Source organism: Diadema antillarum, unplaced genomic scaffold, assembly GCF_040938485.1.
Source record: "Diadema antillarum isolate AM-2024a unplaced genomic scaffold, OU_Dant_1.0 seq00000798_RagTag, whole genome shotgun sequence".
NCBI lineage: Eukaryota > Metazoa > Echinodermata > Echinoidea > Diadematoida > Diadematidae > Diadema > Diadema antillarum.
The window spans coordinates 1,814,268-1,886,356 of record NW_027271682.1 but is presented as its reverse complement, the minus strand read 5'-3'; the positions used below and the strand labels follow the sequence as shown (position 1 = coordinate 1,886,356).

General features: G+C 37.8%; 1 protein-coding gene across 1 annotated transcript; it reads left to right on the top strand.

The window, feature by feature from the left end:
* The first annotated feature begins 62,745 nt into the window (after positions 1 to 62,745).
* On the top strand, positions 62,746 to 68,324 carry LOC139739389 (ZP domain-containing protein-like). Its single transcript, XM_071650010.1, has 5 exons — positions 62,746 to 62,910; positions 64,056 to 64,450; positions 66,137 to 66,257; positions 67,493 to 67,709; positions 68,155 to 68,324. Exons 1-5 carry the CDS (start codon positions 62,746 to 62,748, stop codon positions 68,322 to 68,324), a joined length of 1,068 nt encoding a protein of 355 aa, XP_071506111.1.
* The last annotated feature ends 3,765 nt before the right edge of the window (positions 68,325 to 72,089 follow it).

Sequence of the window (72,089 nt, the reverse complement as noted above, 5' to 3'; positions counted from 1 at the left end):
GTAACTGATCGTGGAAAATTTGTTCAACTCGTCTGAAACTTCACGTTTGGATACGAGGTTATGCGAGTCAATACGTGTTGGTTCGCTGGGATGCGATATGGTCACGATTGGTCTATTTCAAGCAATACGATCTGTCACGATGTGGTCTCCGATTCAAATATGACCCGATAGGATTGTCCCGATTGAGTCTACGATTGGTTTCGATCTAACACGATCATTACGATCGAGATCCCCGATCTGGTGCGTGTAGCTGTGTTCTGATACGTTCCAGTACGAATACCGCGAAGCAATGCGGGCTGTTGAGATAAGATACGATATCTTTCACGATCGGGATCAAAAGCGACTCGATTTAAGGCGCGATTGGACCCGAATGGGAATATTATAGTCCGACTGACAATGTCTTTCATTATTTCTCTAACTTCTTAAGAGTGATTAGGCCTATTTATCCACAACCATTGATGATGGCAAGGGTTGACTGAGGATGACGACAACGTGACCTTTGCAATATTGCGAATGACAATTACGTTATCATCAGAGAGAAAGCAGCGCCTATTTATAGGCCAGCCACAACGTCAGAAATTCCCTTTTCTAATTCAACCTAAAGATTATTGAATCGACATGCTCGGCCTCAGCACCCCCCTCCCCTTAAAAAAAACAAACAAAAAACAACTGCATACGCAAGATCAAATCATTGCCCCCCCCCCCCCACAAAAAAAAAAAGAAAAAAGATAAAGACAAATGTTTTGCCTTCCTTTGAAACACATGAAGAAAATATGAAATGGAAGCTTAAAGAGAGGATTGGATCTTTTTGAATGCTGACATTATTATGTGTTATAGGCTCAGTATAAGAAAGTTGACCGAACTTAGTATTGTTTATGTGTTTGATTTCATATTCGCATAGTACGTATATATGCCTTTCTATTTCAAAATGTCGTTATCTCATGGGGTATTGAAAGTTTGGTGGGTTTAGCTTGATAAATAGTTTTTTTCAACAACGTTTAACAAAACCGATATACACACAACAGAAAAGTAACTCCCCTAATATCACTTTTTAACACAAAATAAGTTTGAAGCAAAATTATTTCGCAGGGGTATTGTTACACGTCTTATCAACTAACCTCTATGTGAAAAATGACAATAGTGACAATGGTCACTTTTCAAAAGTCACAAAAGTTTTCGTGGGGTATGAGAAACATTCTGCTTTCAATAGTGTTATTTTAGGATTCATTGTGCCAGCCCTCCCCTATTCAATCTCAAAAGTACAGTTTTGCAGTTTTTGCTCCATCTTTAAAGTGTACATGCTTACTCAATGAAGACACAACTACTCTTTCTTATGCTCACTTGACATGGGGTGCTAGATCTTGGCTGCATCATCTGACAACAATCCTTAACTAAATGGATTTTGCAGTTTAATAAGAGTAGACACAGCTATTTTCCTCTAAAAACCAAACCACAAAAAAAAAGAAAACATGAAAATTGTTACAATAGATGTGAAGGGGTCAAATGATGGATGATGAAACAACAACAGCGATTGATAATTATATACACAAGAAACAATACTTTACCCCCCCCCCCCCAAAAAAAAAAAAAAAAAAAACCCAAACAAACAAACAACCCAACAACAACAATTACTGTAGTATAGTTATAAAAAGTAATCAAATTTGCCTTTGATGTGTGCTCACTCATGCACGATTCAGGAAATCATTCTCATTTTTATACTGACCTTAGTCAATACGTGCAGACATACCACAGTCATTATAGTTTTGCTATTTTTTTTTTTGTTAAAAAATTACCCCAAATTGATTACGGGGAACTCCGTTTTTGTGCGTCTGTGTTATGGTAAAACAATGTATAGTGATAATAATGATATGTATGAAAATACATAATACAAAATACGTACGATCTTGGAGCAAAATAAGGGCAAATATAAAAAAAGAAGAATGAATATATGTATATAAGTAGGAGGGAAGTGAAAAAGTCGATCCCGATCAACACGATTAAGAAGTACGATTAGATGAGATTTGCTGCGTTTTGATACGATCCAAGACAACCTGATGCGATGATCTCGATCAACAATTAATCGTGTTAATCGTAGAAAATTTTTGAACCGTCCAAAATTTTTCTACGATTAATGCGATTGCCACGACTGACGTCAAGATCTGATAAGATCACCACGATTCCTTCACGATTAAGACCACGATTTCAATCGTGGCGCCAATCGTGATAGGGAACCCCGCTTTACAGACAGACATTAATTTTCGCTTGCGCACTCTCCAACAATAGTTATGTCATGTTGAGATAAGAGCGCAAAACCAAAATTGTCACACTCGAGGGAACATTTTGAATGACATCTTGTGTTTAGTAGTAATTATTATTTTCGCGCTATTTAAACTAGGACTAGAATTAGTGCACTACCTTACCTGATGGTAGGGCCACTAGAAAGGCAACGATGAAGCAAACACCCGAAACCATTTTCTCTCGCGGAAGTGTCCCATTCACTTGAAATCTACATTATAATTTTCACCAACAGACTTCGTGCAACGCGTGCATGCTATCTGCTTTAATACGTGTAACATCAGCACGCATGTATGGTTACAGATGTTTAACGACTTCAGGATTCCCTTGGCTGGGTCTTATCTTCCTATAACAAACTTAGACTTCGACATGAATGACTGTACTTTACAGCGCATTGTGTTTACATATAATGATAAAGAAAATTACATAGTAGGATTACAAAATACCACTCTACAGTCGTGAAAAACTACTGATGATAGGTAATCAAATTGAAATGATAACATTGCATATCGCAATGTTGATACTGAATAACGTCAATATCATAGAACACGTGACTTATTTCTTTAAGTGCCCCAATCAATCCTGAGATAATTCCGTGACTTTAGGAATGGGGACCATTTTGGAATCAACGATATATTGATCTGAAAACAGGATGTAAGTGTGGATAAGTTTGCTTACCATGTCTTATGAAAGATAATGCCAATATTGCTTAAATTTGGTGTGATTTCCCTTGTGGAACAAACAAACGTATGTGAGATTGGGACATTTCCGCATAAACCACACTGTGTGACCATGTTTTTGTTCCATAAGAATAATGATAAGGATTATGAAAAACAAAACAAAAAATACATTTTTTCTTGTCATCTTACAGTTAAAAGAAAAAACACATTCCTCGCTAACGGGAAGATGATAGCATGGTTTTGTTATCAAAACAGTCACATCAATGTAATTCAATTCAATTCAATTCAATTCAATTTAATTAAGTTTTAATATTATGTCTTTCAACCCGACAAAAGAGTGAAACAAAATAAGAAAGCGTTCATTACTCAAATTATATTGTTATGTCAATTTTTGAAGAAAAGAAAATGCAGTGTGGATCGTAAAGAGTCAGTATATGATTTATTTATTTATTTATTTATTTATTTATTTCTAATCTTTTGTCAGGGTAGTCCATTCACCAATAAATAGTGGTCTTCCATGGAGCCCTGAATAATATTGATGAACATATGTACATTAAATAGCAAAACGTATATACAGAAGATGACATAATACAGTGTAGATACATACCAGCATACTGTACATTGCAAAGTAACATAAAAAGTACATGCCACAGCAAGAGTTCACCAGAATGCCAAAATAACAATTAAAAACGCTATTATACAGGAATGATAAAGCCCAGAATGAATTTCGTGTGTTACTTACAAATAGCAACTTTGCTTAAACAATCTCTTAAATGAATATATGGAAGAAGCTGATCTAATTGAATGATCTAGCCTGTTCCATTCAAGTACAGAGGATACGATGGGCTGCACTTGTGACAATCAGAGCGAAATCTTGGCACACATAGATTTCCACTGTCTATTAGCCTTGTATGATGTTCATGTACATCACTAGGCTTAACTAAGTGCACCTGAAGGTACGAAGGTGCTAAGTTATGGACGCATTTATATATCATCATAACGCGGCTGAAATCAAAACGTTTGTCTAGTGTCATCCATTTAAGACTTTTGAATAAATCAGCCGACGGTGTGTCATATGTTTTGTCCAAAATTATTCTTGCTGCCCTCTTTTGAATTTTTTCTAGCTTAGTTGTATGGTATTGAAATCTGTTTGACCAAACAACAGAACAGTAATCAAATTGTGGTAACACTAGACTATTATAAAGTACAGTGGCGGATCTACGGGGGGGGGGGGGGGTTAGGGGGTTTAAACCCCCCCCCCCCCCCCCCCTTGGGCTGCCAAGTAAAAAATATAATGTGCATAGGAAAACGCTACCATAATGTCCAGACGCATACAATATGTTCCTGTAGCACTCTGTCTCAGGCTCAGCCTCGGGCAATAGGTTTTAACCCCCCACTACCAAGTGAACATGTGTTAATTTTTCTATGCACATCATACACTGTGATGCGCACAGAAAAACGCCATCACGTATCTAGACCCATTTATGATGCAGTGAGCGGCGCAAGCATGTAGCACTGATGATGGTGCGCGGTATTTCATCGGATGCATGCAGTGCGCGCGCGTATTGTATTGATGCAGTGTACGTATTGCACATTACATACACGCCGGCCTAGCGCTATCGCCTATCGACAAGCGTATGTTCCCGGGACCCTTGCTCATCAACCGGCTCATCAACTTTGTGATTAATCATGGAAATTCACGTCCCCAAAAAACTATTAAATAACATTGTGTCCAAATATCACCTTTAATGCTCTGAAAGTATTCAAATTACAATGATTTAAGTGGAAGGATTGAAACTAACAAAAATATTCCACCTTTATGACCAACAGTGCACCAACAACATTGAGTAAGTGTCATTCAATGACACAAAGAGATCCCATAAAAACGTACACAACTGTCGCAAGTATACTGATGATAATTCTTACCTAATGAGTTCACATCTGACCACAATTTTTTCACAGTAGAATCCTTGCATATAGTTTACTTGATTTTATGTGAAGATCGAAGATCGAAATAAATTGTATGATTGTAGCATAACAAGTGGCACCTGTGAAAAGTTTGTTTATTTGAGTCTCAAATTTTATGCACAACCTTCAATTGGCTGAATAAGCAACATTTAGTTGTACTTAATTTTCATTTCTACTTCATTGGCCTGAACTCCAGTATAATCAATATCGCAGAGTTTACTTTAATTTAAGAGTTGTGGTACTATACAATTCAACATATGTTACACTGTCTTAAATCTACCTTTTTATCACGTATCTTTCCCAGTTACTTTTCATTTGTATCTCATGTTGTTAGAGTTAGACCAAAAAGAAAGAACGCACACTAGAGAGAAAACAATTCAAGTGCAAATACTGTGTGAAGATATAATAATATTCAACTCATCTGGTAATTGATAACCAAACACATGATAACTCTGGATATAACTGTGTTTTCCACAGGCGCCGGAAGTGGGGGGCAGGGGGGGGGGGGGCAATCCAAAAAGTGGGGGGGGGGGGGGGCAAAACGCATTTTTGCCCCCCCCCCAAAAAAAATAATAATAAAAATAAATGAATAAACAAAGAAAATAAAATAAATATGTATATATATGAATAAAAGGGAAAAAATATGGCTACAAACGGCAGCTTTTGGACTGTAAAATGTCAAAATTTTCAAGCTCTCTCGCTTCGCTCGCTCGCATCCAGCAGTTGGGCCCGGTGCGCCTCCCCCTTAATTTCTAAAGCGAAAAACATAGCTACGACGGCAGTTGTTGGACTCTAGAATGTCAAAATTTTCAAGCTCGCTCGCATTGAATCGTTATGCCATTCTCCTAATGTTGCTGACAGTAATTGCCAGCAGTTGCGCCCGATGCCCCCACCCCTTAATTTCCAAAGCGAAAGATAAAATATAGTCACAAACGGGAGTTTTGGGACTGTAAAATGTCAAAATTTTCAAGCTCGCTCGCTTCGCTCGCTCGCATTGAATCGTTATGCCACTCTCCTAACGTTGCTGCCAGTAATTGCCAGCAGTTGCGCCCGATGCCCCCCCTTAATTTCCAAAGCGAAAGATATAGCTACAAACGGGAGTTTTTGGACTGTAACATGTCAAAATTTTCAAGCTCGCTCGGATTGAATCGTTATGCCACTCTCCTAACGTTACTGCCAGTAATTGCCAGCAGTTGCGCCCGATGCCCCCCCCCCCTTAATTTCCAAAGCGAAAGATATAGCTACAAACGGGAGTTTTTGGACTGTAAAATGTCAAAATTCTCAAGCTCGCTCGCTTTGCTCGCTCGCATTGAATCGTTATGCCATTCTCCTAATGTTGCTGCCAGTAATTGCCAGCAGTTGCGCCCGTATGGCAAGCCATATTACTTTTAAAAAAGATTTTCTGATATCACGAATTCCCTTTCGTGATATCAAAAATTCGAATTTCTGATATCACAAATTCAATTTTTGATATCACAAATACCCATTGGTTTATCACGTAAAACCAATTTTTGATATCACGAAATCGAATTAGTGATATCACAAATTCAATTCGTGATATCACGAATTCAATTCGAGATATCACGAATTCACATTCTTGATATCAAGAAATACATTTTGTGATATCACTAATTCCAATTTGTGATATCATTAATTTACATGGAATTTCAGCACATATCTTTCGCAAAGAAATAATCTGATTTCGAGCATTAATTTTGCGCTGAAATTCAACCGTAAATTCTAGCGTTAGTTGAGGGCAGAAATACACAGGGAATTCGAGCTTTAGTTCAGTGCAGAAAACCAACTTGAATTTGAGCGTTAGTTGAGCGCAGAAATACAAAGTGAATTCGAGCATTAGTTTTGCGCTGAAATTCAACTGTGAATTCGAGCGTTAGTTGAGCGCAGAAATACACAGGGAATTCGAGCATTAGTTTTGCGCTGAAATTCAGCTGTGAATTCGAGCGTTAGTTGAGCGCAGAAACACACAGCGAATTCGAGCATTAGTTTTGCGCTGAAATTCAACTGTGAATTCGAGCGTTAGTTGAGCGCAGAAATACACAGCGAATTCGAGCATTAGTTTTGCGCTGAAATTCAACTGTGAATTCGAGCGTTAGTTGAGCGCAGAAATACACAAGGAATTCGAGCATTAATTTTGCGCTGAAATTCAACTGTGAATTCGAGCGTTAGTTGAGCGCAGAAATACACTGTGAATTCGAGCATTAGTTTAGCGCAGATATTCCTATGGAATTTCAGGTGTTATCTTTACATAGTATATAACGATAGTTACAAAAAACCCTAAATGAAGAGTTTTGGCAACTCGTCTTCATTTAAAGTGATTAGGAATTGGTTTTAAAAGAATCGATGAAAATAAATCGTTTAGCAACATATCTAAAATGCTGATATGTTGTCAATTACTTCAAAGTCATTATTATATTCTTATTTTTCTCCATTTCTCGCCACTGATTTGGCAGAGACTGGTTGACTTACAACTTTTGTTTGCGTTTCTCTTTACTCTGTCATGTGAAAGATACTCTCTCCCGACCTCCCCCTGTTACTCCTCCGAGTTAATAAGATAGATTTCTCATTGCGCAGATTAACAAAATTGAAGTCCTTCGTACCACTGCTTTTTTCTTACTACAAATTCTAACTGTTTGTTTGCCATGCATACTGCTGCATAAAATCCTCATAAGATTTGGATATCTTCACTCTTCTTGATCTGGTCTGAAGACTTTTGGGCTTGTGCATTCCAGTTTTGTTCTCCCCGGTTTTGGTTCTTGAATAAACTTGCCTATATAATTACACTTTAAATTATTTTACAAAATCATAAACATATTGGGGCAGGCAAACTGTACACCCAACGCTATTGGTCTTAATGGATACACCCCTTTGTTCTGGAGGACTGATTTTGAGGAGTGAGAAAATGTCTTTAGGAGAAACACGTTGCTTTATGTGACCACCAGCCGACACCAGTGGTGGACATTTGACAAGTTTACGACTCCCTCTCGCACCCTGCATGACTCACAGTCTCTCTATCTTATTCTCCGCCGCTGACATACACAGACCAGAGGGGTGATTGCCCTCGGTCGGTCCTCCGCAATACAAACACATGGTATGCTTTTATAACACACATACACATACAACCACACATAATTATCATCGATTTAGTGGAAGAGTCTTACTGTATATAAAGGGGATTACCACATGAAAAATGGGGGGGGGGGATGTATAATGATTAACAATAATGTAGTAATGACAATTTGAGGTCCAAAACGATGAATTAAATGTAGGCCCTAAGTGAACATAGTATCATTGAATTCATGATAACATGTTGCAAAACAATAATTGATTTGTATCAATAATTCAGCGAATATACCTTGATGATCATTTAGGGAATGATGGATGTGTAAATCTCTCATATATAGTTTGTATTTTGAACATTGTTCTAAAAAAAAAAAGTTAGCAGTATAATATACCTTCCATCTGAATATCAGCTCAAAAGTAATGTTCCAATTCCCTGTGTATTCTGCGCTAAAAAAGAAAAAAAAAACCGCTCGAATTCACAGTTGAATTCCAGGGCAAAACTAACTATCGAATTCCCTTTGTATTTCTGCGCCAAACGAATGCTCGAATTCACAGCGATTTTCTGCACTGAACTGACGCTCGAACTCCCTGTGTATTTCAGCGCTCAACTAACGCTCGAATTAACAGGTGAATTTCAGCGCAAAACTAACGCTCGAATTCACTTTGTATTTCTGCGCTAAACTAATGCTCGAATTCACAGCGATTTTCTGCACTGAACTAACGCTCGAAATCCCTATGTATTTCTGCGCTCAACTAACGCTCGAATTCACAGTTGAATTTCAGCGCAAAACTAACGCTCGAATTCACTTTGTATTTCTGCGCTCAACTAACGCTCGAATTCACAGGGATTTACTGCACAGAACTAACGCTCGAAATCCCTGTGTATTTCTGCGCTCAACTAACGCTCGAATTCACAGTTGAATTTCAACGCAAAAGTAACGCTCGAATTCACTTTGTGTTTCTGCGCTCAACTAACGCTCGAATTCACAGTTGATTTTCAGCGCAAAACTAACGCTCGAATTCACTTTGTATTTCTGCGCTCAACTAACGCTCGAATTCACAGTTGAATTTCAGCGCAAAACTAACGCTCGAATTCCCTGTGAATTACTGATATCACAAATTCGATTTTGTGATATCAATAATTCAATTCGTGATATCACAAAATAGAATTTGTGATATCAGAAATTCGCATTTGTGATATCACAAATAAGAATTGTTGATATCACAAATTCAAATTAGTGATATCACAAATTTATTTCGTGATATCACAAATTCGAATTTGTGATATCAAAAAAATAATTTTGTGATATCACGAATCACCATTGGTTTCTACGTGAAACCTATTTTTGATATCAAGAATTCGAATTTCTGATATCACAAATTCATTTAGTGATATCTCAAATTGAATTTTAGATATCACTAATTCGAATGTCTGATATCACAAATTGAATTTGTGATATCAAGAATGGATTTTGTGATATCACAAATTCGATTTCTTGATATCACAAATTAAGTTCATGTGCTACACTTACGGGAATTTGTGATATCACAAATTTGATTCTTGATATCATAAATTGAATTCTTGATATCAAAAATTTGATTTTATGATATCACAAAATGGAATTTGTGATATCAGAAATTAACTTTAAATGTAAAAAAGGCTTGCCATACGCCCGATGCGCCGCCCCATTAATTTCCAAAGTGAAAGATATACTGTAGCTACAAACCCCTTTTTGGGACTGTAGAATGTCAAAATTTTCAAGCTTGCTCGCTTCGCTCGCTCGCATTGAATCGTTATGCCATTCTCCTAATGTTGCTGCCAATAATTGCCAGCAGTTGCGCCCGATGCGCTCCCATTTATTTCCAAAACGAAATATATAGCTACAAGACTCCAGTTTTGGAACTGCAGAATATCAAAATTTTCAAGCTCGCTCGCTTCGCTCGCTCGCATTTTATTGTTATGCCATTCACCTTAATGTTGCTGACAGTATATAATTTGTCGATCGTTTCACACCGTCATTCCATAATCCATGTAAGGAAAACTTACAATGTTCCTCAATGACTGCGTTGTTGAATGTATCACATTCCGTAATGTATTGTAGTCCCATTTGCTCACGCACACACGCACAAGCATACAGACCGTCAAAATTACTTTATGGTTCCCCCCCATGTTTCGACCCACCGTACGCCACTTTACATATATATATATATATATATATATATATATATATATATATATATATATATATAATAGATGTGTGTGCGTGTGCGTGTGTGTGTGTGTGTATGTGTATATTGTGTAACATATGCATGGTCTAATCTTGAGCCCCCTCCAATGTTTGCCCCCCCCCCCAATCCAAAACTGCTTCCGGCGCGCCTCAAACTGTTATTTGATCTTATTCTAATAAGACGTAATATCATGGACTGCTTTTTATGTTCTCCATTACGTTAGTAGATGCCAGGAAAACATCGCTTACGGGGTTCAAATAGCTAAAAAAAAAAAAAAAAAAAAAAAAAAAATCGGCGCGACGCCACGCGGCTCCACGCGGCTCACAGACATCGCCTTGTGGACGATGCTCTGCATCGCCATTGGGACATCACAAACCCAGGGACCGCGGAGCCAGGGTCGGCAAAAAAGATAAAAAATAGAGCATGCAAGTATGCTTAAAATCGCAAGCTGGCAACCCTAAAAATGAAAAATCTCCCTACTGTGGGAGGGGGGATACCCCCCCTCCCACACCCTCCCCCCCCCTCCCTCGCTTCGCTCGCTCGGGCTTGGTCGCTACGCTCCCTCGCAATACCCAGCTCAGCCCCTCAACCCCCCCCCCCCTTGGAAAAAAGCTAGATCCGCCCCTGAAGTAATTTTAGGGATTGTTGGGGCAAAAAGGCCTTCTCTCTCTTTATCATGCAGACACTTTTGGGGGTACGTTTACATACATTTTCGATTTGTTTTGACCATTTCAGTTCTTCATCTATTAAAACACCTAAACATTTAGTGAACTGAACTCTTTTAATCCGACTACCATCTAATGAAATACTGAAATTTTCAATTTTCCCGACATTAGCACGGGAGCCGATAAACATGACAGAAGTTTTGTCAGTGTTAAGGACGAGCCGATTTTTCTTAATCCACCCCATTACTTTATTTAGTGCAACAGTTATCTTTTCTTCTAAAACTGTTGCGTCATTTGCACTGACAGTGAGGGTCGTATCGTCAGCGTACATATCTATAACACCTTCTGAAGTACACTCGGGTAGACTGTTGACATATATTGAAAATAAAAGGGGACCAAGGATTGACCCTTGAGGTACACCCAATTTAATAGTTGAAGGGTGGGACTTGGCTCCTTTGAATTGCGTCACTTGCTGTCTGTCACTTAAATAGGATTTAAACCAATCTACAGTCGTCTTACTACACCCTATACACTTTAATTTATGTAAAAGTAGGTCATGATCTACAGTGTCAAATGCCTTCCGAAGATCTATGAAGGCAACTCCAGAAATTTGATTATTATCTATATTCAAAGACCACTGATTCACAAGTTTTGCAAGAGCAGTTGATATGGAATGAAATGGTCTAAAACCAGATTGATTAGGGTGTAGTAAATCATTCGCATTCATGAATTCGCTCAGTTGTTGATGTACGGCCCTTTCGATAATTTTACTCACTGTTGGTAAGATTGAGATGGGGCGGTAGTTATTCAACGGAGAAATATCTCCTGCTTTAAATATCGGTACCACCCGAGCCTTTTTCCATTCACGTGGAACAACTCCCTTAGACAGGGATTTGTTGATAATATCGCAAAGAGATTCTGCAATAACATTCTTTGTCATCTTTAAAAGTTTGCAGCCGATGTGATCTTCTCCGGTTGCTTTATCTATGCCAAGAAGCTCGATCTGTCTCAATACAAAATCTCTCGTTATCATACTTAAATTAAATTGAGAATGAGATGGAACAAAGCCTTTGTCCTCATCAAATATCATTTGCGAAGTATTCCTCTGCAGGTCTTTTGTAATTTTAGTAGCATTAGATATGAAAAAATTGTTGAATGCTTCAGCAATACTTGCGTTGTCCGATACTTCTGCATCATCAACCTTTATGGTATTGGGAGAAATGGGTGATGATTTAGGCGTAAGTTCCCTCAAGCTCTTCCACATTTTCTTACTGTTGTTACGATTTTGTAAAATTTGGTCAGTGTTATACTGTTTTTTTCTTATTCTCATGAGATGAGTAACTTTGTTTTTTTAGATATTTAATGGTATTCCAAAGATCATCACTATTGTTAGATTTAGCAGCTTTGAGAACTTTATCACGTTCCGTCATGAGCTTAACAATATCATCAGATATCCATGGACATGCATGTTTTCTTATCCGCTTTTTGCGCAAAGGTATGTGCTTGTTGATAACATCATTGAAAAGAGTCAACCACATATCCCACGCATCATCAACGTCGTCTATATCTTTTATGACCTGCCACGGAGTACTTCTCAAATCACTATAAAATTCCTCCTCATTAAGATTTTTGAATGAGCGAAATTCCGCACATTCATATTTTTTGTGGATCTTTGCACTGAAGTCCCGAATAGCATATACCAAATAATGATCGCTAATGCTAGTCTCAAATATTCCCCATTCGCTGTAAAGTTCTTTGTCTGATACAAATATCAAATCAATTAAAGTAGAAGCAGTATTTGTAACTCTTGTGGCAGTATCAATTAACTGACTTAGTCCGTACATATTTGTATAAAACATAACTTTTTCGGCATTCACATCATATTGGTGTGGCATATAATTACAATTGAAATCACCTAATATAATACAACTCATATGTTCCGAGAGAGCAGAGTCCAAAGTCCTGTCTAATTCATCAAAGAAATCGACGTGAGAATTCGGAGGTCTGTAAAATTCCCCTACAAGGATGGAAGGCTTATTTGGATGATGCAATTCAAACCAAAGGCATTCTAAAGTAGATGAATTCAAATCGTCTCTTATTTTATAGTTGAATCTTTTGGAAATATATACAGCCACACCGCCACCATGTCTTGTACGGTCTCTACGTAATAGGACATAATCATCGATATGCAATTCAGAATCATCAATCATGGAATCACAAAATGTCTCATTCAAACCAATGACATCAAGTGATGTATGTCTCAGAAGTAATCTAAGTTCATCAATTTTAGAAATTAAACTACGAATATTCAAATGGGCAAATTTTAGACCCCTCTTTCTGAGCGGAGGAATTGAACCATTCATCAAATTATTAATTTTACTTTTGATTAGTTCATGTGGTCGCTCCTGAAGAGCATTTTGTGCTCCGCCAGTGTTAACATTATCATTGCAATTCAAATTTTCGGTACAAACTTTCAAAGCACTGTTAGAAATTGGTTGTGATTTTGACTTCAATAAACGAGAACCCGCACAGTGTTCACCAAAGTTAGAGCGGGAGGTTAACAGCATGTTGCCGTCACGAGACGTAGATGCTTGTGCCACCCCTGTTGAGCTTTTGTCAGTGGAAGCCACGGGTGGGTGGGGGTCGATTTCAGCCGCCCTCGAGGTGGAATCATCCTGAAATTCGGTGTTGAGGATCCCACCACTTCAGCATACGATCTCTGTTGAGAAGCTGCAGTGGGTTGTTCTCTGGGTCGCCTGATGAAATCTCGCATATTCGAAGCAAGAACAGCTTGCCCAGCCTTGTTGATGTGAACCCCATCTCGCCCAAGATGCCTATCACCGATGCTGCTGTTGTCAATGAAACCCCAGCTCCGTTCACGGGCAGCGGTATGCAGACGCTCATTCACCCCATCGACGAGGCGCCTCTGATGAGCTGATTCCCATCTACGATGCACGATACTAGATAAGGCAACTTCACATCCTTCATTTGAAATCCCGTCTGCTAAGGCTATGATGTCATCTGCGGTGGATGTACTTTCATTGCCATGTGAGGGGTGCGAAACGTTGTTTGACCCGATATGTAGAATGACGTCTCCTTTCGCCTTTACACCCTCGGTAACCTTCTTAGCGGAGATATCTGCCACCTTCGCACCCGGGTGTGGATGGCAGAACACTTTGCGTCTTCGGCTCAGAAGACGGCCGTCGATGTGCTTTATCATAGAGTCCCCTACGATGACAACATCTGGTAAAGCCGTGGTCACAACTCGCCGTACTTGCAAGTGCGTGCTGTCTACTTACAAAAACGTGGGCAAAATTTGGGGATCAGTACGTAGTAAGTACCGCTTCCGCACGCATTTTCGAGCACGCAGACACGCCGTAGCACTTTTAGGACCCGAGGAACTTTCGCTGCGTTCGGGCTATGGATTCACCCTAAGTGCGGGCAACGTACGTGCACTCTACAGCGAACGTGCGTACAACGCACTGACTCCGTGCGTTTTTTTTTTAATTTTCCCACCGTCACTTGCTCGGCTGACGGCACACGTAGCACGTACGTGTTGAGCACGTAATAAGTGCGCAGCCCGTGCTTATTCGACACTTCCCTGAGGTCAACTGTTCAATAGAGCACGCAGACCGTACCGAACTTGCCGAATAAGCACCTGCTCCGCACTTTGCAAGTTGTGCGCAGTGATCTCTGCAAGGTACACGAACCGAGCCGACGGACGAGTATCATCATTTTCGTCTCCAAGATGTCATGATGATGGCAATTATATTCATACTGTTCTATTTCACCTACCGGGCAGAAATTCCCTGTAAGGATTATAGGATCGAAAAAATCGCATACACAGTAAAATGATTGTTACATCACTTGAAAGGCTTTCAAAACTCTTTCGAATTGTGTCACAAACCAAAATGATTATGTTATAGGACCCATCTGCCTGGTAGGCGATTAGTAATATATATATATATATATATATATATATATATATATATATATATATATATATAATATGTGTGTGTGTGTGTATACACACACTTGTATACACTTGTACCATATTTTGTGGCACATAAGACAAAGTAAAAAACTTCTTGAAGAAGCAAAACATATAGAAATCTTGAGCTCTGAATGGTCAAAGCATGAAGTGACAAGATTTTTGGAGTTTTGAAAAAAAAAATGTTACATTTAAGATCTGCACAAGCGTGGTTAAGGCATTGATCATCATTGTATATGCAGAACAGTGACAAAGTCAGTTTCATTCTCTGAAATTGAGAATGTGTATATTTTGAAATTAAGCAAGGAAGAATTTTCTATGACAGTACTAGTATTACCTTATATAGGGCCTTAATTGCAAACGTGACACCTTTAGTCTCAGATGAAACTGCAAACCCATAGGCCTACATTCATTGTTCTATTAATATGCTGATAAATCTAGCTAAAAAATGCCTCCATATCTGAAATGCCACCACCTCTGAAACTGGGTATAAAGATGGCAGACTTCATAAAAGCAAATCATACGCATTTCACCTCAAGTGCCAATGTGTTAGGATGTTTTAATCCAAATAATGTTATACAATGTCATTGTATACCTTATATTGACATTAGCCCATTAGCCTACATCAGGTATACAATGCCATTTTATACGTGATGTAACCTAGGTCCTATACATAGAGCTGTACAGCTCTATGGTCCTATACCTGATATAGCCTATTAACCCTTTCTCTGTCAATGAGTCAAATATGCACACATTTCACATATTTCACTTAGATTATTTATTTCAATCTCATTTCTTTCATCAGAATATATAAAAACCCATAGACATGAAATGGATGTGACACACAGAAGGTTAAACTACCATATACATCTAATGGAGAAGAAGTATGATTATACATCTGAAGAACCTTGGAAGGTGGTCCTATAATTAGGCCTACCCCTAGCATCTGACGGGGAGAAAAAAGAATCATCGCACTTGCACGCACTTACAACATGCGACAGAGTAGGGATACCTTACGTGAGCAGCACGTGTAATTACAGCCTCCGCAAGAGAACGTAGCAATCTCAGGCAGATTGTAAGTTGTAAGCACGTACAACTCACGTACCACGTGCACAACGTACGATGCACGTAACCCCTCATGGCCAGGCATGGCGTGCGGGCCACGTACTTACATCCTGCGCAATCGTGTAAGTGTCGTGCGTTGACGTACTTCCTTCCTGCGCTAGTCACTTCCTCCCCACGTTCTTAGAAAAAACGTGAACGCCGTGGCCTCCGCCAAGAACGTACGGACGAAAAACACGCACGGCGAGTTGTGACCAGGGCTTTACTCAGTGACATGGCGTTGTCTATTGTCTTCCGGGCACTCACTTACCTGGCCGCTATTTGGTATTGACGCCGAGGTAGCAGCCTCAGGAAGCACAGAGACATCCAAGCGTCTATGGCGATGACTTTCTCGGTACTGCTTTAGTTGTTCGCTTGTCGACAAATCGTTAGAAGACTTACTAGCATTCGTGCTTCCAAGGATGACTTCAGGTCGCTTAGATAGATAGCGGAGATGGTGCCTTTCACGATACTCTTTGATTTGGTCGCTTGTTGACATCACAGGAGAAGGCCCAGGTAGATCGCCGTGCTCATCCGCGAGGACATCGAATGGATTCTGTATCGGGATGGTGTAGGTAGTTTTGTCCGTTTTGTGTCCCTCATCATGGCCAGGGAGACGCACTTTGGAAACGGTTCCCACTATTCCGTGGAGATTTAATTTCTCCTCTACCAGCTCCTCATTATTAACTCTTGCGATAGCTTCGAGTTTGTTGAGTCTTATGGAGAGTTCGCTAACGGCTGATAGTACTTCGCTAAAAAACTCGTAAAGATCACCGTTGTCCGTATTTGTCTCCTTGTCAATTTGACTGCCATTGCTGACATTTGTTTGACGGAAATCTACGTTTGCTTCATTGTCTATTGAACTTTGCAGCCTTTTCACTAGAGTGTCTTTCACACCGTTTTTGTTAAGACCGCGTTTCTAGAGTTCCGCTTTAAGTTCCTTTACGCGGAGGGATTTTATATCAACAATGACCATTGTGACGTCATAATAGTCCAGTTCAGAAGGCTTAGCAATACCGCGTAGAGCTGACACAAATCACTTGCGCACACAAAATTTGCGCATACTCGTGCTCACAGTCATGCGTAGTATCCAAGGTGAAAATTATGCGCAAAGTGTTTATATACCGCGCTCACGCTCAGAAAATAAACAAAGTCAAGTGAAGAAATTGACCAAAATATTTGAATAAAATGGCCAAAATCTAAAAAAATGTCCTATAGTTAAGAAAAATCAATAACGTAGTTCTCACCACCGTCCTTTTGCCGTCAGAATGGTATAACGTCCTGTGAATCTGCTATTTGACTGGAAAAAAGTGCACTTTTCCGGGAGCTCATGAAAACACGTCCTTCCGATACGAAGACCAGATACAACTATGATAGAATATGATATAAACAATTCAGTAAAATAACCAAGAACAGCAATGCACACTTTGAAAGGAGTGATTCACTGCTAAGCAGGGCTGGATCACTTAAATCGTAGGGAGCAATTACATATAATCCAAAATCTATTCATGTAAAGGTGAAATATAGCTGTTAAATGCACACCAAGTAACAAATCATCATCATTATGAAGAGTAACAATTTTAAAGTACAGAAAATAAATACAAATTTAGATTAAGCCAACCTGCAGACACTATGCGCTGAACCATGTGTACCCAGAAAATTAAATGGTGACAAAAAAAAAATAGACAACACATGATATACGAGGTATGGTGTACATAGGCCTACATTCATACATACACGAGGACTTGCCCAGTCACGTAAAAAGAAACAACAACAGACAGATACATGCATACAATGTACACAAAAAGAGCGACATCGTACAAGGAAGACAGCGCAATGACATTACAAAATAATGAGGTGTAGTAGGATCTTCGGTGCAAGAAAAGAGAGGATATAAAGGAAAACGAGAAGAGGAAAATGTACAGAGGTTTGTGTATATACAACACAGCACTCCATTGTCAAGAAAGGTGAAAGCACGAATGTTACACTATCACATATGGGAAAAACCTAGTGTTGTTTCCCCCAAAACAAATATTTTCGGGATCATCCCACAAGACCGACACCCACGAGTCATACAGCCCACGAGTTTGATATTAACAACAGGTCCATGAGTCATACAGCTCACGAGTCATACAGCCCATTAGTTCTCGTAGGCCTTCATAGCTTAGTGCCGTACTCATGGGCTGTATGACTCGTGAGCTGTATAACTCATGGACTGCATGGCTTCCGGGTGCCGGTTTCGTGACGTGCACCCATTTTTCTTACTTCAGTAATTATTACTATTTTGAATGTGGTAACCTGGGTTTAAAAGATTATTTGAAGGTGTCGTCGAGGTAACTCAAAAGTTTTGCTCCAATCATTATAAGCAAAGGAATTGTTCTTGATAAGGAAGGTAGACGGAATTCATTGGATCGTCGAGTGGGATGATTATTCATGTGATTATTTCGATAAATCGTGAAATGATGATAAAACATAAAGTGATCAAGTTGAAATATCTTCAATCTTCTATTCTCAATACTGTATGATCGAAAAAGCAAAGTCTTATTGTGTGTCTTGGAATGGAGGTTTTCTTTTGAAGGAAAAAGAAGTTTGCCTAGTAATGTCTGGTAATAAGTATTGCCCTAAACTAAGATTTCGAAATTCATAAAACTTCAGATACCTTGATATTAAGACAGTTACTAAAATTATTCATAACGCCTATATTACAAGAAATGGTAGCAAAAATGTTATTGATATCACACTTCTTAGAAAGCTTATTATCAACACACCACCTAGCAATTCGATAGAAGTAAATACGTCTAGGAGAGTACTGTTGAATTCGATTTTGCTTCGAGGATTATCAATGGTTATCTAGAGAGTTTCTGAAAATCATACATTATAGTCTTTGTACTATTTTATAGTTAAACATTATTGAGGAAATCCACTGTGTGACTTAAAAAAAATATCATAAACTGTTCTTGTCAAAATGTTGGCGTCAGGGTAAGACAAAAAAATAGAGTCATTTGCATATAACATAAATGGCAGTTTGTCACAGGACCTGTGAAAGTCATCACTGCAAGTTATGAATAGCATTGGACCTAAGAAGTTACCTTGTGGGACGCCGCGTCCGATTGTTCTATCATTTGGGAGTCAAAGCCAATGACGTGTATATACTCGTTGCGATTTTTGAATTGAATTACTCGTGAACCACTGCAAAGCTCTTCATCATATACCGTAATGAGATAATTTGGGGGAGGTACTTCGTTGTGATTGATGGCGGCATAACAGCTTTTGAGAAAAAAAGAAGCTTGCTTTGTTTGTTGGCGTGTGTGACTCTCTCAACAAAGGTAAGTAGCGCGATGTCACAAGAGTAGAACGATGTCAGGAAAATGAATAGGGAATCTCACCCCCCCCCCCAAAAAAAAAGTGAACAGTCTTCTCCACAGGTCATACAAAATATAATCTGCATCAACACTCCTCTTTAACACGTCCCGTCTAGGGAGGGCAGGACATGGAATGATACAAAACTGTAAAACTTAGTTGAATAGATTACCAGATCGCCTGATCGTGTGCTAGCTGCTATGAAGGAAACCATTCCAAAGAGAAAGAGGAAAAAACATCTATGGTTATCCCAGAGAACTTTGGACTTGGCCGACAAGAGACAAGAGGCTAGAAAGAGAGGTGATAACACAGAATGGCAGAAACAGAATATAGAATAAAAAAGAACTCAAAGAAGGTGTTTGGCTTAGTGAGGGAACTCACCCAAAAGTTTTCTACTATTAAGATCAGATGTGATCAATGACAAGAATGGCAGAAAAAGGTGACGATATCAGGTTCCAGATGGTAGAATACTGCTCAGAGCTGTTCGAGCAGGATGAGATGGATGCTAAGTCTGAAACTTCCCAAACACTGTATGTGAACCATCTCCTTTGGTGAGTAAAGTGCGTCAAGCAATGTACCAACTTAAAAATTGAAAACCCCCAGATTTTGATGATCCCCAGATTTTGATGATACCCCAGGAGAGATGTGGAAAGCTAGTGGGGAAGAGGGTGTCCAAGTCATGTGGAAGCTCTGTGATAAGATAAGAAGGGAAGTAGAATGGTCCGACGACTGGTGCAAAGCCTTCTTTATCCTGCCTACAAAGGACCCTATCAAGGACCATTGGCGTACTCTGGAAGTTGAAAGATCTTTTCTCGGAATGATCAATGATTATCTTATATACTTCTTTAATTTTGCGTCACATACTTTATTCAAATATTGTAAGGGGAAATTTTAGTATTACTAAACGTAATCCATTGTATTTACTTCAAAAGCGTGCCATTTGCATCATTAGTAATTCTACATATTTATCTCATACAGATCCTTTATTTCATCGGTTGAATACTTTGACGCTTCATGACATCCACATTTTACAAACAGGTGTATTCATGTACAAGTACGCACCAAATCAACTTCCCTCTTTATTTCATAATATATTTCACTTGAACTCGAATATACACACATATCCAACTCGCCATTCGACAGACTTTCACCTTGTGAACCCCAAAACTGTTTTAGCTCAGAAATCAATTAGACATTACGATCCCGACGTCTGGAACAACCTACCTGATTACCTAACTGCCTAAAGCAGTGTACTTCACTTTTTCCTTCAAGGCTCATCTAAGAAAGTATCTGTTATCGAAATATGTTTCCAGTTAGTTGTCTTTGATCAATGTAATTTTTTTCTTCTGTTTTTCCTCTACGTCTCAGTCAGCCCTGACGTATACAAAGAGTTAATCGATTTATTTCCCATTTCCTCCCGTTCATTTCTTTGATAATGACTCTACAGGGACATTTATTTGTATATATTGTATACCTTTCAGTAAAGCGCATACCTTACGCCCAAAATATCCGTACTATTGTTCATTCTCTCTTGCACTGTCACCTGCACACACAACGCACTGTCACCTGCGCACACCTACACTTTTGTTGTATAATACAGTATTATACCAGTAGTCAATGGTGCATTTGTATATTAAGATTAAGAGTTTTATGAGGAGATCTGTAATAGGTTTTGTATTATATTCGTATTACATATATAGATAGGGCCTCATCCACGTCAAGCTCTGCTTATGATGACGGTCCCCTGTATTGATTTCTCCTTTGTTCATAGATACAGTATGCCTTAATGTGTTGTTTTGATTCCATTACAGACTGATGCTGTTATGAATGTGAAATGTCTTGTATTGATTTGAATGTTAAACTCCCCTTTTTTGTGCATACTTTGTATCACTTTGTTTTCATTTGTTAAATAAACAGGGAGATTGTTGAAGAACAGGCAGTTTTCCGAGCTGGAAGAGATACCAGGACCAAAATGTTAACATCAGGAACATAATCGAGAAATGCAGAAGCCACAAAATACCGCTGTATCTCTCTCTGTTTCATCGATTATGGCAAAGCTTTCGATTGTGTAGCTCACCAAGATCTATGGAATATAATGTTGAAAATGGGGTTTCCAGCTCACATTTTGCTCCTCATTAGTAAGCTTTATTTAGCCCAGGATTCTGCAGTAAGAATAAGCAGGGGAGGGGGGGGGGGGGGATTCAAAGTGGTGAGAAATTGGCCGAAGCGTCAGACAAGGCTGTATTCTGTCACCGCAACTTTTCAACATATATGCTGAAATGAGAGAAGCAATGGAAGACTACCATGGAGGTATCAGGATTGGCGGTCAACGGATTACAAATCTGAGATATGCAGATGACACTAACCTTGTATGCAGTTGTAGAAAAGAGCTTATGAACCTCCTGGAGCAATGAAATCAGCTAGTGAGGAAAGGGGACTGTTGCTGAACACCAAAAACACAAAGTATTGGTCATTGATAATGATAGGCAGGATCATGGGGAAGTTTACAAGCTAGATGACAGTGTCATTGAGGAGACCCTTGACTCTATTATCGACATTAAAGGTGACTGCACCAAAGAAATAAAGAGGAGAACTGCCATCGCCAGAAACATGGTTCAAAGCATGATGTCAAAAATCTGGAGAAGTGAGATACCAACAGCACGGAAGATTCGACTTCTTAAGTCAACAGCTTTTGCTGCTGCAACATATGGCTGCGAATCATGGACACCGAAGAAAAGCGACAAGTAAACCATTGACCCCGTTGAGCTTTGGTGTTACCGGAGAGCCCTGAGAGTGTCTTGGATATCGCGTAAAACCAACACATGGGTCCTGGAACTGATTGGGTCTGAGAAGACACTGCTCTCTGACATCATAACAAGGAAACTAGCCTTTTTAGGCCATGCCACAAGACACGAGTGCCTTGAGAAAAGAATCATTCAAGGGATTGTCCAAAGGAAGAGAAGAGGGGTAGGCCAGCAGCAAGTTGGTTCGACGACATCAGGAAGTACACGGGAACAAACATCGTTTGGCACTACTAGAATAGTAGCCGACCGCACCCGGTCGAGAACTCTCTCGCGGACCACATCAGCATATGTGTATGCAACGTGACAAAGAAGAAGAAGATCGTCTTCAAGCTTGTGCACTGAGAACTTCAGTGCTCTTTCTTCGTTGCATCCACATTAATCGTGACAGTGTGAAGAATCGTCTCCAGCTCGGGTCCTTGGACAAGATGTTTAACAACTACTGCATATAAATTCTGGACGTAGTGTGTACGATGTCATCATATGGCAATTCAAGAGTGAAGAGCATATTTCTGTCATCATTATCTTACTTAGTCACTGTAATTATTAGTATGTCAGTCATTTTCATGAATACTGTCGGCACATCATCATGCTGTTGATTTTGAATAATCATTATAGTAATGTACTGACGTACTAAAATTTAATATCAATAACAAGAAGATTAATCTCATTAGAACTTGGGGATACATACATCTCTACTGACCAAACCAGTTATGAGCTTACGCTTGCAGATAAAAGATAGTTTGAATATGTTAAACTTTAAATGCATTACTTTTAACAGGTACATTTCTAAAAATTCTCAAACTTGTGAAGGTTTGATTAAGAGGCCAGTACCATTATTCCCAAGTTTATCTACAATTCTTGCAAAACTTGGTTACAAAATGCAATATAAGTTTCTACAAGAAAAGAGCTTTTGAAGCTATTAATACCCATTCTGGAGTCTGAAGAGGACATTAAAGTGAGGTTTTAAGTGCCTACATGTATGACACAATACTAATAATCAACGCTTTTGCTAAAAAGGAAAACGTTGTAACCATACATGGACATATCGGAAACAGGCAATACTATCTTTAATAAGAGATATCAACCCATATAATGAATTTGAATATCATAGGGCGAGGTCAGCTCTGTTCTGGTTCACAAAATCTATTTACTTAATTGTAAACCTGTCAAAAAGACGTGACTTTTTGGTCTCATGAGTGCCATAAACTCGACATTAAATGTGGGTTAGTAATACTTAAGGGGTAATATATTGGGTCTTTATACTATTCAATATTTACGTAAAGGGGGTATCTCACTGGGCTGCAAACGTTTGCGACCGTAGCGATTTTAGATTTCGTCCAGGGCCCCGTAAACAGTTGGAATCAAGTTCGTTATTAGAGAGTGATGTCATAAGGTTTTCCGTCCGAGTTTATTCTTTTCACCGGCTAGACATCCATTGTCATATAGGAACACCAAATTATTATCTGAATATTCCTATCCCTTGAAAAGAGAAGAATTGTAAAGCAGACTAGTATATGGGATGGGTATATGTATTTCGACAACTAGCGTTTCTTCAGATTTGCATTTATATTGAAACTTTAGCTATAATGTTTAAGTTGATCAGGTAGTCTGCTCCAGACGTTGGATCTGTATTACATGCCTAATTGAATTCTGGGGTAAAACGATTTTGGAGTTTACAAGGTAATAGTAAAGGTAGTTAAGGGCGACACATCATCATGCTGTTGATTTTGAATAATCACTATAGTAATGCAATGATGTATCAATACTTATAACAAAAAAAGTGACCATTGCCGTTACCGTGCTCGGTGTAAATGCGCCATAAGTCATGGTTGGACGGACCCTCGAAACGAACGGATCACTGTCAAAATAAATAAAGACGGGTTGCCAAGTGTGACGAATGCATAAACTTATGAAATTGTATGACATTATCACAAGACAAATAATCACAGCACATTAAACTCCGGAAATTGATACTGAAAATCAAAAGCTAAGTTTGACCGTTTACCCGGCGCAAACATCTACACTACATACAGGGAGCCTGGTTATATGGTAAAGTCCTTGAAATCCTTGGTAAAATCCTTGAAAAGATTGCACATGAACGTTTGTATAAGTTTCTAGTTGATAACCACATTTTAAATCCTAACCAATTTGGTTTTCGAAAAGGTTTTTCTACAGATTTTGCAATCATTCAAACTTGTGACAAAATTATCGATTCTATTGCGAACAAACAGCACGTGATAGGAGTTTTTATGGACCTGAGCAAGGCCTTTGATACAATAGACCATGGAATTTTATTAAAAAAGCTACATAATTATGGCATAAGAGGAATAGTTCTTTCTTGGTTCCGAGATTATTTATCCCAACGTCAGCAATACGTAGCATTTCATTCAAGTACCTCGTTTAAGTCATATATTACTTGCGGTGTACCACAGGGATCCATTTTAGGACCTCTACTTTTTCTTATATATATTAACGATATTATAAATTCCTCAACCCTTCTCACCTATGTATTATTCGCGGACGATACCAGTGTCTTCTACTCTCACAACTGTTTAAACACACTAGTGGATATACTTAATTCTGAGCTTGCAAAAATTTCTACATGGTTTAAATGCAATAAATTATCACTAAATATAGATAAAACGTGTTTCATAAACTTCAATACTTCACATTTGCAACCGATAATGCCTAATAACATTATTATTGATGGTATGCCCATTATTGGAAAAAAATCAACCAAGTTCTTAGGGGTAACCCTTGACTCCAATTTAAATTGGAATAACCACATTGATAATATAACCACATTAATATCTAAAGTCATTGGAATACTTCGGAGATTAAAATATTTTGTAACGGAAAAAGTACTCACTATGTTATACAATGCATTAATCTTACCGTATATTAATTATTGTAATGTTGTCTGGGGAAACTGTAATAAAACCAAAGTAAATGTTATTTTTCTTTTACAGAAAAAGGCAATAAGAATATGTACTAACTCACATTATTTAGAACATACTGATCCATTATTCCTTAGACTAAAAGTTCTTAAAGTTGACGATATACACAAATTTCAAACAGCAATATTTATGTTCAAATACACGCAAAATCTACTCCCACTCTTCCACAACGCATTTTCCCTTAACAGGGATGTCCATGCTTACCCCACGCGCCATCGTAATGATTTCCATTTGAATAACCCTAAACTCCTATTAGCTCAAAAATCAATTCGGCATAACGGGCCTGATATTTGGAATTCACTCCCTCTCCACATAAAACAGTGCACATCTCTCTATTCCTTTAAGGCAAATACAAAGAAATATTTCTTGGCACAATATCATACGGTACAGTAATCATTAAACATGTACCTCTTATACTCAACAACAAGGCAATATTTTGGTCCACCCCCTTTTCCCTTTCTTTTACTTTGCTGCTTGACCCTTCGCCCATATTATAACATATTCAATCATTTTCTTAGAAATGCTGACCATCAACACTTTCGCGCTTCATCACCTGCACACGCACTCACAGGCACCACTCCTGTTTACCAAGTAATTGTATAAAACTGGATTTACACGCATTTTAACATGGCCCATCCGTATTAGTGTTCAAGTACTACAATAAAAAATGGTAATTTAACTCTGGCTGTCCGTCTGTTCAAGCACGGCTTATAACGGCGGCCCTCTGCATTATATGTATATATTATATATTGTACTGTGAATCAAGTCATTATTGGCCATATAAACATTTTGTATGTTATTTAACGTTTCATTTGTCTTTATATACAAAATATGACTTACTATGTAATATGTCAATAATTTTCAGAATTGTATTTGTGTAATTGAACCTGCCTTTGTTATTTTTGTATTCTGAAAGAAATTATGAAATGCAGAAAATAAAATCTTTTCAAACAAAAAAGGCACGTAGGGCCTGTATTCTAAGAACCATACCAAAACAAAGCATAAATAGCTCAAACTGCTAGAAATGTATGACACAATAAGCCAATGAAAGACAATAATGTAACGAATGAAGATATATAGGTCATTATTTACTTTAAGCTGAAAGATATCTTGCCACGTCAGCAAGGCTAAAATACCTTGAACGCATGCGCAAACATTTTGACTGATCTGATAGGTTCTCGGCTATGCTCCAAGCTGACAGGTGACATTTCCGTCCTTAAGAACTAACAGCCAAAAACCAAGCAAACAAACAAACTGAGAATTCTATAAATCACGCTTCACGTCTCCCCTTACAGCATAACATCTCCTTGTACGAAACCCGACTTGGATATTACATTTCCTCTCTGTTCACATAACGAAAAGAGTATATCAACTGGAGATGGCGCGGCCTGACTGGTGTGGAAAATATTGCAAGTTGGTTCTCATTCTTTCCGGTAATTGAAACTTGTTTTTTTTTCTTTGTAATGACATTCTTTTTTAATCTCAGTTTCTGACTATTCTTCATAAGTGAATATATATATTCACTTTTTGAAAGCGTACAACACATTATGTTGTACATCGTTTGTTCATCGTTTAAAGGGCTCGTGTAGTTTTGGTTGAGACCTGATTTCAGGTTACTTTTTAGCATTTTTGGGTGAGATAATGAGAGACCTCTTATGAAATATAAAAAAACCATGTAATTCCAAGAGGAATTCAACGTTTATTTGATGAAAATACCGAAATACCGAGATACCGAAAACAGATCAATACAAATAAAATGTGAGACCAACATTTTATTACGATAGCTTTGCTTTACTTTGTTTTTGGATGTCTCAGCCATTCCAAAACCGATTTTCATCAAATAAACTTTGAATTCCTCTTAGAATGGCATGCTCTGTACCATTTCATAAGTGTTTTTTGGTAACTCGCAAAAAGTTAAAGGCCAAAACCTCAGCTCCACCAATACTGTCCCATCCCTTCAAGATTTACGAAATCAAGTCAATTCTGTGACGAGAATTTGGATGCAAAGATTCTGCACCCTTGACTATCACGTTTAGTTCAGGAAGTCTCTTTCCTTGTTTGCTGGATTCCTTACGAGACGTTCACATACACTTATTGAACTACATGTATTGGGATGAAGAGCAGGAATGCCACAGCGTGCTTGTAATCACATCTTGTTGCTCTCTGTTACTATAGAATTGCAGTTTAATTGAACTGCATTTCAATTTCCTTTCGAGGATAGTTACATGTGAATAAATATATTTGACTCCGGGTTGATTTTCTTCCCAACTGTCAAAATGATTTTAAGACATAATCACTTCAAACACTGCTCAATCGATCAACTGCATGCCCTATTTATAAGCATTCATGTTCATACTTTTCAATGGGTAAGGCATGGCTCGACACTAACTTTTTTGTTTGGTGGCCCGATGGGGCCACCAAAATCCCAAATTTCAAATTTTTGGTGGCCCGAGAGAAAAATTTCGTGGTCCGAAAAAAAAAAACAATAAAAAACATTAAAAGTCCTTTTTTTTAAATGAGTCAAATATTTAAGTTTTATGATAGTAAGAATTAGAAGTTGGACATATCTACCCATAAATAAACTTCAACAAACTTGCAACACTCTCTCCAGGCACTCATTCAGTCCTTTTCATCCATCCTTTAAACAAATTTAACTGCTAAATTTAACGCAAAAAGTTACGAATTTATTGACATACTTTTCAAAAAATTTTGGTAGGACGAGGCGGGCCACCAAATTTGCCCTTTTTTGAAATTTGGTGGCCCGACTTTCATTTTTGGTGGCCCCGGGCCGCGAAATTATTTTTCCCACATAAGTTCCGGACCCCAAGTCTACATGATATGAATATTCATGACTTACGTCTTCGGAATAAGAGTACGCATGCGCGAGGAAAAGAGAAAATGAATAAGAGTATACGCATGAGTACAAGCAAAGATGCATGCCATCAATCAGAGCTCATCTTGTCGCTCGCTATCAAACTAATTTCAGTAAAGGGTAATTAAAATTGTATTGAGACACTATTGACATAAAAATACTTATTTTTTAATTTAAAGATTTATTTAATTCAGGAGTGATTTTTACTAAGTTTTTAAAGCTTGTTAGGTTTAATCAGTATGCCACTGGCATTTTTGGTATTGACAATTCATAAGACATTGACGTTTTGGTGATTGTGGTGGTCGCAGTGATGATGTGCATGACATTGATATTGAAGACATTGGTTAATATTGTGCTCATTTTAACCCATCCACGTATGGGCCTCCATGTAATCTGTAATTTCGTGCCTGTCTAGTAAGTTGGCAGTGAACTTGGGCGCTATCTTCCCTACGGCGCGATCTACACGCGAAGAGCATTCATCCGTCATTGAAAAACTGACTGTGTGCCATTCCCACTAGCTAGGCAGGAGGGTTGATGCGTGTACACTCATGCAAATGTGCACTTAGTTATCTCAATACAGCACATTTGAAAGAACTGCTTCATAAGAAATCACTTTTGATTTATGGTTTATTTTCACAAACGAGAAATTTCTTCACTAACATATTTTTTTTATTAGTTTAATGTTATAATATTTCATGATGGTATGTGTTCTGTATTTACATGGCAAGATGGGATTTTTTTTTCCATCCAGGGTCAAAGAAGAAAGTGACAGAAAGGAAACAAATAGGATAGGGAGGAAATGAAAAGGATAGAATGAAACAATTGCTCAGCAGGCTCTTTTTTTATTGATTTAACACAATGGTGAACGCAGTACATCAGAATTTAAGTACAGTTCTAAATAATTCATTAGTTGAAAAATGAGCAAAGAAAATAGGATTTCATCGAGTTCTAAATGAAAACTAAATTAGCATCGCCATGGCATTTAGATCTAATATTTACTAAAACAAAATAGACCTGATGCAAACTTATTGTCAAGCTTTTGGTTGAGTTTCTTCAGAGACACGAATTTTGATAGCACTAAACCCGAGTGAACAAGCAAAAGGACAAAAAAAAAAATGATAAAATGCAGGTCTTCAGACCCCTCCTGTGCACGAGCGAGAACAGCCCCCATTTCAGTGTCACTCTCGTCATCGGCCTAGGCTACTCGCCTTAAAAAAAAATGAACAAAACACCCTCAGAAGTACGATTGTACTCTGAGAATAAAAGAGATAGAATGATACGAAAGCAAAAGAGAGAAAAAAGAGAGAAATGGACAGGAAGCGTACCTAGACTAGAGAAGTTACGACGCACAATAACGTAATTCGACACACAGGTAAACAGATATCGTCACGCACTCTCTCTCTCTGCTCTGAGGAGATCGCTATCACGATGTATAGCGCGTAAGAAATCACTGCAGTTGTGCTGGGGCAACAAAGCTACATGCGAGCACAACTCAATGTTGGAGGTCGACATTTTATTCATTTTCTCTTTTCCTAGCTCGCCGCGATATAAAAAACAAGTCCACGCGCATGCGTACTCTTATTTTGAAGACACAAGTCATGAATATTCATATAATGTAGACTTGGGGTCCGGAACTTATGTGGGAAAAATAATTTCGCCCCGGGCCACCGGGCCACCGTTAGTGTCGAGCCCTGGGTAAGGAATCGTTGATTTTGTTCCTTTCTCCCACATGTGATTAGTTGGAAATTCTTGCAGCAGGGCATACAACATCACTATTTTTACTATCTATTCTTCATCCTTCAGTTTCTACGATTGCCAACCTTCCTCGACTTACCACTGGTACTACGACCGACTCTCCGAGTACAACAAATGAGCCAACTACTGGTAAGTCAAATGCTCATCCGAAGGTATGTAAGATCTCATCGTGATCCTGTTGCATCTCTCCCCTTTAAACTTGTTACCGAGTTGTCCGTCCGTCAGTCCACCCGTAACTAATGTTGTGGATAATAATAAAAGGCGACAGGCCACGCCTTTTATTAGAATCTCTTTGTTTCACCTTGTTTTGGGATATCTCAGCCATTTCAAAACCGATTTTCATCAAATAGAATCGCATGCTCCTTGACAACCAGAACCAGAACTGTACACACCTTTTAACTTAAAACAAGTTTGAGACATCCTAATGAAACTTCTCATTTGTGATGTAAGTGGACAAATTAATATTTTTGACTATGAAATTTTGGATGCACGTGCTGAAGGTCAAAAGTCAAATTTCAAGGTTAGATTACTAACATTTCACTCCCTGCCCCCCGCAATGTCTATGCAAGGACTGAAGGTATTTTGTTGAAACTTATCATATATTTGCATTATCAAGCAAACATTATGTAGGGAAAGTTTTGGGCCATGGGTTATAGGTCAAAAGTCAAGTTTAGACGTTAAGATTTAATTTTCTTTTCTTAATATCTCGAAATACCTCAGAGTATCTTCAAGAAACTTACCGTATATCAGGTTCAGTCAAGTGACTGACATTGCTGATCTGACGATGAATTTAATTCTGATTATGTATGCACACAATCATGTATGTACATGTGTGAGTTCACATGTCTATGGGCAATAGCAAATATTTTCACTTTTGTGAGCCATGACTCACATCTCGTCACCATTTATTTCTATTCCATTTTCTGTTACATGTACACCACAGTGCATCCCCTTGTAATGCTCACCCTGGTTTATATCCATGTTGGTAATGCTTATGATAAAATCACATGTTCTTTACCTGGTCGAATAAATAATGTTGAAAATTATCATAATGCTGATGGTGATGATGATAATAATAATGCTGATGATGATAATATCAACAAGAACAATATTAATAATATAGGTTTTCCCGGCCAATTTCGCACTTTTGTCAGTCCATTTGATAAAAGGTTCATTCAATTTAGCGAAAATCCTCGTCACTGCACATTCTGTCATTCAAAATTGCAAGTTGGTCGTTCAATTTAGCATTTCGATCAATGAAATTTGCACATATGCCTTTCGAATTCGTAAAACGAGCTTTCAAATTGGCACGTGCTCTTCAGTCATTCAAATTCGCAAACACTGGCCGAAAGGGGTATTTCAGTCATTCAATTTCGCGTATGGGCAGTCAAATTCCTAACATATTCATTCAAATTAACGTAATGTTATTTCTTTTTTGAAAAGGTGATAACATTTAAACGCGTATTTCTATGTGACTTTTTGTTTCATCCACGCACTGTTAAGCAGTAAAAGTATATTTTTGACCATAACTCGAGTTTGTTGTTCTGTAACGCCCCATTTCTCTCATACATGTCATTTTAGGCCTACATGTACCAATACTACAGATTAACTTCATCTTCTTACAGTCATGACAGCACAAGTTAGATACAGACGTATTTCTCAAGAAGACAGAAAAAGAATTATAGGAACATTTGATGATCATAACCTTGACTTCCTAGAACTGGCCGACACACTCGAAATAAAGCACTCAACTGCCAGATCAGTTGTAGCCACATGATGCACTATATCTTCGGACTGGAAGAGTCACTAAGCACATTGAAGAGAAAAAGATTGTTGCCAAAATCTCTAAAATAAGTACGAAAATATGAAATGTAATGACGCTTGCAAAACAATAACTATGCTGACAAAAACAAAATAAAGGAAGAACCACAGCATAAACATGCGTGCTAAATTGACTGCAAAAGATGTTAAATTGGATGCCCAAAAATGAATTTGAATGAACGAGTGCGTCATGTCCGTGATCATGTGACTATATCACTCTAAATTGAATGAACGAATAACGAAATGGTGCTTGTTTTACGAATTTCAATTGAAAAAAGTGTTAATTAAAATGAGGCTAAAGGTAATTTGAATGCTCCAAAATGAATTTGAATGAAGAGATCATAAAATTGAACTACCGAACATGTCATCTACGCTAAATTTTGCTAAACTGAATGCAGCAATTAGGAATTGGACTGACAAAAGTGCGAAATTGGCCGGGAAGACCTATAATAATAATAATGATAATAATAATAAAAATAATAATAATAATAATAATAATAATAATAATAATAATGATAATAATAACAATAATAACGTAAATATGACCTCAACGGAATGACACGGGGTAAGAAGGGTATTAAAAGCAGTCGAATATGAAAATTGATGATCAATTATGAGTAATTATGATTTTCCTTTAGTCGAGGACCAACTCGGAATTGCGAAATGAATGCAAAATAAACAAATGAAATTGATTCACAGCAAAAAATACATTTCGATCGTTTAAGACAAGATCACGATTATAATAACTCAAGTATCTCTGGTTACCCAGCAAAATTATAACCACGTGATCTCACTTATAATGAAGTTTGGGAGCATTATGTTTATCCACTATAAACCAGTTTGTCAGGGTAGATATCATGATGTCAATTTGTCATCATGTTCGCTCAAGTCCCCAGTATGTGGGTATCCTATCAACTGAATCTCAGGCACTAATAAATGAAATCCTAATTGAAATCCGGAAGTTGGGAGGGTGAAATAAAGAAATCGAATGTTCTTATTCATCTTGTCCACAAGAGTTGTGTGGACAGGTCCCTTTGACGCTGCATCGGAAAATCAATAGATCGGTTCTGTTATAATTGCAGATTTTATCAATGCTTTGGTCACCAAAAAACAAACCAACAAAAGTTTAACAAACACAAGCCACAAGACTTGCCCAAGGCTTCCGTACCTAACAACAATCGATTGAATTCCTGCATATTGGATTAATGGAGAGTACAGGTGAATGAAATGCTCCATTACTAGGCTGTAGGAAGAGAATACCCTCAAAATTGCATTGCATTATTGCTTTTATAGTCATTTTTCTTTGTACAGGCCTACATTCTTTACACTTTGTTAAACTCTCGAATGAAATAGATTTGTCAATAACCTCTGCTCTTACATTTTATATTGTCATTGACCTATACTTATGTAATATACTTGTCCGTGTCTTCGGTTTAATAACCTTCTTTCATCCAAATAGTCACGAGTGTGGTATCTTCCTGAAAAAAAGAGGAAAAATAAAGAATGAGCTGACAGAATTTAAATTGATTCACCTCATTAAGTAATTACTTTAATTTTTACATTCTGTTATCATATAGATTGCAGTTTAACTGAACTGCACTTCAATTTCCTTTCGAGGATAGTTAGATGTGAATGAATAGATTTGAATCTGGGTTGACTATCTTCCCTACTGTCAAAATGATGATTTAAAGACATAATCATTTCAAACACTACTCAATCGATCAATGGGTAAGGCATCGTTAATTTTGTCCCTATCTCGATCCCACATGTGATTAGTTGCAAATTCCTTGCGTACAACCTCAATATCGTTACTATCTACTCTTCATCCTTCAGTCTCTACGACTTCAACGACTACGACCGACTATCCGATTACAACAAATGAGCCAACTACTGGTAAGTCGAATGTGCTCACAGTTCACCCGACGGTATGTAAAGGCCGTGTCACACCTTTCCGGGCAAGTTACGCGGCCTTGTTGCGAGGAGGGATTTTTCGGCACGCAGGAGAATTTTCCGCGGGCGGACAAGAATGTTTGCGAGTCTCGCACTTGTTTCTTACCTGATAGACGCGTGCTTCTTACCTTCTACTTTCGTGTATTCCGTGTGACCTGCTTTGAAACCGACCCGTTTTCTGTTACGAGCGACTAATGGGTACTGAGAAGTACCTGCGTTGGAGTTGCCTGCGAGGTGCTGCCGGTAAAGGGTCTCCTACTTCCATCTTATTGAGTCCATTATTGATTCCGATATGTTTCTCTAGTAGGGCTGTTTTTGCCACTTTATCTGCTGTCTCATCGCCAGTGATGCCACAGTGGCCGGGCACCCATTCAAGATGCACTATCATACCCCTGAACAGCAAGTGCATCGAAAGAATGTGTATTTCTTTCACAAAAACATCCTCGAATTTACATGTTTCAAGAGCCCGGAGAGCACTTCAACTGTCAGTAAAAATTAGAACTCCTGTATACACATGACTAAGTTGTCTCAACCAGGTTAATACCATAAGAATTGCAGCAAGTTCCGACCTATGATGACATGCAATCCTGCAGTCTTTTCGATTCAATATATTTGTAATAGGGAGCGAAAAAACAGCTCCCACTATGCCTGTTTGACTTCTGGATCCATCCGTGTATACATGCAAGTATTGACACCACTTCTTTTGCGTAATTTCTAAACTCATTTGATTTTGAAACAATGGATTATCTGACTTCGATATTAACCTACTTAACTCAGTTGAGACATTCATTTTGGGGATATGCCAAAGTGGGACAGTTAAAGGAGTTACCGGCTCAACAGGCATATCGAGGTAGACTTCCTCTTTCAACTGCATTACCCTGTTTCCAAAGGAGTTATTTTAACAAGTTTTGTTATCATAAAATCTATATTGCCAACAGTCCCCGACATCTTCCAGCAAAGGGTGGTCGGGAGTGGTTTCAATTCTCTTGATATACCTTGCACTCAGCAATTTTCTCCGTATATCTAAGGGCATCTCTCCTGACTCTGTTTGGAGAGTTCTCAGGGAGGTTCCGACTTTGCTACCCAAACAAATTGACAAAGCCTGATATTGAACTGAGTTGAGTATACTTTTCACAAAATCAGATGCCGAGTCATATGCTTCGCATGCATAGTCCAGTAAAGAAAGAATAAGGGATTTATATACTGTTATCAAATCCTTTATTCCGCCACTCCATTTCACATATGCCAAACGTTTAAGTATATTTATTTTCTTTTTTACTTTTACGTGCTAAGTCTTGTATATGAGATTTCCACGTTAACCTTTTGTCTAAAATAACTCCGAGATATCGGTGTTCTTTTCTCTGAATAAGTGGTTGTTCGTCTAGATAGAGTAGAATTGGCTCTTCTTTGTTGGATCGTGAAAACAGTATTGGAACTGTTTTGGGGATGAGATGAGCATGCCCCATCTTTTGAACCACTCATTAAGTATCCTTGTATGCATGTGGTAACCTCTGTGATGTCGTTACCTGATTGCCATATCACGCAATCGTCGGCGTATAATAGGACTTTGGGGTTGGGCCTAAATGGGATATCCCTGAGCATCAGGTTGAACAAAATGGGGCTCTAAGGGCTTCCTTGTTGTAATCCGTTAATCATCTCCATTGTTTCAGAAAGTGCATTGCCCACACGCACCTGAAAGGTGCGCTTTTACAGCATGTTTGCTATAAAATGTAGCAAATTCCAGCGAATGTTTGCGTTCCACAGTTTGACCAGAACGGCTTCGGACCACAGTTTATCATAATGTTTTAACTAGATCAATAAATACTGCGACTGTTTTAATACTCACTTTCAGATTTTTCTGTATTTCATTTTCCAGGTGAATTATATTATCCACACAGCTTCTGCCTTTACGGAATCCACTCTGTATCTGATACAATAAATAATTCTTTTCCACCAAGAAGTTTATACTCTCTTTAACCATAATTTCCATAATTTTCATAAAACAGGGTGATAATGTAATTGGTCGGTGTAAGAACTCAATTCTGTGGGGGGCCTATTTGCTTTCAGAATTGGGATCAAAATTGAGTGTTTGCATGCTTGTGGTATAAGACCAGTTTCCCAAATTCGATTGTAAATTAATAATAAAAGTTCTTTAGAAGGTATGGGCATGTTGCAATAAACCTCATACCCTATTCCATCCAATTCAGGCGTAGTGCCTTTTCGTGAGCTAAGTGCTCTCTCTAATTCCCGGAGCTGAAAAGGTTCAATAAAGGTTCAATAAATTCCCGGAGTTGAAAAGGTTCAATAATATTGTTTATATTATAAACTAATTCACGACTGCTGTCAGTATCTGTCCTCATCAATCCCTAAACTTCACATATATCCGTATAATTCTTATCATTTTCCTCTTTCCCGCCTACACTACCGAAATATTTTCCTAAAACATGTGCTTTACATTTATCGCTGACGATAATGTCCTCTTCGGAGTGTAAACCAGGCATGTTTTTTGTTTCACAGGGATTCCGTTTAGCCTCTTTAATGTTTGCCATACCATTGAAACTGAGGAGAAGCGGTTTAGTTTCGCACTAAAGGACTGCCAGTAGTCGTGTTTAGCTTTGAGGATAGTCCTCTGGGCTTCTGCTTTCCTTTGTTTGAATTCGCTTTGCAAGTCCTTTGACCATCGTCTCCTTAACTTTCTCTGTATTTTGTTTCTGTATTTTATTTTGCCCGTACAATCCTTCGTCCACCATGGGACAGGGTTGCGCTTTGTGTCTTTTGGACGGTAACTTGATATTCCTAAAATTTTGATTAGGCGTACCATAAATTCTTCAAATAACGTTGTTGGAGAGGCGTCTTTCTCAAATTTGTCAACAGAATCAACAGTTAACTTTTCATTACATAAGGAGGCAAATTTCTTCCAGTTGATCTTTCTGAAGGATTAGTTTTCGCCTCCTGTGTTGATTTCACGAAAATGAAAAAGGATTTGCGCTAATGTATAACTGAGTGCACACTACATGATGATCACTTCCAAGTGATTCTGTTAACACTTGCCACATGCATTTACCGGCCAGGGCTGCCGATGTGATAGACAGATCTAAACAAGATGTCTTGCCGGTGTGACTATCCAGTCTTGTTCCAGAACCATCATTTAAAACAACTAAGTTATTACACATAAAAAATTCGAGTAATTTACCGTTGAGATCTGTTCGTAGACTACCCCATAATACATCATGAGAATGAAAATCACCGACTATTCATACTTCCGATAAATCTCTCACCTTCGAAAGTAACATGTTCAGAGTATCATCATTCAATTTCTTGCAAGGATTATAATAATTCATTACCGACAGCACATAATCTTCCAAATATATATCAATCAGTTGCATCTCTATTTCTTCGTAAATTCGAACCTCCTCAAAACTAACTGAGTCATGAACGTATATAGTTACCCCTCCCCCACGTTGTCCACTTTTTCTGTTTCTTGATAGTGTGGTGTATTAGGGAATATTTAACTCAGTATTTTCCGCAAACCAAGATTCTTGTATACATATCAAATGAGTTACTCCTACATGTTCAGAATTTATATATCTAATCAATTCTCTTCCATGAGCATTCATCCCTTGGGCATTCCACTGGAGAATGACCAGGGCAGTCATGAAAAGGTTATTATTCAACGGCTGCATTTTGATCTTTCGACCAATACCTGTTCCACAAGAGAACGAATGAGTAAGAGTATCTCTGGTTCCGTTCGTTCACTTACGAAAATTAGAACAATTTTGACCACAAAGGAAATTATTTCCTCGCTTGAAGCATTCACAAGAAAGTTACTTCCAGGTGGATTTTCTTTTTGTTCAGTTTTGTCAGTAGTTGACTTCGATGTTTGGCTTATCCCTACATCACCCTTATTTGTATCTGTTTTTCTGTCTGCTCCCCCATCAGATTGCTGATAGTTTCAACAACTTGGCTTACAGTACTGGAAGGGAGAGATGGGAGAATGCGTGGCGCCGTTTGTTTCGGTGGTTTCGTTCTAACCAACCCTTCGGCACCGGCTACCGGCGGATTGCCACTATCGGTTGCCATGGTTGCCGCTGAGGCATAGCTCACTCGATTGGGAAGAGGAGTTTTCTGTGTCCTTTCTATTGTTTGTTCTTCTTTTGCCCGGTACGTTCTTGCGGCCTCAGCGTATGACAAACTATGTACCGTCTTTAGCTTTTGTATTTCTTTCGCTCTCTTTATCATCTTACATCCATTGTAAGCCGCCGAGTGGTTGTCGCCACAGTTAACACATTTGGGATTTTCTTTTCTGGGACATTCCTCAAAAGAGTGAGATTCCCCACATCTGACACATCGGATCTTTGAACGGCAGTTGGCTGCCGTATGACCGTGACGCTGACACTTAAAGCATCTTACAACCGGTGTAATCCACTGTTTTACATTAAATGATTGGAAACAGAGGATTGCCTCTTCGGGGATTTGTTTTGAGTCAAATTTTAAAATGACACTGCGGGTTGGGGTGTAGAGAGTATCTTTCTTTTCCTGGTTGTAAGGTTTCCTAGTTATTCTCTTTTTTGTCTTTTTAGTTCTGACTTGATCTCTTCCTCTTCCATTTCTATGGGTACCCCTGAGATAACTCCTTTGGTGCTCTGATGCTTTTGTGTTTTGACCGGGACATTACCGATTTGCTGAATATCGGAAATTTGTCTGAGTTGTTTTTCGTTGCGACATTCAACTAAGATTCCTGCGTTCATACTTTTCATGAATTCTGGCGGGCTTCCTGACGCATTTTGGATTGATTTGGCGATTACCAGTAAACTTATGTTGCGAAGAGATTTGGAACGTTCGATGGGGGTGATAAACACCTTCAGATCTGGAGGATTTGCTTTCGGTGTACGAAAGACGTTTTCGTAATTGTCATAATCAGTTTCGGAATCTGTAGAATTTGACAAAGAGTCCCTTCTGGTGCTTATCTCTTCCACTGTACTTGAGCCTTCTCTGTATTTTCGTATTTTACGCCTGCCTAAAACAACTGTATAATCTTCTTCATGAACTTTATCATAGCTAGTGTCGCTGTCTGCCCCATTGGGGTCAATAGCCCCTTTGGGGTCTACAGCTCTATCGTAATCTCGTGAGGCGGCAGCCGCCGCCATGGTTTCACAAGACTCAAGTTGGCGGGAAAGTGGAGTTATATCTATATTGGTGCGTAGTGCGAAAATCCGGATGTTTGCTTACCTTAAAACTTTTCGGCGGTGTGCTTCTAGAAAGACGTATATTCCATATGCCTCAATTATGGCCCAAAATATGCAGAGTGAGTCCAAATGTCAAAATTATCCAAATAACAGAGATTCCAAGTTCGGAGCTAGACGTGGACACGTCCGGTCTGTGGAGAGACAATGAAGAGACTCATTCCAGACTCATTCAAGCTATTGTCGATGCTGTGAAAGAGGAGGTGACTCAACGAGTTTACGAGGCCATTCAGCTTGACATTGATGGGGCAGAAGGAGACAACTGCAACGCTCGAATCATCTTTTTAAGATCTCACACTGCAGCTGAAGGAAATGCATCGTCTGTGTAAGGACCACGAGCAATACTCGCGGAGACAATGTCTTCGTTTTCATGGAATGTCCGAGGAACAAAACGAAAATACCGATCAACTGGTCATCGACACCGCTCGCCGCCATCTTGGAATCACTCTTGAACCTGGGTACATTGACCGCAGTCATCGTGTCACTCCGACAAATTGTACTGGAACCGTGAATCAAAGAATCCGCGACCAATCATCATCAAATTCTGCAGGTATAACACACGACAGTGAATCTACTCTGCCAGATTCAAACTCAAGGGGACGGATATCTTCATTCACGAAGATCTCACTACCAAGAGACAAGTGATTGTCAACAAGTTCGTTCTCATGCGAAAGTCAAGAAAGTCTGGACGCTTGGTGGAAGGATCACTGCTCCCAATGCAGGTGGCAAAAAGGTCTCCATCTTCAGCCTCGTGGACATTGACTCTAAACTGTAAGCCAAATATATTTTTCTCTGCTGTTAATCTCATAACGCACGAAGCGCATTATGACTTTGAAATGTCCTTTTTTCTGTGCTAAATCTGTGAAAAGTAATGAAAATGCCATAAACTGTGTTATTTGCAATGTCTGGACACATCTTTCATGTTCCTCTTTAGATCTTTTTTTTTTCATTCCTCCAAAGATTGGATTTGTAATCGATGTATCTTTCTCGAGCTGCCTTTCAATACATCAAACCATGAAACTAAAGATGCTAATATGAGTCACTCTTCAGTCGTAACTATGATAAATCAAAGTGATTTCTCTGTTGACCAACTATCGTTACAATTCAGTCAATTGCAAAGCAAAGGTCCAAAAATGGTAGAGTTGAATGTAAGAAGTTTATTGCGAAATATAGATGAATTGAGAGTTGTCATGTCTGATAATGCAATAGATATTAGTGATTTTAATGAAACTTGTTTAGACGATACAGTTATGGATAATGAAATCAATATTGATCATTACAAAATTGTACGAAGAGATAGAAACCGACATGGTGGTGGCGTCATTTTATATGTTCGCCAAAACTATGATATTGAAATTTTAGATCATTCGTCTCTACAGTGCTTGGAAACCTTAGCTATCCTTGTTCGTAAGAAATCTTCACAGACATTAATTTTTGTAACATGGTATCGCCCCCCCCCCCCTGGTCCTTCCGAGCTGCTTGATCACTACGAATCCCTTTTGTTATTCATCGATAGTTTCAATCACAGTACCGTGATCATGGGCGATATCAACTGTGACATTTTAAAGAGACCCTATCCAGGTGACACAAAACGTGTGATGCAGATTCATGATGTTTATTCTATGCAACTTGTAAACATCACAGAAAGTACTCGTGTCACTGATACGTCATCTTCTTTGATTGATTTGATGTTAACCAATAGAATCGAATTAGTGAAATCCTCGGGTGTTATTCACATTGGCATAAGCGACCATTCCATGAATTGCATTATTTGGGGATCTCCGTCTCCTCATTTTCCACAACCCCATGCATTAAGCTACAGAAATTTTAAAAATGTTGATATAACAGCTATTTGTGATCATTTACAAAACCAGCCTTGGGAAGACGTTCTTTTCGCAAAAGATATTGATGAGGCTGTCAAATCATGGGAAGATTATCCCATGAAAGCTGTTAATTTATTTATGCCTCTTAAATCCATGAAAGTTAAGAGCAAATGTTCTCCTTGGATGACTTCGGAAATTATAAATCTAATAAAAAAGAGATTAAATGAAAAGGAAATCGAAGAAAACGAGGGAAAGTGATACTGTGAATATATATAGGAAACTGAGAAATAAAGTCACCTCTGAAATAAGGAAAGCAAAAAGAAAATATTATGTGGATAGACTTTCTTCAGCTAAAGGAAGATCCGCTGATATTTGGAAGATTTTTGAAATCTGTCATGCCTAATTCACAAAGTACACTGTAATAATCCCCAAGGTAAGGTATTAGATTGTTAATTGAAGAGAAATGAGTTTGATCAATATTTTTTCTTCTATTAGAGAAAAACTTCTGATATCGAAGAACAGCCCACTGTGTCAAATTATGAAAACTATATTTATATTGATAATGATGTACAATTTAGATTACATGAAGTTTCCGAGGATGATGTACATAAGGAACTGAAAAAAAATTGAGAGATAGCATTTCAGTAGGTCTGGATGAGATTTCTTCCAAGATTTTGAAAATAAGCGCCCCCATTATTGTTCCTTGTTTAACGTATGTTATTGATAGATCTTTGTGTGAAAACAAGTTCCCCCAAAAGTGGAAAATGTCAAAGGTTATTCCTATTCATAATCTGGTACTATCAATTCTCAAATAATTTTCGTCCTATGCCAATGCTATACCCACTGTTTCTAAATTGTTTGAAAGATGTGGTTTGTACAAAGACAATTAATGGCTTACCTTGAAAAAATAACATATTATTATCTCCCAAACAATTTGGATTTAGGAGAAAGCATTCCACAATCACATCCTTCGTCAAGACGACAGATGAATGGATGAAAGCAATAGATGAGGGGAAATATACAGGGGTCGTATTCATAGACTTAAAGGCATAATTTACCATTTGCAGATGAAATAAAAGCCCAGGTTTAGTACTTCAAAATAGTTCTAAAATGTGAGTTAAGGATAGAAACAACTACTGTAAAAATTTAAATCAGTTTGATCGATGTTAAGTAATAATAATAATAATAATAATAATGATAATAACAATAATATTGTTAGTATTGTTAAATATACAAAATGTGAACAATAAGTATAATAAAAATGTTTCCAGACTAAAACGTCTACAGTTATGGTTTATTGAGAAAAATATTGATATCTCCTGATCAGGCTTTATTGTAAAAATTTTATATGATTGGATGTTTTGTGATACGACAGACCTGCACAAATGCATCAAATGTGATATCTTGACAATGTTTAAAATCACCGCTCCCAAGCGTATACAGGGCCTTTAAAAAAGCGTTTGATTGTGTTAATCATGATTTGCTTTTAACCAAATTACGCAATATTGGGGTATCAGATGAGTGTCTGCCATGGTTCATTGATTACCTGAAGGGGCGATCCAGTCACATCTTTCAACTCAATTACCCATATCTTATAGAGGCCCACAGGGATCGATTCTTGGCCCCCTTTTGTTTATCGTTTTTATCAATGATTTATGCAGATATATACCTAACTGCTCAATCCAGTTATATGCCGATGATACTGTCGTGTATTTTTCTGAGAGCAATATTGATAGCGTACATATGCATCTTAATAATGATTTGTGTTTATAAGTGGATGGGTGCAAATAAACTGACTATTGATTTTGAAAAGACTTTATCTTTACTCATTGGATCAAGGGACATGTTGACTAGATGTAATAGATTAGATGTTTTAATGAACGGTATACCAATACAACAAGTGGATCATGTTAAATACCTCGGTTTTATTGTTGATAACAAATTGAAATGGGATGTTCATATCGAGAATTTATGTAAAAAAAGCAGGGAATTAGTTATTTCGAAGTATTTAGGCAGACTGCATCATTTTATCAATGAATCTAATCTGAAGCTGATTTATCAGTCCATTATCTTGCCATTTTTTGATTATGCGGATATTATATTTGATTGTAGTCATAAAAACAAAAGTATGTCAAGAAATTGCAAATTCTTCAAAACAACGCTGGGCGGATTATTATGAAAACACATCCTTATGAACATGTGTCTAATTTACAAATTAATTCTGTTTTAAATTGGTTTTATCTTGAATCTAGACGTAGGAAACATTTGAACGTGTTTGTATTTTTGAATCAGCTCAATTATGTTATTCTCATCCATGAGTGATATATTCCAGCCTTCCTGTTACTCATAATTATTCTCTTCGTAACGCATGTAACATTCTTCTCCCAAAGCCTCGTACTGATTATTGTAAAAGAACAACACATTATAGGGGATCGATGCAATACATTACACTGCCTTATACCTTGAACTTGACCTCAAGTCCAGATATATTCTTAAAGGGATTAGAAAATTGTATTTCTGATTTTATGTGACTATTGTTTTTGTAACTTGTAAATGTATATTCCTCATTCAGTTTCTTTCTCTGTTGAATATACGTAGATGTCTGTTTTTGTGTGTATTTTTTTATCATCGAAGTTTATAATTGTATATAATTCTCAGCTGAAATATTTCTATGAATGTTGTATTTTCTTCTTATGTAACTGTATTTGTTTATATTTCTCATGTAAGGGACCCCTCTGTGAAACAGCGCTGTTGCGATAATAGTGCTGAGTAGGGTCATCCCTCCGTTGAATGTCTATTTTATGTACATCTTTTTAATGACGGAACATAGATACAATGCAATACGATCTGCGGGGACCTACGGGTAGTAAAAATTGTTCTTCGCCAGTAGCACGCAAGGCTTGCCCGGAAAGGTGTGACATGGCCTTAAAGCCCCAGTCACATAATGCTCTGCGTCCGGCGTTACGTCCAAAAAAGTCATTTTTTCCCCGGACCCCCGCGGATCCTTTGCCGTCACCAGAAATTTGTACAAAACATGCGGGTAAAAAAATGCGGGCGATACTGACAGATACGACCAGATGCGTCCACTTGCGGATATTCTTACGAACAATAGTTCTGAACACTTGCGGAGAGACGCGGATATATTCGGATAGTTACGGATAGTTACAGATTGCTATAAATAATTATGGACAATTTGGTTTTCTCTTACGATCCCTGCTAAGTCAGTGTATTATGACAGCAAGGTTATCACATTTTGGACTGTCTTTTACATTGTACACTGGGGAAAACTGAAATTGAATTACGTACAAGTTGTGAAAAAAATCGTAATCCTTTAATTTCCTTTACAATAATATAGGTTTTCCCGGTCAATTTTGTACTTTTGTCATTCAAGTTCCTATTCCGAGCATTCGATTTCACGCATTCCACGCTCGCAGCACTGAATCTGCAATCAAATTAAAAATCCGGTCATTCGAATTCACTATCCGAGCATTCAAATGCACTCTCGGAGCATTCAAATTCACTATCGGAACATTCAAATTCACTATCGGAACATTCAAATTCACTATCGGAGCATTCAAATTTAAGAGAGGAGCACGCATTTCATCAATGAGCATTCAAATTCATGTCAAGCTGGCGACGGAATCTCGTCGGTCATTCAAATTCGTGAATAGGCAACCATGTTCCAAATAACTGCGTTCAATTTAAAAGAAGTCCTGAATTTAGTTAGTTTGGGGCCGTGTATGCATGTGTTTCTCACTTGGCTTTGAATATATTGGGACTTATGAGGATTATTCCTTTTGCAGTAGAGATCCACCTGTTAATTGACAATTTTGAACTCATGCTTAGCAAATAGGAATATACAGGCACATGTCCCTGGGATTGGACATAAAATGGAGGTCCCACGTGTAAAAGAGTCACAACTCATGCACGTAAAAGATCTCACTTCATTTATTCATCGCAAAGAGCAAAACATCTAACTGGACCCCATATGGAAGACCAGCTTTTGCAGCTGAATATGGGTTATCCAGTCATCTTCTTTGATAGAAAATGAAACAAACAAACAAAAATTAGGCACTGTATAGGCCTACAGACGAGCATAATACGGAGGGTTGGTTGACACTTTCGAGGAAAAAAAATCACAATTTCGACTATATTGAAACTGATACATGATCATTTCATACGTGTTGTTTGTTGTGTATTGCTGTCTTATTGATTTAATTTTGCGGGACTATGTGAGATCATTGTGTGTCAGTGTGTCTTAAATTGATGAATTGTCATTATGTGGTTGGTGTTGGGGGTTGTCAGCATGCAGTATCATCAAGAAATATGATTACTAGTCGTTGTGTTGTTTGGATGCACTGCTGATTGGACATTGCAATTTGAAATTCTATTGAGATGAAAAACAAAGAATACATGAACAGAGAACAATGTAGAACATGTAAACAATCCTAATTACACTATATGCAAGCATTCATTGCTTGTGTTGGCCATTTTTCCTTTCTTAAAAGTCTCCTCCATTTTCCTCGTTAAATTGATTGCACGAAGTAGGAACTTGATCGCCTAAAAATTAATTTGAACACTCCAAACATGCTCATTGGGACTATCACGTGACTATCGCATGAATTTGAATGCACGAGTAGGAAAGTCGGTGCTCGCATTTTGAAATTGAATGCTCAATCGTGAATTTGATTTCACGAAAACGAAATAGAACGCTCATAAATGAAATTGATCGCTCGGATTCTGAATTTGAATGCCCCAATATTTTCGCGTGCGTGCGCTGCGTGAATTTGAATGCACATTAATGAATTTGAGTGACAAAAAATGAAATTGACCGGGAAAACCTAGAAAAGATACATAAAATTTTGAACTTGAAGTTTGGATTTTGTTTGTGCAACTCAAATATGAATAAACGTCATAAATGTAAAGAATATATTGTGACCGTGCATCACAAAACGAACAAAAAGTCGCACACACTGATTTTGTGTGAGGACTGAAAATAGATGAAATGGGTCAACCGAGCCGATCTTGACTTGGCTACCCTGAGTAAATAGGGCCTTATCATTATCATTATTGTTATTATTACTATTATTATCGTTATTATCATCGTCATTATTATTATTATTATTATTATTACTATTATTATCGTTATTATCATTATTATTATTATTATTATTATTATTATTATTATTATTATTATTATTATCATCATCATCATCATCATCATTATAATTATTATTATTATCAATTTAAGTTTAATCTGATAATCCCCTCTTTGTGGTTACTCTGATGGTTCCCATCCTGTTTTTTGTCCCATTCATCGCACAGCCAGCACGGCTTGATAAAGATTAAGCGCTTGAATAGACACTGTACTTCAGAGCCTCTTTTCTCAGTTTACACTTTTTCTTAGTGTGTGCATTCTTTCCAATATTTAGATACGTTAGGAGAGTCCATTTGATTTGAGTTATACATCATCTTAAAGCTTAAAGTCTGCTCTTTCAGAATATGCTCTCAACTAAAATTCCATACGTGGCGACTTTTTGTGTGTTTTGTGGTGCAGGGTCACATATAACATCACTATACCACAAATCAAATACAATAATATAGATCGAAAAGTTAAACATTAGGGTAAGAAAATATTACTTGCAGTCATGGAATAGACAAACTGTGGTTACACTGTCGTTGTTCAGCGATATTCATGACTTACTGGGTTATGTTAAGGAGATATTTGTGATAAAGCAATGCTTATTAAGATATACAGGAAAAAACAAAAAACAAAACTTTCCAACACCCCTCCCACACCCAAGTACAATATCAAGTCATCTCTTGAAGTAATGTATTTTCTGTTTGAATTTCTTGTATGCATGTCATTTTGTAATGCACAGTAGAGTATATTATTATAGTAGCAGCTGCACAATGTTAATAAATGTCTTTTATCATTATTATTATTGTCATTAATAATATCATTATTCAAAAAATGTAATACACATTCGATGGAGCGTAAAGTGGGTAAGACTATATAGAGAAATACTAAATCCGTTCTCATTTTATGTAGTTGCCCCTGTCCCACACCTTCCCCGGCCAGAAAAGTGAATAAAATGCTGTCACTCCATCTCCTACCCAAAATATTGGGATTTTTTTTTTCTCGAAAAATATACATTCGAAGAGTACAAGAAAAAAAGTTCAGCACCAAGAGTCAACCGATGTTATGAGTATACATGGTATATGGGTGCCACTTGAAACGACCATTAATTGTGGGAGAAATTTCATAAATTGACCATGCAGTTCTGCCTCTCCACCGCTCCGACTGTGTTGTAGCATTGCTTCAGGTAAAGGCACTGCAGCTTGGCAACAGGAATAGTGTGCCTTCCCACGAGTCTCTGTATTCCCATGCGAGTGGAAAACGGAAAACGTCGAAGGACGTAATTGTCCGCAGCATCCGTAGCTGTCCGTAAATATCCGTAAGCGGGCGAAACTGTTGTGATACGTAAACTTGCGGTTAATTTCGGATACTTACGGTGGACGTAAGCGAACGCAAACGGACGGGAGGTAATTTTTTTTTTTTTGCGGATGGTCTGCGTCCAAGCCGCGGGTAGTTACGTTCAGTTACGGATAGTTACGTTTGGTTACGGCTAATTGCGTATGTTTGCGTCCGTGGCGTCCCTCTGCGAAATTTTGAACATTTCAAAATTTCGCAGGTTTGGCGACGTCATTTTGCGTTTCTTTACGGATGAGTTACGGACAGTTACGTCTACATACGTCCCTGCGGATGCCTGCGTCCACGCTGCGTCCCCCTGCGTCCACTCATTCGTATATATCCGCGGCGGACGTAATCCATCGTAAAGCACTGTGTGACTGGGGCATAAGATATTATCGTGATTCTGTTGCGTCTCTCCCCATTACGGGTTGTCCGTCCGTCCGTCAGTCCATCCGTAATTAATGTTGTGTACAGCTATGGTACTTCCTCCAATCAACCCATATATCCGCACCGGTCAAATCGTAAAACCTTGTTGGTTTGAAATAAACATGAACAAAAATGAGTGCAATAATACCACCTAATACTTTACACAAATGCACATTAATTCATGTACCCAACTTAAAGGGACTGTACAGCACTGGTTGAGGTGGGAATTCATGTTTTGCACATTCCTAAGTGAGATAATGAGAAACCTCTTATGAAATATGAAAGAGCATGTAATTTTAAGAAGGATTCAACGTTTATTTGATGAAAATTGGTTTTCAAATGGCTGAGATATCCCCCAAAGTGATAATAATAAAAGGCGACATGCCACAACTTTATAAGGATCTCTTTGTTTAACCTTGTTCTTGGATATGTCAGCCATTTCAAGACCGATTTTCATCAAATAAACTTTTGATACCCCATGGAATTGCATGCTCTTTGACATCGCATAGAGTGGTTTCTGAATATCTTGCAAAAACTTAAAAGCTAAATCTTCACCTCAACCAGAACTGTACACATCCTTTAAGCCCCAGTCACATAGACATGCCGGATCACACCGGATCTGATCTGGGGTTATCCGAGGAGAGATCCGTGTTGACGCCTTAGGCATCCTTGGACATTCGGGAGGCCAACACGGCAACTTTTGGAGGTCGTGTTTGCAGAGCAATCCGGGATGGCCCGTGTGGCTGCCGTGTAACTGCCGTGTTGATCCGTGTAGATGCCGTATTGATCCGCGTAGACGCCGCGCTCTTCCTGCCTTATCCGTGTAGCTACCGTATTAACCCGTTCAATACTGAATTTTGAAATTCCCATATAATTAGTACACAGGCCACCAGGTTCCCGTATGGAACGGGTTAATACCGTGTGTACAGTCATATCAGGGAGGTGTTATAGAAAAATATTAGGTTTTTAAGATGGCCTAATTTTCATTTCATTTCAATTTGCGCATTACGAAGAAACTAGAAATACATGTTTATAATATTGAATTCTTTCCTAAACTACTCTTAATCAATTCGAGTATTTCATTTAAAATCTTACGGGGAAATAAAGCTTGTAATTCAACGATAGGTGAAATGCGTTCTTCATCTCCGAACTTCGCCTTGCAACTAGAGCGGTGTAGCGCATGACTTCAAAGCGTATAGTGGAATGCTAGACATCCCACTGTAACGCTTTGAACCAAGACATGTGTTTGCATGAATTACGAAGAGTTGTCTCTCCTTTTCTAACACCTCCCTGGTCGTATCAACGCTCGCCGACGCTCAATCGAGGTCAAAACTATCCCGGAACTCCCTGGATCATCGTATAGATCCATAGATCCTAGAGGATCCATGTTTACATGTGACTGGTGGGGCTTTGTGTGTTCTGTCTCTAATTCGTCAGCTAAAGCGGATGCCTTGCTTGGCCGATGCCTCTAGCCTTCTCTTGCGCTGGCAAAGTGGTAACTGACTAAAGTAAGCTTACCCACCCTTGCTAATGCCCTAACTAATTTGTAAGTTTTTCATTGAAATTCCTATCCCAATTATTTATCCTGGGGTTACACCCCATGTACTCACTATGCTCTGCTCTGCGCCCCGTCACACTACAGCGAATGCCCAACGAATGCCAAGCGAATACCCAACGAATTCGAAAATGTGAAGACAGTTTGCATCCATTTCTAATACTAGAATACTTCGTAAAATGTTTGACGTTCTTTGTATTCATTAGCCATTTGTAGGGATTCGCAGAGATACGCTGGAGATTTTGGACATGTTAAAAAAAAATCGGCTCCAGCGTATCTCTGCGAATCCCTACGAATAGCTAATGATTACAAAAAACGCCAAGCATGTTACGAACTATTCAAGTATTACCAACGGATGTGAACATATCTTCAAATTTTCAAATTTGTTGGACATTCGTTGGGCATTCGTTGGACATTCGCTGTAGTGTGACGGGGCCTTTACCCCTGCTTTGACCTATCCTTATTACTTTCCTGCCTATTATCCTAAATCATAATTAATATATTATCATAATTCATATGTATGACATGTACCAAACTACAAATCTGGTTCTTCATGTAGGGCTACATGACAGTGTACCACTCAACGATGTGAAGATGAAACAAGGTTGGAAATGAGGCTTGTGCTTTGAATCTCGCCTTGTGTCTACCCATTCTGAGGTCTAGAGTTTCAAATCAATCAGCGCCCTAAAATAGACTACTGAAAACTACACTTTCTCCAACTTTTTTTCTTTGTATATTAGAAAGGAACAGAATGATTTTCGAAAATAATAGTTCAGGTCATTTTGATATCAGTTTTTATAAACCTGTGCACAACAACAACAAAACCAAGCACAGCTGCTTTACAATATCTGTCTTTACAATCCATGAACAGTCAGTTCTCTTAGGGAATAATGCATGGAAATTACTGATTGAGGACAGGAAAATAATGACTTATGTTATCCAACCTGCAACTTCTCTATTCATATCGCTATCTCAGCTGCTGTTGATAACACGCCACCAGTGGTCACTAACTGTCCGGATAATATCACCGTGGAAACCACCCCCGATGGAGCGGCTGTTGCCGTGAATTGGACCAAACCTACTGTTGTGGCTGATTCAGGATTGCCTATTACCATCAACAACTGCACACATGAACCGGAAGATTATTTCCTTGTGGGAATCACCAGAGTCACGTGCATTATTATCGATGAATCCGGCAATATCATACCTGTGTGTACATTTTATATCATAGTATATGGTATGTATTTGTTTAGGCACATGTACTGATACTAAATGCATCCTTTGACTCTAATATGTGTTTCCCTTTAGTTCACGTCCCTGAATGTAATGAATAGAGATAATAACATTCAGAACTTTCGTTTCGTTGCGAGACAGCTTACATTTTTACGCATGCAGGTATAGTTATTCTAGCCTTCAGTTAAATTTCGTTCTTAACTCTCGACTAATTTTACTTACTTTGTGACACTGTACGTCATAATAGAGTTGCCATTTAAAGGGATCGTATAGTTTTGGTTCAGACCTAATTTCAGGTTTCTAACATTTTTTGGTGAGATAATGAGAAACCTCTTATGAATTATGAAAGAGCATGTAATTCTATGAGGAATTCAACGTTTATTTGATAAATATTGGTTTTGAAATGGGTGAGATATCCAAAAAAGAACAATTCTAATAAAGTGTGGGACCCACACTTTATTACGATCGCTTTGTTTTACTTTGTTTTTGGATGTTTCAGTCATTCCAAACCCGTTTTTTATCAAATAAACTTCGAATTCGTCTTAAAATGGTATGTTCTGTACTATATCATAAGTATTTTTTTCTTTGTATCTCGCAAAAAATTTAAAAGCCCTATTTTCATCTCCACCAATACTGTACCATCCCTTTAAAGTTGCAACAATATTTCGTACAGTCTTCTTCTCACCTATTGGGCACTGCAAAATATTAAGCTCTTATGATTCTCAAACTTGTTCCTTTACTTCTCTTTTTATATAGCATAGACAGAACATTCCGGTTTAAAGAAATATGATTATTTCAAGCAATGAAGAGTCTAGTCGAAACTTCGAATGTTGAAACATTAGTTTGGATGCTACATCAGCTGATGTGTTTTGAATACTTGCAAGCACACTCCCAACAACCTGCAACGTTTTCTTTTTTTTCTGAAATTGTTGATTATCATTTCAACAAGTTCACATTTATATTTTTGCATGACGTTGCATGTAGCTGCTAAATATTGCCATTTCATCAAACCAAATATAGATGATGTTATTTGATTGTGATGCAACTTTTTTTTTTCTTCTTAGCAGAGACTTATGTTTTTAGGTTTACTACTAATACTAGCAATGCCTATAATCTTCTTAAATTTTGCGCAAACCTATTCATATCAAATGCTTTCGTCACTAACATTACCCATGTAATTGTTTCTTTGGATAGACAAAACAACTATTGATAACACGCCACCAGTGGTTCAAAACTGTCCAAACGATATCACAAAGTTCACCACCCCGGATGGAGCGTCTGTTGTCGTGATTTGGATCGTACCCACTGCTGTGGATGATTCAGGCTTGCCTGTTGTTATCATCTTCACTCATGCATCGGGAACTCTTTTCGTGGTGGGAGTCACCACAGTTACGTACAAATTTACAGATGCTTTACGCCCGTGCTTCAGGCACTGACATTAATCTTTCATTATTGTGTGCAGAAGGAAAAATCATGTTAACAGAAGACATATCAAATGCTGTCCTTAGTAACATTACTTCTTTTAATCGTTTGTTTTACTACACCTAGTAATTATTGATAACACACCACCAGTGGTTAACAACTGTCCACTTGGTATCACCGTGACCACCCACACCGTGATAGGAGCCATCGTGACTTGGACCGCTCCCACTGCTGTGGACAATTCAGGTTTGCCTGTTACCAACATCCCCACACATGCATCGGGAACTTTTTTCCTGGTGGGAGTCACCACAGTTATAATCACTTTTGAAGATGCTTTCGGCAATACAGCTGTGTGTACATTCAATGTCACAGTAATTGGTAAGTGGTAAATTAATTGCACGCAACTACACAAGTATGATTAAACATAAGTCTTCTCTTCTTGTCTGCTTTCAGCAACTCTTAAATAAAATGTTAATGGTCAGGTCATGGTTCACATGTTGTCCTTACTTGAAATATGGGTGAATTTAATTCATGTATACATAAAAATGTCCAATGTCGATATAATTTGCCTGACCAGTTCAATTCAGAATTTATTAATAATAAGCATTTTTTCAGTGTATTACAGTGTATTATATTAAATTATGAAAATATGCAATTATCATTATCTGCGATAAATATGACATTTTCCGCTATTGGTATCACAAAAACATGGCTAGAACGACAAACTCCCCGTTTATATAACATTGATTGATATTCTGTTGTCCGTTCTGATATAACACACGTTATCGTGTATAGTAAGACCTGATTTGATATATAATGGGAATGAATTTGATTGCACATGTGTTGAAATCAGTATGTATGATGGAAAAAATAAAATACTTTGTGTATATATACAGGCCCCCTCATACAGATAGTAACTCATTTTTGGATAATTTCGATGTTTTATTAGAGCTGATTAATCAAGAAAAGAAATATGCATATATTATGGGTGATTTTAACATTGATCTCTCACTCTTAAAATAGTTAGGCAAAAAATGCCCAACTTTTAACCAACAATGGGCAACATACTGTCCACACAACTATTGGTTAAAATCTGCCCAACTGATGTTGGGTAATGAGTTTGCTGTGTGGTTGGGCAAATTAAATTGCCCATCAGCTGTTGACCAATCAGACTTTACCCAACTTTGCAATTTCCAAACCGTTTGTTATATTTTGAGTTGGGCAATCATTCGCCCTACCAATTTTACCCAATTAGATATTGCCGAACTTCCATTTGTTCAACTGTTTAGTAAGGTGAATTTTGGTTAATCAAACCCAGGTCGAAAAACCAGTTGGCAGCTGGTACTGGTACCAGTTGATTCCAGTTGAGGCAACTGGTTTCAATATGGAAATAGGAATGTTTGACTAGAATCAACTGGTATATGTCAACTGGTATCCATATTCAATTGGTATCAACTGCAATCAACTGGGATCCAGTTGACAAAATTTATTTTGTGTTGAATTATTTGAAGTATGGGTGTTTACCAGAACATGTGTATGTCAAGACATTGTTCATATCTAATCATAATACTACAACAGCTACTAGTCGTAAAGCCTATACCTTCAAGTACATCTAGGCTTAGCCTACACCTTAGACCTAGTTAGTACCAGGGATATTTCATTCACATATATAGGGCCATTTACTTGTAATGCTTTAAGACATGGTTACAATGTAGATTACACTTTTATCGTAAAAATATGAAAATACCTCATCAAAGGTACAAGTTGAAATTGTGAATACCTGTATCACGGCAATAATATTCAATATATTTCTAATACATTTCAGACATTTCGGAGTTTATTGAAATTAAAAAAAACACACATTAAGTTTAAAAATATTTTATCTTTTTCACGAAGAGAATTTGAATAGCTTTTGAATATCAATGAGCAAAATAAAAAGCAGTAGAAACCAATAGAAACCAACTGGTATCAACTGGTATCAAAATGTCAATGTTTTAGTTACTGGGTTTTAATCTGGAATGAAGTGGTAAGCAAGTCCTGTGAGGTATATGAGTTTCAAATTGTGTCATCTAACCATTTGCACACAAACCGACACACACACGCACGTACACACACACACACACACACACACACACACACACACAAACACACACAAAACACAAACTAGCAATATTGTAGGAGTATCCTGTAGTTTGCTCCCACAGACAGATATTCCCCCAATGTTGATTTTTTAACCTCCGGTGTTGACGGAATAAAGGGAAACGTAAGAAAATTATGTCAAAATACGTCCACAATGTAGCTCTTGCTTATATATAATGATACTGCATATATATAGACAATACCGTGTGTGTGTGTGTGTGTGTGTGTGTGTGTGTGTTGTCCCCCTCCTATTCCTAAAACGGAGAACACCCTATAGTAATTCTTGGTACCCCCTACAAAGTCGTAAGGTTCGGCCATCCTTCCATACACACACACACACACACACACACACACACACACCCCGTCACATACATACACACATACACACATACACGCGTACACGCACAGACCTGTTTACTTGTCCATGAAAATTTACCAACTTAGAAAGGAACGTAACAAAATTACCCAAGTACTGGTAAGAAATACCCAGGCTTAATGTGCAAAATAATGTTGGTATGTATTTATATAAAGCGAATTTCTACCCAAGTATTGGTTGCCCAACAGAAATTACCCAACACGCAAAGAGAATGCGTCACTTACACAACAGCTGGGCAAATGTACCCAACTCTCCATTACCAATTCTGTTTGTAAATATTCGCCTAATATTTAAGTAAGAATAATTGCCCAATGTTGGTTTAATCACCTAAAAGCTCAATCGGGCGATAATTGCCAAGAATGATGATTTTTTTTTTTTTTACCAACCAACAATTACTCAACTTAATTTACCCAATATGTTAAGAGTGTTGAAAGAAGAGTACATCCTTAGAAATAAACTTTGAATTTTTTTGCAGGCAAATTTTTGTAATATTGCAATTGATAAGCCTTCGCGAAATACGGTCAACTCATCAACGTTGATCGATAATATCTTTACTAATATTGACACAGATTATTCGAAATCTGGTCTTTTGTATAGCGATATTTCTGACCATTTAGCTATATTTTTCATTTTTGGCGACACACAATATTCCTATGTTAAGCGAAAAGAACGTAAGAAGAAGCAGAAATTCACATTGGAAAATATATCATTACTCAACGGTGATTTAATCTCGGAAACATGGGATGATGTATTACTTTCTGCAGACCCAAACATTGCTTATGACACCTTCTGGAATATATTTCTTCCTTATTTTGACAAACATGTCCCCACAATTGAAAAGAAAAGCAATAAGAAAAAAAAAATCAAAAATCCGTGGATATTAAAGGGAATTTTTCGCTCCGTTGAGAAAAGAAATATTTTATATAAATGTAGTTTACGGTATCCAAATAACGATAATGTTAATCGATATAAATTATACAGAAATAAACTTACGCAGATTATCAGGCTTTCCCGCAGAATGAATTATACTGAAGCTTTTAAAAATGCTACAGGAAATATGTCAGCTACTTGGAAGGCTATTAATGAGGTCATTGGTAAGCAGAGGAAGGTGCCAACATTTCAAATTATAGTACGGTCTGCTATGTCGAAATATTGGATCCCGTGAGATTTTCGTGCCAAAATTGATTTTTTTAGCTAACTTTGTCAATTTGGGGGTGCTGAATCCAAAAAACTTTGGTTCCATTTTTTCCGACCACGTCTTCAGCCGCCATTTTGAATTTCAAAATGGCCGCCATAGCAAACTGTATTTTGACCAAGTTCTCATAATGTGAGCATCATAGAAGGTTCAAATTTGATCCAAAAAGCATGTTTATGATGTTAGACATTCTGATTCACCATTTCCTGATATTGTAGTTGTGTTAATACAATTTTAGGGCTGCCATCTTGAAATTCAAAATGGCCGCCATAGCTAAATATATTTTGACCTGTATCTCAGGTTGTAAGCATAATGGAAAGTATGAATTTGGGACAAAAAGCGTGCTTATGAAGTCAGAAATGCTCATATATACATTTTTGTTTTAAATGATGGCTCATTTTGGTTGGCGGCCATCTTGAAATTCAAAATGGCCACCATAGCAAATGTAATTGGGCCTATATCTCATATCGTATGCATTGTGTAAGTTTCTAACTTGGGGCAAAGAGCATGCGTTAGCTATGAGACTTTCTGAAACATCTTTTTCTGAAATGATGGTCTATTTTGATGTTACAGGTGGCCATCTTGAAATTCAAAATGGCCGCCATACCAGAATGTATATTTCGACCCATATTTCATGTTGCAGACAATACAGAAAGTTCACATTTCGGGCATAAACCGGGCTCATGATGTTGAACATTCAGATGCACTTTGATCCCCTCCCTAAAATTGCAGATCATTTTTGAGGCTGCCATTTTATCATTCAAAATGGCTGCTTTTCAGCTAATATCTGTTGTTACAAGCAACTTTTAGGCATATCAATGTTTATGATGGTGTACACTGTACATTGTTTTTACAAACACACACACACACATAATTATATACATTCTGTAATAATGTATTATTCGCGTTTGCTGCCACTCTTGAAATTCAAGATGGATTTCGACCCATATTTGGTGCTGTAAGATCTTTACCTTGCAAACTCAAGCATGCTAGAGCACTTTCATGTAGGGCCTATGTGTAATTCAATCACTTCAATAAATAGTATTATTATTGCATAGGCGGCGGGACTGCTTCCTGTAGGTACACTGCCATGTTGAAATGCAAAATGGCTGCCATTGGAAACATTCCTTTAAGAACATTGCATTTAGGTAAAACTTGTGAATGGGTAATCATGTGATTCTGGTGTCAAAGCAAATGTCCTTCAAAAGTGCCTCAATAACTGTGTCTGAGTAACTAAATGCCTTCATTTAGACGATTTCGTTGTAGAGTTTAAATAAACATTATTAGCTGTGTACTTACTACAAAAAGGTATGGCTATTTACTTAGTTAGTGTATTCTAGGCTCATTCCCTGCATGTGTTTTTGAAGTCACAGCACTTGTATAGGGCTGTACACAGGGGAGAATTGGTTCTAAATTCTTCCAGAAACAATGGCTTTTGCATTTCTTGCCATATGAACATGGTAATGAATTCTGTGGCTACGTGTAGGAAGCTCAAAGCATTTGATAGCACAGTTTACGTATATCGGCTGGAAATAACTACATGTACAGTGTACCACAACAGGATATATTCCCCTGTAAGTAGAGGCACAAATTATGTTGAGAAGGTTTAGGACGAGGTTTGTTCTCTGGATGTGTTGTAGCAAGACCCTATGAGAGCAATTTAAGCGGGAGATTGTCCAGTTTGAAGTCATCCACACCCAACTTCTGGAAGGCATGGACTGTGTCATTGCACATTCTGCATGATTCACCCAAGGCTTAGAGAACTCTTGATCCATCTGCTCTTTGAGACATCCTCAAATTTTCAACTTCAGACTGCGCCATGAAGGGCATGACCAAGCAGACCTTTGTTTTTTGCAACAATTTGCAAAACATAATCTCTCAACAATGTCAATTGTACTTTATCATATCCTTTTCCAGTGATGGAGCAGACAATATGCGATGCAGTATTAAAAGTAAAGCAAAGATCCATTAGGAGAATGTAAATGTCAGTGTCTACACGTAATAATCATCAATATCTCTATAATTCCCTGTTGCTCTTGACGTAGCATCTAATACATGAGGATATCTGCTTCCTCGTTGTGATGGTGACAGCTCCCATGGCATCTTTGATGAGCCTTTTTTTCCGTGATGTGGTATCTGTGTCAGATGGAATTGACTGATCAGTATTTCAACTTTCAAGCTGATTATTTGGCTCAGTTTTGTGGATTTCTAAGGCATGGGTATGAAAGATGAACCTTTATTAGTGAGAATGAGGAGAAGGCCATGAAATTGTGAGATGAAGAGTGATTGTGGAATTACTTAGAACATTAGAACTTATAACTTCCGATGATTGTATCGTCCAGTAATGACTGGATAATGACAGGTCTATCAGACTGTTGTACCGGTAGAAGTGTTATAAGAAGATATGAGTGGTCCTCTTAAGCTTAATGACTTTTGATCCAATCTTACATCGTGTATTTCAATTGCAAGAGCTAAATGCCTGGCCTTTCTCATATTATCCCAGACAATTTTTTTTTTGAATTCCTTCAGATACAAATTCTTAGTACAGAACATGAAAACTTCCCTTTTCATCTCTTTCTAGAATATCCTCCTTGAATGTTTCCGATACCTGATTGCCAAACACCACATTCATCGGTTTCAATGCAGTGACAATTTTTGAGATTACCCTAGTGTGATGGTGTTGTGAATTGTTGAGGAATTCTGATGCATCCAAAGTGCCACAGAACTGAGCTATCATTGCTCCTTTGTAGTTTTAGAATCATTGGCGGTACAGCAGTAAGCATCTTGGAAGTCTTGATAATTGAGGATGACCCACACAAGGGCAATCAGAAAAAACCTACTAATTGATATTCCTTATTCATTCTGTGTTATTCCAGAAATACATCCAGCAATTATGAGCTCCCTGATGAGTTGTTTCATTTTGTGGTCAACAAGCTTATGAATGGGATGCCTGGTAGGGCGACCATGGCATTTCTTGCCATTTGCGAGACTTTTCCTTGTTTGTCTTCATTCTCTCAAGGCAGCATCAAGTTTTTGAAGATCACCTTTAATCGTATCAATGCTTGCTTTTGTACAAATATTTAATAACTGGGATTAAATATAACTGTTAACGAGGTTCCACGACACCAGAATAATGTACTGCCTGAGAGGCAAAAACAAATCACGTGTGTATTAAGCGCATAGCTGTAGCACGCAGTACGCGAACCACATACCCGCTTGGCTATTATGGGATGTGGGATGTAACGCTTACACGCTTGCCCGCACTTATGGGAAGTGGTATGGGACCCCTCCCCCTTCCCCCCCCCCCCCCTTACGCAATTTTTGCACCTCAGGATGGCTTGATGACGTCACTGGAACTGTCCTTACAGTCTGAATTCATGGCGGCCATTTTGAATTAAGAGATGGCTGTCGTTCTGCGTGACCTGAAAATGAATTCGGTCTAACCAGGACAATTTTGGCAAATTCATCTAAGGCGCTTACCGCAGTATTATATATTTTTCTATGGCCACCATCTTGAATTTCAAGATGGTGGCCTATCTAATGATCCACAATCTAGGAAACAGCTGTACTGGAACGTTGGACACCACAAGCATGTGCATTACTGAAAATTTGATGATACTACAATAATTGCAACATGAGATATGGGTGAAAACGCTATGGCAGCCATTTTGAATTTCACGATGGCAGCCTATAAATTGTATCAAAACAATCCACAATATCAGAAAATGATATATCGGATTGTCTGACATCACAACCATGCATTTTGCACCAAATTTGAAGCTTCTACAATGCTCACTGTATGAGATATGGTTCAAAATATATACAGTTTGCTATGGCGGCCATTTTGAAATTCAAGATGGCAGTCTACAAATTGTATCAAAACAATGTACAATATCAGGAAAAGATATGCCAGAGTGTCTGACATCACAACCATGCATTTTGCACCAAATTTGTAGCTTATACAATGCTCACTTAATGAGATATGGATAAAAATACAGTTTGCTATGGCGGCCATTTTGAAATTCAAAATGGCGGCTGAAGACGTGGTCGGAAAAAATGGAACCAAAGTTTTTTGGATTCAGCACCCCCAAATTGACAAAGTTAGCCAAAAAAATCAATTTTGGCAAAAAAATCTCACGGGATTACATAGTAGCCTCTACTATTACGAATAACGGACAAGCGTTTTGTAATCCTAAAGATGTAGCATGTTGCTTTCATGAGTTCTTCGTTAATGTAGGTCCTAGTCAAGCTTCGAAGATTGATCATACACAGACAGATTTCTCGCTGTGTTTAGGCACGTCAAACGACAATTCATTATTTTTCAAACCTACAGATTTTAGTGAGATCCTTGATATTGTGCATTCTCTAAAATCAAGTCATACATGTGGTCATGATGAAATGAGTACGTCTCTTTTTAAAACAAAGTGTTGGGAGTATATATACCATTGATACCTCTCCCCGTTGTGCGGGTACGCCTAACAAGGAGGGGTAGGAGTGATCAAGGCGTTAACTAGCGAACTTGTATACGAAATTCTCTGAGAGCAATAAAAGTCTCAAACTAACGAAAAAATATCTTTGTTTAAAGACATGAATAATGTAACTCTTCAGTCAGAAAGACTGCCCCCCCCCCATATACAGGATGTCAAATGTGGTGTCTATTCAAATGTGGAATAGTCATTACTGACTTTGAAAGTGACATCGACTGGATTTGCCATAAATGTAGCCCACATTGAATGACCTGTCATTCATAACAGTTTTGAGAATCATAATTGTGATCGACAGTTGTTACCGCTGTCAGTTCAGGTTAAAGGCAAATGATATTCACTGGATTGTCGGGTTGGATATAAATGCACCTTTTACAATTTTCTCAATTTGATAAACATATTGAAAGAAGTTGTTGGAAAATTCCAAGAACTATTGGTCACAAAGGGCAGTTAAAACAATACCTGCCAAGAAAGGTACTGATTCTGTTGCAGAACTGACTCATACTCCCACATAATGATTGTCTATGGTCACTATAGGGACTATTTCATACCTTACTGTTAAACTGCAATGACTTCAAACTAAGTATGCAAGTTTGGTACTGGATGCAGATTTTTACATCCCCCGTACATTGTTAGTATGGGAATGAAAGTGGCCCAAAGAGTTAGATACCAGCTTGGTTTGTACATGTATAAAGCATTAAGTGGCTCATTCCAGATTATCATAACGAATTAATTGCATTACGAATGCCTTAAATATTTACATGATATGCTGTAACTTGTCCATTGATTGTCCCTTAACAAAGATCTGAGTATATGAAAAAAGGAAAAAAAATCTTTCCAGTATTACGAACGGTTCAACGTTAGTTATGAAACAATTTCCCTCATATCAGAAGTGTAGTATCACCATCTTCGTTTAAGAGTAAACGCAAAATCCTCTCCACTGTCGACTGGTTACAATCGTATACTTTTGAGGCAGCAACATTACTATGTTCAAATTTATTAGTTCAAGTAAACCCAGATACTATTTTGTTTTCTATCTTTTGATAATTTTGATGTTTGAATATGTATACTTTATAATTTTTATTAAATTATAAAGGCAAAATTATATGGTCATTGCTTGTTGAATAATTCATCAATGACATGGGATGGACACACGTATTATTTTAAAGAGGTGGGTGAAATAGTGCTCTTTCTTTAATTATGCTAATAATCAAAATGTGAAATGTCAGATAAAGGACTGCGCCGACAGTGTATTAACTTTTACATGTGTTCGATCGTAAGGTCGTAACTGCCTAGTATCATAATGTTGTAGACTCGATTACAAACTGGGTAGTTACAAAGGTTCCCTGCATGCGGCTTGTATGTGGCAAAGGGGACGGACCGCAAGCTGTTGTGGCACAATTGGTTATCACGTGGGGTTCTGCTTGCACAATAGGCGTTCGGAAAAGTGGGTTGCACCAACTTTTTTATAGATCTCAGGATGCTCGCAAGTTATACGCTCATTGTTTTGACAGTTTAAGCCGAACGGGTATCATAATGGGCCCCTTCGATGTATTGCAGACGGGTTCCAAGTGGTAGAAGATGTTTACCGAGCCTTTGTGTGAATTATGTTTCGCCTGTAATCTATCAATTTTATCATACGTTTGTATGTAACTTTGTATGAACTTTGTGTTGATTTGATGCAGGGCCGATTTGTAAATCAGTTTGTGTAGCTGAGAAGCCTATCCTGTAAAAATAAATCGGAATGGGTAATAAATGAATGAATAAATAAACTAGAAAAGCACTCTGAGCGCAGACCTCGGCCAAGCATGCAGCCCATTTCCACCCGCACTAATCTTGTTCTTCCACAGAGATCAGTGATTTCCACCCATACGTACTGCATTGTTTGCTGAAAGCCGCCCGATTTCCCAATATAGAAGCCTTTGTTACGTCATAAACCCTCAGCTGCACAGCGCGCCTCGCCAACTAGAGCACGTGCTTTAGTGCGCGCATGCAAACCTCAAATACGCGCAGCCTGTACTCCCAAGTTCATTGACCCTACCTGCCAAAATATCAAAAATCCTTCATAAATTCCCCCAAAATTATCGGATCACTACCAAAAGTTAATTGTTCGTTACTTGTGTCATTCTCAACCTTTCGTGCAAGTTTCATCCCAATCCGTTAACTACTTTTTGGGTTATTGCGCACACGGACAAACGAACAACTTAAACTAACAAACAAACCAACAGTAACGAAAACATAACCCCCCCCCCCCCCCCTTGGCGGAGGTAACAAACAACGGACACAGCTATTCTATAAATCACGCATTGCATCTCTACTAGCAGCAGAACCTCTTGCTGTAAAACTTCCCTGTGCATATCAAGAAAATAAATAGTAACTCGAGATGGTGCTGCCTGACTGGTGTGGGAAATGTTGGAAGGTGGTCATCATTCTTTCCGGTAATCGCAATAGGTAGTGTAATTATTTTTCTTTGAATTGCTTGGCCATTATTTAAAAACGCTAATGCAGCTCGTCACCAAACTTTTTGTCTGTCAACGACTTACATTTGTCTCTGTTTTGCTTTTTCATGAAGAAGTTAAGATAATTCTTTAAGTCAAATAATCCAGTTTTTGGTATTTCCTCTTGAAGTTGGTTTAGTATCCATCAACGTAAGACAATAAGTGACAGTGAAGTGGCTGCAGTACTCTCCGACAAAGAAAAGATAAAATGTAAGTAGAACAACTGTTGACTTTTTTGTTTTCCTTTTCTCTTTCCTTCTTTTCTTTCCCTCTCATCAATCCTGATGAAACATCTAGTCAAAGTGGGTATCTGGCTGCTTTGCAAACCGGATTCTTTCCGTGTAGAGATGTCCTTCGACCTGCTCGTCGCTTCTCGTGATTACAAGGGTCTCTCGTTCAAAAATCAAACGGCAGCAGAATGTCGAGGCAAAAATGAGACCTCTGAGAGAGACACTGGTCTCAGAGTGGCAGCCTTCGAGACCTCTCTCACAGAATGTGGAACAGTTTTACAGGTGTTTCCTATTTTAATTTAGTTATCATTTGCATGTTTATCATCCCGTTGACTTGGTCGGTTATAATGCTTGCAATGATCTCGCATTCGAAAACGAAAACTTGGTGGCCAAAGGGGACACTGCAGAGAAACGGTGATCTGAATGTTTTATTATTCAATATCTTTCATACAGGCTGTGAACCATATTTTACCCGAGTTAATGAAAATTGAATATTATTTTTTTTTTAGATTTTGACAGAATTATCCTGTCATGCTATTCGGTTCCTCATTTTTCGCAAACATTACAATGGTATTGCAAAACATACAGTCAGTCAGTTATTTTCGGGGGGGGGGGGGCGATGCACGTTATTCTGAACGTTCTTACCTGATCCGATGGAATAGGGTTAGTTATTCCAAAAGTTCGTTCATACGAAAATGGGATGAGGTTCGTTAATCTGAAATAATGTAAAGACGGTGCGTGCTACCTTTGGAATAACGAACTGTATCAGCCTCCATCACAAAGTAATGCCGGAGGCATTATACTTTCTGGTTGTGCGTCCATCGGTCCATCAGTCCTTCGGCTACGGTCACAGCTCAGGGTGGAGTGAACCTAGGGTTAAAGGGATGGTACAGTACTGGTGGAGATGAGAATTGGGCTTTTAACTCTTTGCAAGATACCAAGAAAACACTTATGATATAGTACAGAGCATACCATTTTAAGGGAAATTCAAAGTTTAATTAAAAGCGAATCGGGTTTGGAATGACTGAAATATCCAAAAACAAAGTAAAAAAAGCCATTGTAATAAAGTGTGGGTCCCACACTTTATTAGAATCTCTCTTTTTTGGATATCTCAGCCATTTCAAAAGCAGTTTTCATCAAATAAATGTCGAATTCCTCATAGAATTACATGCTCTTTCATATTTCATAAGAGGTTTCTCATTATCTCACAAAAAAAGTGTTAGAAACCTGAAATTAGTTCTCAACCAAAACTATACGATCGCTTTAACTGTTTTTTTTCTCCCTGCAAACGTCTAACTCTCCATAACATATTCTTGGTACGGTTGTGCTGAGTGAATTTTCTTGTGTAACTCAAAGCACGTGCAAATCACAGCAAATAATATTAATAATAGTAATTAATAAACTTTGTGCTTCACTGTCTTGCCTAGGATGAGACTGACGATGAGCATGTATACACCAACAAAATCTCAAACATAGCTCATCTCCAAGGACAAATAAGCCGCGAGTACAAGGTAGTTATACCTATTACATGCTCCTACAATCGCACAGTTCGAGTATCGCAGGAGTGGTACGAACTTGAGGATTACACTATCGACACCGATCTGCGAGACGAAGGAGAATATCGGCTGGATCTGAAGTTTTACGATGGTGCCGACTACAATAATGAAGTCACAGGGTTTCCAATGGTTGTCCACCTGAATGGGGAGCTCTATTTCCAGGCATCATCAGAGTACAGTCACTTGGACCTGTCAATTAAGTCTTGTTGGGCAGCACTCGGTAGCGACCTTGACGAGGCAGAATCATACGAATTTATCAAAGACTGGTAAGCTGGGAGATTTTATGAACTTTAGAAAGAAAAACATTTTTGGGAGCACGTATTGGTTTGTCTCTCAAGTGTAACATGAAGAATAATATGTTATTCACGTGTGATTGTGCCAAGTGCATCTGGGGTTTTTGCTTTTTACATTACTTAAGATGTAATAAATGTATTACGAAAAAAAGTAATTAAATTATTAAAGAAAGTATATCCGACCCTGAATTACAAATCCAACAAAATGTCGACAGACATGGATTTTCAGTTAAGAGTAGAATTTGAGCTTTAAAATGATGCATTACTCAATTCAAACTGACTCTCCTAATCTAAGTATCTAATCTAAGTATTGGAAAGAAAGCAAACATTCTGGAACAGTGTGACCTGAGAAAAGACGCTCTCAAGTACAGGGTCTATTCCAGCACTTATCTTTATTTTTTTTTTATTTTTTGCCAACCCGTGCCAGCTATGCGATGAATGGGACAAAAAACAGGATATAAACTATCGAAGCAAAAACAATAAAGGGATTATAATATTAATTTGAAATTGAGAATGTTATTTACATCTATCCATGATTAACCCTTTCTGTGCCAAAGAGTCAATTGTTAACGAATTTCACACACATACCTATGGACATGAGATTAATCTGGCACGCAATTGACTTTTTTATTATTACTTTCGAAGCAGTAGCAGCATCCTTTCTAAAGTTATCAGAGTTGAAAGTGAAGCGTGTGTACAGGGCTTTTGAGAAATGAAAAGGATACTCTATAAGACACACCCAATCACACTATTCTACAAAAAGTGTTCGAGAAAAACTGCTAATAACAAAATTTCACTTTCTTTTTATGATCCCAAACTTTAGCATAATATAGAAAAAGCCTTGCTCTTTCAGAAAATATGAAAAACTCAAGATTGGCTATTTGACCCATTTCCCCGATTTTCAGTCCTCACACAAAGATCAGTCCTTGCGACTTTATTATTATAATTATTATTATTATTATTATTATTATTATTATTATTATTAATGTCATTATTATTATTATTATCATTATTATTGTTATTATCATTTTAATGAATATTAATTGATATTATTCCCCCTGCCAATTATGAAATAGGCAAGTCAAGTGCTCTTTTTATAATACAAGAAAACTGCAAATATGTAAAACTTCTTCATATTTTCTTAATATTGTTTTACACATAAGTATGTGACATCACAAGCTGTACTGGTCTCCTCATCCAGCGATGGCGCGGCACTGAAACTTCATTAATTCTTAACTTTTTAATGGATAGTCCGATTATCCTCAAATTTCCACTAATGTGTTGTATCAATATTGCCACCTTCTCACAATTCACATGTATATGAAGGTGAACCTGTCCCTTTAATGCTCCACCCCCCCCCCACACACACACACACGTGCGATGGGAAGAATTTGATGGGGGATCCCTCGGAAAGTCATGTATTTTCTGGGTGTTTTTGTTCCTTTTTTTTGTAAACCCATAGTAAAGTTCTTGTGTGTGTGTGTGTGTGTGTGTGTGTGTGTGTTTGTTTGTTTGTGTGAGTGTGTTGGTGTGTTTGTGTTTGTAGATGCGTGTGTGTGGAGGGAGGAAGGAGATTGACTAAGGAAGATCAAATGGCATTTTTTTTTTAACGTTGATAAATTCATTTATTAAAGTTCATTCCTTTACTGCACTTATCAGGGAGGTGATAGTCGAAGAAGAAGACATAACGTCCGTAACTTGCCAAGACACTCCGCCTATTGACGCTATCCAAGTCGAGACACGAGCATTCCGCTTCCTTGAAGGCGATGCTGATCAAGTGGTAAGTCATGGTCTCACGCTTTTAATTATCTACATTGATCTAACTGCACCAACAAAATCAACTGGAAACCTTGAATCCATTCTTTACAAACCAGGCCTATGAGATACTTTTAAAGGGATAGTACAGTATTGGTGGAGATGAGAATTGGGCTTTTAACTTTTTGCAAGATACCAAGAAAACACTTTTGATATAGTACAGAGCATATCATTTCAAGAGGAATTAAAAGTTTATTTGATGAAAATCGGGTTTGGAATTACTGAAACTTCAAAAACAAAGTAAATAAAGCGATCGTAATAAAGTGTGGGTCCCACAGTTATTAGAATCGCTCTGTTTTGGATATCTCAGTCATTTCAAAACCAATTTTTCATCAAATAAACGTTGAATTCCTCATGGAATTACATGCTCTTTCATATTTCATAAGAGGTTTCTCATTATTTCATCAAAAAATGTTAGAAACCTGAAATTAGGTCTCAGCCAAAACTATACGAACCCTTTAAGGGATGGTATAATATCGGTTGCGGTGAGGAGTTAGCCTGTAACTATTTGCAATATACTCAGAAACCTCGTTGTGAAATGTTAAAGAGCATACAATTCTGAAAGGAATTCAAAATTGATTTCATGAAAATCGGTTTTTGGAATGGCTGAGATAAACAAAAACATAGTGAAATAAAGAGGTCCTAATAAAAGATGGTTCCCACAGTTCATTAGGACCTCTTTCTTTTGAATATCTCAGCATTTCAACACCAGCCACAATACACTTTTAATTCCTCTTTGAATTATAATAATAATGCTCTTACATATTTCATGAGAGGTTTCTCATTATCTAAAAAATCATCATCAAAAACGTTGGAAACCTGAAACTCCATCTTATCGGAAACTATATATACCTTTCTTACCTACTTCAGTATAATATACGCAATTCAAATATGAAATGCTTTTGCCTTGATAATAAACAAATTAGAATCGTTGTCATTTTTGAAGCGATTCATTCCCTGTGCTGGAATTAAAATCAGGAATATGTACACATGGCATAAGTTTGATGCTATTTGCTATTTATCGATTCTCATGGCTGTGTGGGACAGTGAAAATTCATACATGTTGCGTTTCGGTTAACTACATTGAATATACATAAGTCTTTAAATGAAAAAAAACTGAATGAGATGCCGATCGACATTTTTCCACATTGAATAGAAAACACGCGATAAATTTTCATTTTTATTATTACTCATATGCAGATATACATCCACTGTGACCTATTCGTCTGTGATAAAGACGATGCTAATTCAATGTGCAAGGATGCGTGTATTGCTGGCTACACCAGTCAGTCTTGGAATAGGCGTCGGCGTGAGGCGGGTTACGCTCAACCACCTCTGCCCGTACAGCGGGTGACACGAGGCCCCATACGCATTGTACGGGATACCCAAAGCAACCAGGTCGAGTCCGAACATTATGGTATGTATCCGCAACCTGCATATCCTTAAGGAGGTTTTACATAAAATTGAATCATATACAATTGGACTTTCATGCATCTAATTACAAAAGATGAATTTTTTGCTTAAAAGTTATGATGAAATCTCATGAAAATTATCAAAATCTTATGTATGCCTTCGAAGGCATGAATGATTCTCAATTGTAGCAATTGCACACACTTCTGACAGCTGTTATTTGGCGTGATCATTTTTCTTGTTAGAGTATCAATTATAGACTTGGTCCCTTGACAACCAAATTACATAAAACGGCAACGGGGTAACACTAGAATGGATGTGACGTATTATGACAAGAACGCACCACAAGCAGTGCCACACTAACCAAATGTGTGCTTGTCAAAAACAGCAACTACTGCAGGTCATCAAAGCCAAAGGAGGATGCTTATTAAAGATTTGTGTTGATCCTACAGATGATGCCACGGCCTGGACGTCGCCAATGTGGGTCTTGGCCGTGCTTGCCATGAGTGCCGTTGTCATCCTCCTACTCGCAGCCTTGGTCGTGCTCTTAAGAAAAGGTGGCTTAAGCCTTGGCGGCGGAAAAACAGACGAAGAGGAAGGCGTTGATCTCATTGGAAAATAGAACCTGACACCTTTGGTCACCCCCTCCTCCCCCCCCCCCCCCAAAAAAAAGGGGTAAAAATCAAGCAGCACAGTAGAACAGCACTCCTGTAGGACATACCATGTTTGCGTTGCTCTATTTCATTTGTTGTCGCTTCGCATTCCCGAAAAAAAAAAATATCTTCTGTAATGCAGGGAATTCTATTTCTTTTTCTCTATTCATCTTTTCCCATTATTTCTATAATATTCAAAGTAATTACACGTGCTTTGACATTGGTGCAGCAAATAAGAATTCAAATGCATACAAAAAAAATAAAGTACCAGACTCGTTCCAGAACACAATGTAAATAGTCAGGTTTCTCAAAGACAAAAGAAAAATGATGGGGCCTACTAAAAAGCTAGCATGTAGAATTAAAAGTCTCAAGATTCATGAGTATGGAAATCACGCAGAACGGATGGGAATGTCTTAACCACTAATGAGATTATTAAGATAATGCAATAAGTGTTGAAAAATGGACTTGACTAAACCACACTTTGATTCAACTTTTCTGTTACAGAAATACAAACTAATGTTTGATGTAATTATCTTATAAAAAACAGTATTACATTGTAAAATATCAAATTAGCATACGCTACTCAACGAACGCGCTCGTACCACAAGTATAAAGTTTACGCGTAGTTTATGACTTTCTTCGTATATCTTTCTTCGTATATCTTTCTCCTATTCAGCTAATTGTAGAGATAACGAATTTGCTTAGATGAGTGACAGGATGTGACAACTGCTCTTGCTGTTATTGTTTTCATAAACTTGCTGTTTGTTTTCATATACTCCAGTACACATGCTTGAAATCTGTATAGACATCAAGGAACATAGCGTAATTCCGTTACGAACTTCTTTCATGTTCCGTTGAGTTATTATATTTTCCTTGATAATATGGCTTTGTATACTCTTTTACTATCATAACGATATGTTAAGCATTCAGGAATGAACTGAAGCATAATAATGACGTTACGAGAACACTGGTTTTTGATTACAACAAAAAAAAGAGTACCAGCGTAGATCCACGGTCGATTAAATAATCTATGTATCTAAAGAGAAGACGTGGAATCAGGAGGCCCAAAGTGAGACTATCACTTTATCAATAACGAACAAATAATGAGCAAATGCGAAACCCCTAAATCTGCAAAGAGCAGACTGAATTGCGGTGAATGTAAAATTGTGATGTGATGTGATAAATCATCTTTGTTCACCTAATTACTCTACTTGTACGGTGACTTGTGTGTCATCCCAATCTTTATGTTGTTTTTTGTCTTTTTGTGTGTTTTTTGTGCTTTGCCTCCATGACAATATATTTTCGCTCCAGTAATTCTTCCAAAACATGTAGATACTGTTTAGATCCTGACATAATCATTCGACAACATCGATATCGTCATCCACGCTGAGGTAGTAAACTTTCTGCCAGTATGGCTGATGATAGCCTTGCATTATTTGCTTTGGGACTGTTAATACCTACTTGCTATACTCTTGCTGTTATACTCTAGAGAATAAACAAAAAGGTCCTAAGCGACACCATGTATAATCATCACGTATACAGACGACCTCGTGGATTATATAATAGACTTGTATGCACCCTTGCTTGTTATACAGTTTGCTGTCTGCAAATGCAACTTATTGAGCCGCCACAGACATAAGCAAGCTAAAAGTGCATTAATTATTTTGTTTGTGGTAATTTGGTATCTTATATAATCAAAATATAATGAAGCTGTGAGCATTATTTGTTTGTGCATGGATTGGAATGAAATGGTAGGAGGAGACAAAAAGAATTGCCTTATAAAAAGTCATGCAAAAATGTTCTTGATTACAGGCTTTTCTCTATGAATATTCAATGTGATATCAAAGCTAGGTAACAGCTAAACGATAGTTCTTGTGTCATAGTTATGCTAAACGATAGTTCTTGTGTCATAGTTATATGGCAACTCAGATCCAGCAACACTTTGACAGGATGAATCTCTAACGTGACATACATATCGTACATTTTGTTTTATCTTTTTTTTTTTTTTTTTGGCAGTGAGGTTATCCATCTCAGTCTGTTCACCCATTATTGCGTATGAAGTCTGAAACCAAGCCTATTAATCATTAAAGACTTGCGAACTGTTTCCTTTCAGCACTCGCTAACCAACGATAACGCAAAACATGTGAACCCAGTATCTAAACATCACTAATAGTGACCAATAGCAGTAAATCTATTTCCCTTGGATTCTAAGAGATGCAAGGAACAGAACGTAGTTCCAACAGGAATTAATTTAGTGCTTCTCCTTTGAACTCCTTGTTTATAATAAGCCTTTCTATATTTCACCCTCCATCTTCACAGGTATCTTTACAACGATAATGCTACGTTTAGAATTCAGAATTAGATGGAAATATGGTTATGGGTTATTTTGAAAGAACATTCCGCTTTTTTATTTTAGATAAAATTTATTAATATTAGCTTTTGAAAACACAATTAGTTCGAAAACTTATGACACCTGGTGTAAAGAAGCAGTTTGATTTTACAACGTGTACTGAAAAAGAAAAGAAAAAATCATTTCATTTATAGGCACGTAGCAGACTATGATGCAGTATAAGTAAATGCCGAAATCATTGTTGTAATAAAATTGCTTTGCTCGCTAAAACAATCCTCGTGACGGCTTTTGTGTTGTACCTACAAATTATGACGTGCATTTTTTGAGTGATAATATGTAAAGAAAGGGAATATTACGTTGATACATATACTAGTATTTTTATACCCCATGAAGAGAAAAAAATCTGACAATTGCTTTCCATGATATCACATAGACAGACGCTATTAGGTTTGGTGTTTGTGGTCCTCGAAGTCAGCCTATGATCGGCGCCAGAGGTTTCCGTCCCGCAAAAGTCCAGTAAAAGTAAATTTTATGGATATGGCAAAATAAATCGATCGAGCACAATCTTTCTGTCGTCTGTTGACATTATATATGTATATTTATGTATATATATATATATATATATATATATATATATATATATTGTATATACGTACGTGTGGGTGATTACACAATGGCCTGAATGTCACAGGAGGCTTAATTGACGACGACTATCATTATACGCTAATTCATTGATATAAATGAAGGGAAATTCCAGTGCAGTTAAAGTTAGTCTGAAATGAAGGAGTTGGCTTTTTTTTATTACTACTATAATTATCTGTGCACAACAATGAAAATATGTGCCATATCGGATGAACAATAAGGAGGTCATGACATTTTGAAGTTTCGTTAATTTAGTTTTTGGGCAGTCAACACAAGTATACGCAAATAGAGATAAAGTGATGATGTCATCCCGTCACAACTTATCATATACAGTGCAATTTGTATATAAAATTATGAAATTTCCAGTTTTCTATTCGAACGCAATTCTCCCTATCGCATACAGCTCTCCAAATCTGAACCCGTGTGGCGCATTATTTTTTGCCTTTAATTCTTGGGAAAGAAACTTCCTAAACGCGCGATGTGTAAATGTACGTATGCACATGGAAAGCTGAAGTACACTACTAGTATTCATAGATCAAATTCTGCATTATTTCTCGATTAATAGAGTTATTTTCTAATCTAAGCGACACAGACATTCTCCGAAATTACTTTTACAAAACGAGTTCTGTGCGGTGTACAATCGAAGATCCTACTCTACGTAGCATTGTAGGCTCTTGATGGTACGATCATTATTAGTTATTCAACCGGAAATAACATCATGCTTTTCACATCAATTACAGAA

Excerpts from the sequence above, each read along its gene's own strand:
- LOC139739389 (XM_071650010.1), top strand. The coding sequence starts at position 62,746 with ATGTCCTTCGACCTGCTCGTCGCTTCTCGTGATTACAAGGGTCTCTCG. Across the intron at positions 62,911-64,055 it reads AATGTGGAACAGTTTTACAG|GATGAGACTGACGATGAGCA; the intron begins GTGTTTCCTATT and ends TGTCTTGCCTAG. Across the intron at positions 67,710-68,154 it reads GGTCGAGTCCGAACATTATG|ATGATGCCACGGCCTGGACG; the intron begins GTATGTATCCGC and ends TTGATCCTACAG.